The sequence below is a fragment of the Ananas comosus genome, linkage group 19 (assembly GCF_001540865.1).
Source record: "Ananas comosus cultivar F153 linkage group 19, ASM154086v1, whole genome shotgun sequence".
In the NCBI taxonomy this organism is placed as follows: Eukaryota; Viridiplantae; Streptophyta; class Magnoliopsida; order Poales; family Bromeliaceae; genus Ananas; species Ananas comosus.
Genome location: NC_033639.1, coordinates 2695859 through 2751335, shown reverse-complemented (window position 1 = coordinate 2751335; position 55477 = coordinate 2695859). Strand labels below are relative to the sequence as shown.

Here is a 55477-nt window from a genome sequence, read left to right as displayed (position 1 = left end):
CATGCTCTCTACTATATAGAGGTCCCAAAATTTACTACACATAACCTATGCATGTTAAGCATTCTAAAATTCATAATAAATACATTTAACATGAAAATGCAAGAATTCCAACTTTACGAAACATTTAACACCAAATATGAGCATTTCTCATATTGTATGCTAGGCCAAACCCACCGAACCGTCGCGTGCTCCTTCGATTCGTCGAACGGAGTTGTCCACGAGCCTCAAGATACCCTAAAAGAGATCAGCGAAGAGATACGAGAGTATTACGACCAACCATAAGATCGAACATCAATCTAGAAGCAAAAAGGGCCAAAATTCGCCTCAAGAGAAGAAATCTCTTCTAAAGCTCCAAAAGAGAGCTAGAACCCTTCCAAACCAAGCCTAAGGAAGGTTCTAAACCAATCAATCTAGCCCCAAAAGCGCTAGGTTCAAAATGCCCAAAATCAACCCTAAATCTCATTTCTAGGGCTCCATCTACCAAAAATCCTCAAATTAAGGTCTAGAGGAAGGGAATGAGCAACAAACCTTCTTAGAAGCTCCAATCCAAGCTCCAAGGGTGAAGATCTCCCTCTTTGCAAGCTCCAAGTCCAAGCCTTCAAGCACCAAGGAGGATGAGAAGGTGAGGGAGATGCCCCAAGTCCACTAGTAGCTCCAAGCTTCTTCTCCTTCCTTCCTTCTTCTCCTTCTTCTTCTTCTTCTTCTCTATCAAAGGTATGGAGAGAGTTGGGAGAAGAGAAATGAGAAGTAGAGAGGGTGGAGGGGTCATATAGACCCTCTATTGTAACAAAATCCAGCTAGGCCCTCCAAAAATCCAATATTGCATCAGCCCGGTCTGGACAGTTTTCGCCCAGAGGGACCGGTCTCTCCCCAGCAGGGACCGGTCTCTCGCTGCGAACCCGAAAAACCAACGTTCGGGAACCGGTCTCTCCCTGCGCGGGACCGGTCTCTCACTGCGAAGATGCGTTCGGGAACCGGTCTCGCCTGCCAGGGACCGGTTGCCTCAGGCTGCCTCAACACTGCTCACTGAGGGGACTGGTCTCTCCTTCCAGGGACCGGTCCCCGAGAGTGAAAACTCTCAGGACTTGTCCAGAATTTCAGTTTTCGAACTTTTCGGGTCGGGGAACATTTTACAACCGTCCACCAAGTGTGGAAAAGCTCGAAATACATCCAAACACTCGAACCTCACAATTTGCAAAGGTCCAGTGTGTTACAATAACAAACTTTTATTAAGTTGTAATAAATTGTAATATTTGGGATTGTATTTGGAAGTTAATGTAAAAGTAAAATTATGATGTAAAAGGTATCTAACTGAATGGTGTAATAACTTAGCAGTTTATGTTTTTGATGCTTCCTTATGCAATCTTTGAATGAATACTGTTCCTGTTTGGAACCACTCGTATTATATTGATTGTGACGCCTTGGACGTACTGGGGCTACTCTGTCCGCGTGCAGGGAAAACCCCGGTCCGTTCGGCGGTCTGTCGACGGCGCCGCGACCCGGTCCAAATTGGCGGTTGGTCGCGGGGCGCGACACATTATTAGGGCACCAAATTATGGCTTTTATCCTAGGTTGGTTTAAAGGTAAATTGACTTTGTAGAAACCAAATTGGGGGTATTTTCGACGCGTTGGGAGACTCGGTTCGAAGATCCGACGAGTCTACGCAAAGTTATGGGGAAAAAGCTTAATTTGGCTTCGTTTTGCCGCAAGTGAGAGAATAGGCAGCTAAAAATCAAGAGATTTGAACCGTAACACCCTAGCAACCATATGAGGTGAGTGGTGCTTTCTGAAATCGATGAATTTCCTTTAATGTCTAAAATGTCATTTTTGAGCATATGTGACTATAGCTTTTTCATGCATTGTAGGGTGATTGAGAATTGTTATTGCATGTTGTGAGTACAAATGCATATGAGATGATTGTAAACTAATGAGAACTTATAAAACCCTATGTTTGCATGAAAGATGACAAGAACCTAAAAAAGGGCAAAGAACCTAGACGAGGTAAAGAACAAAATGACATTATGACATATGAATTGTTTGGCATTAGTGAATGCATTGAATGCTAGAGATAAACTCTTAGAGATGAACTCCTAGAGAGTGGCATTAAAGAGTCATGAATGCTAGTGTTAAAAGAGTGGCATTAATAAGTATTGAATGCTAGAAAGAATACTTAGTGTGTATGGCACAATGAAAGTTAAAGAATGCAAGTAAATGACATAATTGACATTATGACATATCAACCTTATGGTTAAGGGTCATATGAGCATTGCATCTTTATAGTTAAGGATTGGATTGGAACTTGGAACTTGGAATCCTTATAGTTAAGGATTGATCATACTCACCTATAAGTCTTTGCTCGGAGGGCGGTAGCTCCCCCTCGAGCGATGAGCTCTGGAGTTGTCATCACTGGGTTGGTGCTTTCCCGAGAAGACGGTCCCGTCGGGTCGTAGTAGTCTCCCCGACTATTGGGATTATAAGTTAGTAAGTTGCTTTAGGTGAAACCTACGGGTTAGCCAAGTGGATTGGAAATTGAAAAGTGGATCTTGCATTCATCATGAGCATTTTATTTGAGCATATCATTGATTATTTTGTTTAGACATATTAGCTACATTTGTATAGTTCGGTTGCTATCTACCTGTTATTCTTCTATTATGCCTGATTTAGACCTAGTGGGAAAGTCGGCGAGGTCGGCGGCCGAACCCACTGGGAACTTTGTTGTAGTTCTCACCCCACTATTTCCACAAAGTCGGGACCGAGTGAGCTCGCCGACGATCGCGGTAAAGGTATCGCGCCATAGATAGGGACCACCCGAGATAGTTTCATATTTTGTTTAGTTGTATACCCCTTATATCATCCTCAAGCTAGTTGCTTAGGAGATAAGGAGAGTGATGTTTTCACACAAGCACTAGTCGGGCCTGGCGGGCATTGGTGCGCGCGGTCTAAGCTACGCGGTTCGCTTCACCTTCTTTTTTCTTTTCCCTTCTTTGTGGGCGGATTTCATTTTTAAACTTAATCATTACCTTACCTTGGCCCTTTGGGATACACGTATCTTACCTTTTCTTAGTAAGGTCCCGTATCTTGCACCAATAAGGTCCAACGTGGAGGGGCAATGTCACGCCCCGAGCTCCGCCTATTTGGTCGGATTCGGTCACGTCAACAGACGCCGAACAAACAGCACCTCCCCTATCCGCCCAAGGCTCCATCAATACATGTATAACAATAGCAATTCAAATATAAGAATGCAAGTATACATGGCTTGCGCAAGGGCAAGCAACAACAACCACAAGTGAAAGCAATCTAACTATTACATTCATACATTGTAACTTGATTACTTTCAATCAAATACAAAGCTTGTACATTTACTTTACATTCATTCATCCAATTTACATAACCATCTCTCAAATGATTTTTATTACATTTCATATACATTTTTCATTCATCAACATAATAGATGAAATACATAGGTTGTCTCTATACACAATGGTCGTACGCTACCTAGAGCACGATAACCATGCCACGAGCCATGATTGCCCCGCTCGCGCTAGTACCTGCATGGTTAGTGGGATGAGAACTGCAACAAAGTTTTCAGTGGGTTCGGCCGTCGACCTTGCCGATTTGCCCACTAGGTCTATTTAGGCATACGTATTTCAAGAAAAGAAAGATAGCAAACCAACTAATGCTACTACTAATACAATGCTTGCAAGAAAGCTGATCAATAGATAGATAATCATAAGTATGATAAATATGCATGCATGCTTTTCCACATTCACTTTGGCTTTTACCCAATTAATCCGGTTAACTCTTGTTAATCCCAAAACTCACAGCCCAAAATCCCTCTCAATCTGGGGACTCGAACCGCACGAGAGACCGTCTTCGGGGACCGCTCTCCCCGTGGTGTCAATTCCGGAATGCACCGCTTGAGGGTGAGCTACCTCCCTCAAGCCAAGACTCAATGTGAGTATGATCCAATTCCCAATTTGGGAATGTATAGCCACACTTGTTACTTTACCACAAGCCACGATGCCACAATGCAATAACAGGTTTCTACCTTGTCATATATACAACTCTCTAGGCCACACTTGCCATAATGCCACAATTGGTTTAATCTTGCTTAGCAATTCATCTCTCGATGCCAATCTCGTCGCTAATGTCAATGTCACATTTGTTTACTATTATCATAGTCCATATCTCACATTCACACAAGTATAGGGTTCCAACATAGATGTCTCATATGGTTCCATACCAATCACTATATTCATCTACCTTAGAAGCATACAATTGAATCTCAACCAACATCCATATGTTAACTACCCTATCATGCATGAATGACACTATTCATGTATGCTCAATAAAAAGGCAACATAGACATAGAAGGAAATTCAGAGATTCCGGATAGCACCCCCCGCCTTGTAGGAATGCCAAAAGGCTACCGGTCAATTTTCGTGATTTTTGGGCGCCTATTCTCTCGCCTGCGGCATAACGAAGCCAAATTAGGTTTTTTTCTTAATACCTTTACGTAGACTTGTCGCATCGGCAAACCGAGTTCACCAACGAGTTAGAAATACCCCCAATTTGGTTTCTACAAGATCAATTTACCTTTAAATCAACCTAGGGCAAAAGCCTCAATTTTGATTCCCTAACAATGTCATCTAGCCATATGCCTTTGTTTGATCTTAGAGCTAAACAAAAACAAGCTTAGAACCATCTAAGAATCCCTTTAAAATCATTTCTAGGTCATTCAAACCATTCCTAGGGCATACAAACCGAACCCTAGAAATCCACCATGAGAGCACATGAAGAAACATGGAATTCATAAAACTTCATGGCCTCTACTAGGTTTCTAATCATGTAAGAGGATCAAAACCACAAGACTTAGGGTATAAAACCAAGCCCTAATCTCAATCTTACAAGAAACCTTACCTTAGCCCACTAGCTCTCCAAACTCCATCTTGTAGGAGAGCCCTAGATCCTTCCAAGCTCCAAAATCTCCTTCAAATCCTCAAGTTCTCCTCCAAATCCACCTCTAACCCACCTTGGGAGAGAGCTTCTAGAGAGAGAGAGGTAGAGAATTGAGAGAGGAGATGTGTTCTCTGCTGGGAGCAAGAGAAAGAGAGGTTGAGGTATTTTATAGGTTGCTACATTTGCAAATAAACCCTCCAATTCATATTATTTGCAGCAGACCAACCTGCTGTTTCGCAGCACTGCGTACCGATACGCGGTATGCTGTCACCGGTTTAACGATTACGCAGCAGCCAAACCCGAGAGTTGCCCCCTCGAGTAGCTGACCTGGTACCGGTACGCATCAGGGGTGTCACCAGTTTAACAGCCTTAAACTCTCAAACCCGAGAGCAGCTGTTCTCAGGTGCCCGCCTGGTACCGATACCACTCCAATAAATTACCGGTTAACAATGCTCCAGACTTCAATTTTGCATTGTTTCGGCTCCAAATCGCGCCGAGCAATGCTAAAACCTTTCTAACTCGCTTGGAACTCAACTTTAACCCTTCCAACATTGTTGGAATATTAAATGGATTTTGTCCAATTACTTCTCTCGCACACTTTGGTCAATTTGACTAAAGTTCGATATAGTCCACCGAAGTTTCAGTATATTACAGGCAATCTTGCTTTTAGGATAATGTATAGCACGCATCGACTCACAGAGCTCCTCTGATCTTTCCTTCATTAGAATATTTTGTTACTAGTTCTTATATGTGTTTCAAAATACTTGTATGAACTTTGCGTTTTAAAATATTTTTAAGGGGATATAATTTTTACTAAAAATTAGAGAGATTTTTCAACAATAAATTCTTAAGGGCAATGGTATATTTGAAAGAATTTTTTATAACCAACAAAAGGTATTTTTGTCTATAAGAAATAAATTAGATATTTTAAAAATTTTGAGGAAATATTAAATACTATCCCAATTAAGCTGTGTTTGGTTTTAACTATATCTTTTTTCTGTCATCATCAAGGGCTCGTCAGCAGTTTGCGTCTTTCATTTTGCCATTGCTTAAAACAGATCTAAAATTTGAGATAATTGATAAATTTAATTACAAAAGTTCACTAAAATAGACTTTCTACTTTTCTAATACTTTTCTAATACTATCAAAATTAACGAATAGTTTGTTGAATCATTTTATTCAATTTATGTGATTCTAAAGCGTTAACTGTAACTAGTTGCATCTGCAAACTTATTTTTACAAGATATTACGACTGAATTTAATAAGTATATATATTGTGAATTTTTTTTTTTATCTTATTTGGGAAAATGACAGAGTGTAGGATGAAATTAATTACCGTAACTTGTGATGCGGGAGATATATAATTGAGATAGCAGCTAAAATATAGAGCGAGCCTTTTAAAATTTAGCCCTTTCTTTTTATTAAATTCTACAAGATACTTATTCAGACAATCAGAAAATACAAAAAATAAAATAAAATAAAATTATATTATCGTAAAAGTTAGATAACACTCGCACAATGCCATTTCGATTTTGGAACGTACATTAAATTAAATCATAATAATAACAAGCAACCCACCACCATGTTGTCCACCCGATCAGATCAATGCTGTCATTAATTAGTGGAGGCTTATTATATTTCTTGCTAGGAGTATATTCTTTAGAGTAGAGTTAGTGCGGCATCACTTTCCTCGCATCCTCCAATTCCAACAAAATGCGATTCTTCATCATCATCATCATCATCATCGCCTACCACCATCATCAAGATAAGGACCGTCCTGGCCCTGGCCCTCGCCCTATACCATCCTCAAAGATCGATGTTTCCCATCCGATACACACAAGATTTTGTGCTACGTACGTGTGATCTTATTATTGAGCATTTACTGAGAACGTGATCGATCGAGGAAGGATCCAGACGAGGGAGAGAGTTTGCATGTGACGTCCCACTAGTTCCTTGTATAAATTGAGTACAAAAATAATTGTTTAAGCATTTATATATGGTCTCCACTTCATATTAACTTTTAAGATGTTTTGTTTTGAATCAAACACCAATTGTGTACTTTCGCATCGAAATTAGATGGAAAACCGCGTCCAAGCTGAAAATGATGATAAAAGTGATGTGATGAAAAAGGATGATGCCATCCCAACCAACCCTACTCATTTTACATTACAGCTTTTGTGGATACAAGAAATCTTAAGAAAAGAATGAAGCATCGAATTCACCTTCGCATATAAAGTGATCTCACGAGTATCCTCGCGCTCAAGCTTCTGCCATGCACCGTCCACAACTGAAAACTTTGTTGATCAAAGAAGGGCTCCGATCTGGCCAGAACGAGAGGTCAAGGACCCAAAAGTGAAAACTGAAAACTGTGAGGGCAAAATTAAGAGCTTACTCAACAGATAGTGCACTTTACCAGCAATATATATATATACTTACCGGCGTTCATACGACATCTTATAAAAAGAAAGAAATTTACAATGACCAGTCCCCTGAAGCAGGTGTATACAAAATACTGCAAATTGTTTGCTAGTTTCTACCTTTAAATTCCCAAAAAAAAAAAAAAAAAAAAAAAAAAACACCCCCTTAATTATAAACTGCGCCCAAAATCAGCTTTTGCTGCATCCAAACTGTTCTGCCACATGAAGGCATATTTTACAAGATTACAAGCAAAGATGCAAACCAGAAATTTCTCGATTCGATGAAGTCCTCCTACACAAGTTGTTAAAAAAATTATTAGATCAGAGCGGAAATAGAAATTGAGCTGGGCCCAAACACCAAGCTAAATAAAAGCAGTAAAAACAGACTAGTATTCCAATATTCCAGACCCAATTTGAGAAGAGTGAACAACAAAACGTTTCTAGGATTCAAAAGCATGAAGAAGTCCTCAATTTCACTTAAAAGGTAAAGAGCTTTTCTCTCAGTGAGTAAATTTGCGATTAATGTGTAAATAAATGAAGAATTCTCTCCATTTCTGTGTTTTCTAAATGACGAATGGTATTTTTTAATAGAATGCAGAAAACACGTTATCTATGCGTACCGTAAATTCATAACTTTTGAAATCCATGTTTCCTGAATGGATAATAGATCAATCGAGTTACGAAACTTGTAATACGTTTCCTACCACTCTATATGATCTCACATGTAATTTTCAAGCATAAACTCGCAGTCAACTTTTAAGTTTCCATTTTCTTCAATGTATTAAATATTATTTTTTGTTTTTTGTTATCTGTATTCGTGTCTGTACTTTCAAATATGTTTAGAATCATTCCTGTATTATAGATATTAACTACTTCAGATAACAACTTAAACACCCAAATATCAAGAAGAAATTGAGATTTATAATCTTCAATAATCACATGTGCTATTAATGAAAAAGCAAGAAATGTAGTATTAATTTAGTTGGGAACGATAATTAAATGAGAAGTTTTTGTTATACTAGCAATGTACCTGTGCTTTGCCACAAGTACAATAGGTATGTTCTTAATTATATTTGTAAAATACAGTATATATTACTATTAAACATATGTATTTCACACATATTTATATCAACATCTGATTCCAAAATATATAAAAATTTTCTAAAGCAAAATAGTGAAGTTCATAATATGCTTATTTTTTAGGCCTATTTGTCAAAGAGATACATATCCTTTTTTTTGTGTTTTTTTTTACTTCTCATTATTCTAACTCCTTTAAGGTTAAGCAACGTCAAGAATTAAAAATATTATGATAAAATAAAAAGTAGTTACCATTTTATGTTGCTTTCCTAGAATTTAGAAACATATATATTTAATCTTGTAAACAAAAATTCTACTTAAACAACAAAATTAAGTACCAAATAATCCTCAAAAGTATAAAAACATTGGAGAAATTAAAGATAATTCTTATAAAAGTAGGACTTACAATAGATAATTGACAGAAAGTGGGGGAGTACTCTAATTGGCTTAATAATTGGTAGGCAATGAAAAAAAAAATAACTCAAATGAAAACAATTAAAATTTGATGAGATATTAATCAAATTAACCTAATTGAGGGGTCTATTTCAAAATGCCCTATACCAGACTAATTGACAGCCCCATGTGTGTGTGTGTGTGTGTGTGTGTGTGTATCGTACACACCAGTAAATTTGTACAATGAAGATATCAAAACTAACATTTAATTAATTCAATTTATTTCATATTATTTTAAATGTCTATACATTAACATTTATAAATTTCAGACATATCCATTAAAATAAAATTACATTTTTCTTATTGGATCCATGTTGCACTGGGTGGACCAATGGAATGGACACATGTCCGCAAAAAATGGCTCCTCTTTATTGGGAATTATTGCCTGAGCCTGGTGTATGCATACATTTCATACACACTAGTAAATTTATACGATAGAGATGTTAAAATAAAATTTAATTACTTAAATTTATTTTATAGTATCTTAAATGTCTATTAAAAATTATAAAATTTAGATGTATCTATGAAAATAAAAAATATATATATATATTGGATCTATAGTGCACTGGGAGCACCAAATATACTGGCGAGACACGTGTCAAAAAAAGGAAAGTGCTCCACACCCTTTAGTATATAGTAAAGTAAAATAGATGCAAACCATGATAAAGGAATAAGTAAGAAACCTTGCCTAAGCATATATCACTTCTCCATCTGCAGTTTCAGTAGAGCTTTCTCCTCTAATGCTAGTTTCTTTTGTAGGCCCCTCACATGAACATGAAACTGCTTATGAAGATCATGCACTCGTTTGGCCTGCTCGTATTTTTCAGTTCCAATGTGCACCAATCTTTATTTCACTTGAGCTCTCTTTGGTTTCAATAAATTGTTGCAGCTGGTATGAATAGCAAATCAAAATCAGATCTAATTATGTAACTCAAAATGAAATTATTGTACATATTTTTGCCAAACTAGAAGTACCTTCCACAGTATTTTCTTTTTGCGCATACTAAATGAATTGTTTCAATATATGTAAAAGGGTAACAATGCAGGAAACCAGTACAAATATTGCAATTCTTGCATTTCTCCCACTACATTTTGGAACTTGTATTGTACCCCATCAGCCTACGAGCAAAGACCAGTGAAGGAGACAACAAGATAACTATTGCAGTTTAAGAGTTGGGAATTGGGGTTTGGCCATCACATAGCAGTAGCGACGGATGGTAGTAGACATGTCAAAAGATGTGAATTGATTGACCAACCCCGAAAGTAACATGATCAGGATATGAAGACTTTTTCGAATAATGAGGTTTGAAGTTTAAGCAAAGCTTTTTGTCTGCATTAACACCCGGATCTGTGTTTGTCGTGTAATTCAAACAAACCAGCTCATTATGCCAGGTATTCCCAATTCTAGAGAAATTAAATATCATTAATTTGAAATTTCAGATTTAAATAGTTAATTGGAAGATATATCAAGCATCTCTAATATTATTATAAAATTCTGATTTGAAATGAAAAATCTTGAATTCAAATTCTGATTATTCTTAATTCTAATGAAAACTATGTTAAAAACCATGTTAAGCAGGGACATTCCCTGGTTCAAAATTCAAAACTGGTTCCAAGTCTTCTCTGGTCCAGACACAAAAATTACTAATTCTAGCTTTCTTTTTTTACCTTTTTTTTGCCTCTGCCTAAAAACATAAACTTCCAGTATGAAAAGGGACCTCATTATCGCTAGTCCATGAGTTCTCAATCAGAAGACATAAGTGATTTATGTTGTGGAACTTCTAGTGATTGCATGTTTGAACTCTTGGGGTGTTAGGGAACACAGCAAAAACCATTAACAGATAAGACTCAAGCGGCGCTACCAGATGCATCTTGAACATTTGTTTCAAATTAGAAGATTAATACCATTTTAGAGGAGGACGTTGTCTAACCTCTAGACACTTGCGTCAATAATTAATTGGCCAATAACTGTGTTTCCCCATGTCATTGTTACACGCAATAAGGATAAGGTTAACTTTGAGATCAAGTACTCGAGATTTTTTTAGCCATGAATACCAAATCATTGAATTTAATGAACCCAATTACCTTAGGAATCAGACTAGAAATTTACAACTAACTGGTCATCTATTTGATCAAAATCATTCAAAATACCATGAACCTTAATGACTTCAAAAGACTACTAAAGCACCTGTTAGTTAAGGGCCTTTTGAGCATTTAAGAACACAAATTTGCAGTGTTTACTTGTGTTAACAAACGAATTGCCATTTTGAACTTAACATCTCCTTATTTTACGTGATCTTGGTAATTGAGTCCGGGGAATTCTTCTTAAAATTGATTTTATGCATAACATGAGTGATCCTCCGCACAACAAGGTTAATCATCTGGTCCTAAAGGTATAAAATAGAAATCTGGTCCTAAAGGTATAAAATAGAAATATCAATTAACAATACAAGCTAACAGAAATATTTGTAACGAGAATGAATAGTATTTTGTAATGGAACACTATCTCTCAATAATATGCAACTTGTGCAGAGAAAAAACAAAGACTAGTAGGAAGTTCTATAATTGACAGCGTACTGACCTCATATCTTGGCATTATCCCCTCAATTTCTCCACACCATTTTTTCCTCGTCACCCATGGTCTGCAGAGAAACATTAAGACATAATAAAGGCCATTGCTGCATACATCATCAGATATCACTTCCCCCTTTTGGAAAGCAAATCATGAAGAGATGATAATACATGGAAACAGAGAAAACAAGGCAAGGTTTTGATTTTACTCGCAATTTGCCGAGACATGGGCCACCACTTCAGCATCAGACCCTTCATCCTGTTATCTCTCCATCCCATCTCATACTTTCATTCCACTACCCTCCTAACTAACTTCAAACAAAAAGCTAAAGAAAATTAATGTTTTTAATCAAGAGAAGGCTGCTTACTCACAGGGTGGTCAAGTTTGAAGAAAGAGATGGGATGGCGATCCGGGTGAAATAGTGGCCCAGCTCCAACCATAATTTCACAAAACCGAACCAGCTTAAGGAAAAAGGATAAAAGAAAAAATCGCAAACGTGGTCATCCAAACAAATTCCCAACGTTATGTAGTCTAATGCATGACAGAAAGGAATTAGTCTGCAAGCAATAAGCCAATAACACACTACAGACTACAGTGAGTACAACAAATCAAACAAACTATATGGCATTATGTTAAGTTTGGTGATAGGGAAAAAGACAACCGAAGCAAGTGACAGAATCAGCACAACCGAAGCAAGTGATAGGGAATTAGTCTCACACAACCACACCGCACAGGCGCACACCCCCGCAGGCCGCAGGCCGCAGGCGGCAGTGCACTACTGCACTCTTCGCCATTCACACACCCTCGGCAGCGCGTTCTCCGCCGTTCGCAAACCCCCGGCAGCGAACTTCAGCAGCGGCGCTTTCAACAGGTTCATTCTTCCATTGATCTTCATCTTTTTTTTTTCTTTTTCTTATGGTTTTTTTGAGGGGAATGGGAGGGATTTTCTCTCTTGAGATTCTAATTAGAATCTGATATGATTCTCTTTTACAGAGATTTAGGTAGATCGTGCCGGATCAGTGCGAAATCCACCGTCGCGCATCTTCCTCCCCTTCGTGTATGTTTATTTATAGATAGTTTTTTTTTCGTTTTCTTCTTATGTTCTTTAGGTTTACTATTTTCAACTTTTCTAATTTGAATATTGATATCCTTTTCTATTTTAAATGTTGTATTTATCATTCTACATTCTTTTTGAAGTTGAAGATAGCTTACAACAAGTTGGAATTTGATCTTGAGGACGTATTAAGTTGAACAACAGAGATAACTTGAAGAAAGGCAAGCAGGATCAGTAAGTTCACAAAATCACAATTGCCATTTCTTGAATTAATCATTTTTTTTCATATTATTGTTTTTCGGTATGTGCTTATTTATCTCTTTCTATATATATTTTTTTAGTTATGTCTTCTCCAACTTTGCCGCATCCCAATTCATCTCAACAATCAGCATCTTTTATTGGCACTAATGAACCATGTGATACTCAAGAGAAGGATGAAACTGCTGATAATCATGATATGGATGAGATTGAAAATGAACTAGAAGGAAAGAAAATTCGTAAAAAAGTTTCAAAGGTTTGGGAATGTTTTGAAGAAGTAGAAGTTCTTGAGAATAAAGTCTTAGTGAAAAAACTCAAATGCAAATTTTGTACAAGTATTCCAAATCAAAGACGGGCACCACCTAACAGCTAAAAAGGCATATGAATGAATGTTTTTACTTGAAAATTCAGCCTAAAGATCAAGGTTTAAACAATTTTCCACCAAGTGAAGCTCTAGATAATGAGGTAGAATTTTCTCCTGTCTACATTGGCCCATCTTATGACACTTTTAAAATTCGAGAAATAATGGCTAAGATGATTATAGTTCATGAATATCCATTTACGATGGTTGAGCACACATGGTTCAATATATTGTGCAAGGCATTGAATCCTAATTTTCAAAAGGTGAGTAGAAACACTATTAAGAATGAATACTTAGAAACCTACGAAACTGAAAAGGAGAAATTGCAAAAAGCACTAAAGAATGTTGATAAAATATCACTTACAAGTGATTGTTGGACGTCCAAGCAAACAATTGGGTATATGACTTTGACAGCTCACTATATAGATTCAGAGTGGCAATTGCAAAAGCGTGTCATTACTTTCATTGAGCTAAAGCCACCACACACCGGTTTGGTTATTTCCGATGCTATTTCTGATTGCTTGTTAGATTGGGGGATTCAAGATAAAGTGTCTACAATCACCTTACATAATGCTTCAAGTAATGACGTAGCAGCTAGAAGTTTAATATTGAACTTCGAAAGGAGAAACAGGCTTTCACTTCAAGGGTATGTTCTTTCATATTAGATGTTGTGCACATGTTTTGAACTTGATGGTTCAAGATGGTCTTAAAAAGATTGCTAAAATAATTAACGACATAAGGGAGTCCGTAAAATACTTCAAGAAGTCTCCTGATCGACTTCAAAATTTTGGTGAGATTGCTAAGCAATTGGGTCTCTCTACAGAAAGAGAGTTATCAAGTAATGTTACTACTAGATGGAACTCAACATATAAAATGCTTGATGCTGCTTTTCATTATAAATTGGTTTTTGGTGAATATGCAAATAGAGATCCATGTTATAGATGGTGCCCCACTAACGATCAATGGGAAAGATATGAAAAGATAAGAAAATTTTAAAATCATTCTATGATGTAAGCAATATTTATTCTGCAACAGATTATCCAACATCTAACAAGTTCCTTCATGAAACTTATAGAGTTAAGAAAGTGCTAGCTGAACAAGCTACATCAGATGATTATTTTACGAGAAACATGGCATGAGTAATGGCAGAAAAATTTGATAAATATTGAGGTTCTTGCAACTTGTTAATGGCCATTGCATCAATTTTAGATCCAAGATACAAGATGTTGTTGGTTAAATTCTGCTTTCCTAAAATATATCCAAGTCATGAGGTTGAAAGAAATATAATGATAGTTCAAAAGGCTTTATCCGATCTCTTTGATAGCTATGCTTCAGAACACTTTTCTTCCATCTCTGAAATAAATGTGAGCGGTAAAGGAACCCATTCAGCTACAACGTCAAGTGCGGACATTAATCCAAGTTCATCTAAAAGACAAAAAGCAAGCGATGATGACAATTTTGATGATTTTACAAGAAGCAGTTCATTTGTCCAACCTGAGAAATTAGATTCAGAAACATATTTAGAAGAAGGGTTTGCTCCCGTTGATCGTGATGACCCAAGTGAATTTGATGTGTTGGATTGGTGGAAAATGAATAATATCAAATTTCGTATTTTGTCCAAGTTAGCTCGTGATGTTCTTAGTATACCAATTACCACCGTCGCTTCAAAATCAGCTTTTAGTGTCGGGGGAAGGGTTTTAGATGATTACCGGAGCTCTTTGGCACCAAAAACAGTAGATGCCCTAGTATGTGCTGAAAATTGGATAAGAGCTTCACAAAAGTCTACAAAATCTAAATCTGTAAGTATGCTATAATTTTTAATTATTAGTTTTTTACCATTTCTTTTTTATTATATACTTAATTTATGATTTAAATTTAATTTGTCAGCAAGAGATTACTGAGTTGGAAGATCTACATATTAGTATTTGTGAAAACAACACACTATCATCATTTCAGGTAATTATTTGTATGTTTATGCTATTGAGCTCTAAGGTAGCGTTTGGTTCAGGAACAAAAGGGGGAATAAGCCCTTGTTCCCCCTTTTGTTCCCAAATGCAGCATTTGATACCGAGAACAGTAGTTCTCGGGTTTCTAGAATAAGCCGATATAAGGCTGGAACTACTGTTCCACCTTTTTCCTGAAACAAGCTTGTTCTCAGGTAAGAATAAGGTTAATTAAATTGTAAAAATAATTTTAATTATGGTATTAAATAATTAATTAATTTAATTAATATACTTACATCATTATTTATTTCTTAAATAATAAAATAATTTATTAATTTATTATTTAATTAAATTATTATTATTTATAATTATTAATAATTACTTAATTTATTTATTTATTAATTTATAATTAATTAATTATTAATTAATTTATTAATTTATAATTAACTAATTTATCATTAATTTATTCTTAATTAATTAATTTATTCTTAATTGATAATTGGTATAGGTGTCACAGGATCGTAAAATTAGGTTGACACCTGGTAAAGTCAAGATTTCTTGACGAAGCCCTCAATTTTGTGGCCATGGCTCTATCGTAAATTCTTCTCGCTCAAAACCATCGGCTTAGTCCTACTATTGAAGGTTTCAGCAACGTGGGAGTTCATCTCAGAAGGCCCGCATTAACACCAAATAGAGCTACGACAACAAGCTAATACACAAAAAAGAGAAAACGGAGGACAAGGGAAATGCGGGACTATCTCACTCAAAATTACTCACACAAAACAACAATACCTATTCATCCTACTGAGCCAAATTCCATATACCAACTAAGATGCGAACACTAGCCCAGATTGCAAACATAATTCCAAATGATACGAGCTCCTAAAATGAGGAAAATAAAGTATAAAATAAAATATCCTCATTTTCTAAGCAATATTTTCTGGACTATGAGACACCAAACCAGGAAGAACTTAATATCAAACAAAAACTCATAGTAAAGGTCATTTCTTACCTTCCTTTCGTGGAAACTATCATATGAGCTGGGTTGAATAAAAAGTCAAATAACTTTTCAGCAAGTTCTTTAGCCCTGACGAAGATAGATCCTTTACAAGATGAGTATGATAAGAGACCAGGGTAGAGGATGACTTGTGAAGGTACGTGTACTTCTTTGCTGATAAATTCCCTCACTATAGATGGTGATAAATCATTTTCCAGATTTTCTATCCAGAAGGAAAAGTAACTCTCCTTGGGAGCTTTCTGACTTGCCAATCGAACTCTGAAATCATCATTATGTTCGAATACTTGTCTACTGAAAACTTGCCCTGCTCTCAAAGTAACAGAAAGAAGATAAGGAAATGTAATAAGAAGAATGATAATTAATGGCTGTGTTTTAAACAAACAAAAAGAGCTACCTGTAGAGTTATTCCCTAATACAATAGTCCTTTTAGATAGCCTAACATCCTGCAAATAGGCATGCAAGATGCAACAAAATGAGCTGGACATTGAAAAATTCCTGAACAATAGAATATAGGATCTACCTCTCTATAGTAGGATTATTGAAATCAGATAAAAGTAGAATGGCATATTTGCCTTTGAATTGATAAAGAAAATGACCAATGATGGGAACGTCGCATGATAGATATCGAACAAAAAATGTACACCCTTACCTCATAGTTATGTAACGAATCAAGAGGAGTCTTCAAAGTACAACCGTTCACCGACCCTGGTATCTCATCAGGAAATCTAGAGAACGAAGAATCCTGCTTCTCTGTAATGGATTCTATGTCCTGCCTTGGTGTACTAGGAAGATGACCGTCCATTTGATCCACTATATTGCTTCCGACCTCAACCGACTTTCTCACCTTCTCCAGAAATTCATCCAAAACTGGGTCTTGTCCAATTAATGGTGGTACAAGGCATATATTTCCAATGTGAAGAGTTGTTTTCTCACCGGAAAGAGGACCATGTAACCATTTGACTGCAAATTTGCAAGTGCACACATCTTCTCCTCTATCAAATTTATGTGTCGAAAAGAAAACCTGCATTTTAGCTCAACATATGTCAAACAATAAAATCCATAACAACCGAAAATTATGTGTTTAGCTACTTTATTCTGATATGTAGACAGTATACAAAAATTCAAAATAGAAGTACAATACAAGTGTCAGATAAAAGCTTTATTAAGTGGTTTAAGAACAGAGTAAGCACTAATCTTGATTTTATTATTTGTATAATTTGCATTCCTTGTAAATTCATGCTGAACTATCTATATTTTAACATTTAACTTGTAGGTTACCCAAAGACACAAGCAGGACAAAAGTTTGGTTATGGAAGACTTGCTTTCCTTGTCTCGTAGACCTACGAAATATGTGACTTGCTATAGTGGTTATATAGTAAATGGCTATAGGTTCCATACAGAAGAGCATGACAAAGGTTTAAGAACACAAAACTGTGGAGTAGTCGTAGTTGGGGACACCGATGGTGAAACTAAAAAGATAGATTACTATGGGATCTTAGCAGAGATTCTTGAATTACAATATCTTGGTGGTCATCGAGTGGTCTTATTTAGAGGTAATTGGTTGGACGTATTTGACAAAGGAAAAGGAGTTAAAACAGACGAATATGGGTTCATCAACGTTAATTGCCAACGTTTGCTTAAAACAAATGAACCATTTGTATCGGCCAGTCAAGTATCACAAGTATTTTATGTTACCAATCATATTAATAAAGGTTGGCATATTGTGCAAAAGACTCAACCTCGTGATACGTACATGATACCATTGCAGCTAAATAATGATCTTGAGGAAGTGGAAGCTAGGGATGAAGCCTACCAACAAAGAGAATCTTTCAACCCTATAACTAATGCATGCACGACACTGAGCATGGATAGCGAGATTAGTTGGAACAGGAATGATGTGGATCCAAGGATGGTTGATATATTTTCTATACAAAAAAAGAGAAAACGATAATCCTAATTTATCAAGTTTGTGCATTTCTTGCTATTGTTTTTTATTACCTAGCTTACTATATGGTAGTATATTTATTTTCATAAAACATAATATGTTAAATGTATTTTTCATGCAGTAATATTGTAGGAGAAAGATGCAATCATCGAAGTTACAAAAAGGAAACATGGTCACTTCCAGATATGAACAGCAACTCTTCATAGCACCAGGTGCACTGGGGAAGGGCCGTGGAAAAAGATTACGACCTTCTCTTAGATCATCATCACGAGATGCTTTAATTGGTGCTATCAACAATAGTACATCGCCGAATGATACTCCAACAGAACCACCAAATGATGCCTCTTTGCCGCATGAATTCGAGTCTATAGAAGATATCCAAAGTGCCGAAGAAACTACAAAGTGTGGTAAAATTTCTCATTTGGACATATTTATCTTATTTCATATTTTTGTATCTATAAAACTTTCATACAATTGTGTATTTAAGCACTTTTTATATGGTTTTTGTGTGATATTTTTAGATCCGGCAACTTCTGAAAAGAAAAGGAAAGTGCAAGGTAGAAACAAGTGCAAGAAAGTTGCAAAATTAAAAAATGGTCAAAAGTTGGAGATAAAATTCTACAACAACTGTCCCATTGGAAAAAATCACAAGGTTTTTTCAAGAAACTTGGGTAAAATTGTGCGCGATCGCAATATTTGTCCACTTCGAGTTCATTCATGGAAGGAAATTGAGGAAGACAATAAAAACCACATGTGGGCAGCGGTGACAGTTATACTTTATAGTATGAATTTAAATTTGAATTGATTGTACAAGTTTACTTGTGCTATCAGTTGCAGTTGACGCATAGTTCATTTCTATCTTCCTTTGCAGTAGCGGTAATTTATACAATTATAACAGTTGTTTTCGATTCAATTATCATTGCTACTGCACTAGTTTGACTGTTGACTATAGTTGGTCGTTGCTTTATTATCTCACTTTACAGTAATAGCCCCTTTGGTGATTATCGGTAGTTGTTATTCATTGTTATCATACCCGATTTACTTGTTACTACTGTTGTTTATCCCTTCCATTTGCTAGTGTGTACAGCTTGCCTTCGTCGGCTTGCAGTACCCACTGGAAGAGAGAGACTTGTTTACATGTTCTCACCCCCCACCATTTTTTTCAGATTGCTTGGGCAGTGAGGGTCGAGACAGTGCGTGAGGACATAAATAGTGAGCTTATGATATAGGTCCCGACGTACGGTATCATCTTTGGATTCTTCTCATGTTTTGTACATATCGTGCGATAGATATTGTTAACAGTCCAAATTCTACCCTTTTACACAGGATAGTAGATAGACAGTCGTGATTCAGTTGTTGTTTATCTATGTGAGAATTTGGGTACTCATGATATTTTGGATAATTATAGATTTTGGAAAGTTGATGTTTCGGTTACTTGTGGTTTTGAAGTTGGACTTCGAATGATGGATTTCTATCCCCCGTGGTAGCGTGTTTACTTTAAAATAAAAGTTTCCATGTGGAAAATGGTTTTCAAAGTGGTTTTTCGGCCTTTCGTGGATTTTCGAAAAGCTAGAGTTTCAAAGTGAAGCCTTCGTGTGGGAGGCGCTTTCAACTAGTAAGAATGAATGTGAAACTTGAAAAATGATAATCTTTGTGACTCGTGCATGTACAGTGGAGACTCTATTCATGTGATTAAGGGATCCTCTGTCCATGTGGCGGCTCTGTGTACATCGCGGGGTGTTCTTAAAAGTGTTTTAAAAGAGGAAAAAAATTACTCATTTTTTTGCTGGTTTTTCTTAAAAGGGGCTCTCAAAAGAACCCCGGGACGTGACACCTGTTCTCGACCTGGAGCTGGAAAGACGCTTCCTATAGCTGAACGGTAAGATCCATGATCCAGTTTCCTCATTGTCCCTCCCTCATCATGAGGAATCCAATGATGTTAACGAGGCTAGAGAATATAACTGCAAGAAGACAAACCTCAAGGTAGAATCCTTAGCTTCGTGTTGTCCCCTCGAAAGCAACCTTCCCCCTTCGGCCATCGAGTATAGCAGACCCCCCTACCCCTTCTCTCTCCAAGGAGAGGTGCCACAAGGAAGCCCCTTCTGCTCAATGAAGAAAGGAGGTTCCGACAGCGACGGAGATTCTTCCAAAGCAGAAGTGCCTGAAATCCCCTCTTGCTCTCTCGCCCATTAGCATTCTTGCTTCCGAGGGTAGGTGCTTCAGGTGTCTTGCAAGGGATCACCAGGTTCGTGCCTGTAGAGATCCGCTTCCATGCTCCTTATGCTTCAGATCCGGGCATTTAGCTCATAACTACCGCGGGCCGTAGAACTCGATTTTTACCGACGATGCAAAGGGCCATAAAGGACCCCGCCACGCCACGCCCTGTCGGATCGTTGGCGCTAACCATTAATCCCAAAAGCTCGAGCTGTTAGAAATACCCAACCAATTCACTTAAAGCGTACAGAAACAGCGCCCACGGGTCTCGATTGTGACTCGGCCTACCTGGCCTCACGCCACTTCGAACATGACTCGGCCCAACCCAGCCTCACGTCATTTCGAACATGACTCGGCCCACATGGCCTCCCGCCACAGGGCAGAATGCTGGCCCATTTAAGCCAACAATCCCCCCTCCAGCACCTGCACACATTTGCAGCATGCAGGAATCGAACCCGTGACCTCTGGCTCTGATACCACTTGTCGGATCGTTGGCGCTAACCATTAATCCCAAAAGCTCGAGCTGTTAGAAATACGCAACCAATTCACTTAAAGCGTACAGAAACAGCGCCCACGGGTCTCGATTGTGACTCGGCCCACCTGGCCTCACGCCACTTCGAACATGACTCGGCCCAACCCAGCCTCACGCCATTTCGAACATGACTCGGCCCACATGGCCTCCCGCCACAGGGCAGGATGCTGGCCCATTTAAGCCAACACGCCCCGCCCCGCTCCACTCCCCACGATGAAGGTCTTTGTCCTCTACTCGGAAGGCTTCCACACTCGACAACAACAATGTCGGAATGTCGTGCTCTCCAATGTCATCGGGCAAGCCAACCTAGGTCATTTCCCTCAGGAAATGATTGCAAATGATTTCGCCAACTGCTTCGGCGGTTCTCCAACGACTTTCATGTAGCCGGCTACCGTGAAAGGGACTATGTTACTTTTCTAACTCGGTGGGTGCACTCGGATGACCTTGTTAGCAAGGAGGTAGTTGCTTTACCGCTTTGCCAAGTTCAATGTTATGCGTGGAATCCCTACAAAGATGCTACCAGCTCTCTGATTACGTTTAAAGCGTGGATTAAGTTGGTTACCTTGCCATTCGAATGTTGCAGAGTTTAGGGTTACCTCTATCATGAACGAATTTGGGCCCTACCTATGGGCAGTCGAAAACAATGTTAACATGCATCGCCTCATAGGCTTTAGATGCCAGATTACAGTCGATAATCTCATCAACATTTTGAAAACCTCTCAATCACAACGGGGGATCTTATTCTCCCCGTCATTTTTCAACTGAAGATGACAGCTCGCTTTGGTGGGGATGACCGTTGCATCCCTTTTGCAGGTGGAGACCCGAACGAAGAAAGGGAATCAACAGATCCACTCGAGCATCAAATGGCAAGGAGGGTCAGTAACCTTGGAGGGGATGTGGGTGACCGTGAATCCAGAGATGGCGATGCCTCAGGGCAAGGGGATACTTGGAATTCATCGGAGATTACAGATAGAAGGTGTTTAATCCTACCTGAGAAACAGGTGAGCCAACAACCATCCTTAAGCTCTAGCGAAGGTCTAGTCCTGCAAACAACCCATGAGAAGTTGGAGCCTCCTTATCATCCACTGATTACTGCACGATCTCCTTGACGCCTGGGCACTAGAGTAACCAAATCCCAAGATAAGACTACCCGACAAATCTATATACAAGATAACGAGCCGAACCGAGCGACGTTGGCCGCGGGAGTCCGATTGCAAGTGTCTACAAGCAATCGGAAGCGTGTGAGGTGGGTTGTGCTTCACCGAAGTGATTAGGTCACTTTCATGCCAAAGAGTAAAGTATGGTATTATTATTGATGCATGTATATAATGGTAGATTGTATGTGGTAAATATGAATGTATAAATCATGTGTTACTAGATGGAATTACCTATCATTGGGTGATGATGACATAGGCATGTGAAAACATATAGGATATATATGTATGCCTAGGTATGAACATTGAAAATAGGTCGATGAACTCTAGGAAAATTAGAGAACTCGACAAGTAGAAAATCAATGGACTAGATGTCATAGAAACTATGAATCCTAGGTGTGGACAACTAGGATTGTAAAGAATATAATTGTCATAGTGTCATTGAACATAGGTTGAAAAATATAGTGATAGAATGACCACTTGGATTGGAATGTCATTGAACCTAGAGTCGAGTGAACCTAGATGGAAAAAAGATAGGACCTAGTGTTGTTGGACCTAGGTATGAAAACATAGTGGTAGGATGACTATTTAGACATGAGAACATAAATCTAGAGAGGTTGACAATTTAGGGTAAATGATGAACCCTTGAGACTTGGAATGCAAAAGGATGTGCACATCTAGTGAGTTTGATATGTGAGCTATCGTTCGGCGTGTGCGACGATTTCGCCGCAGAAGGCTGGATACCTGAGGCGTGTGCGACGATTTCGCCGCCCAGTAACTTGAGCCATTGTTCGGCGTATGCGACGATTTCACCGCAGAAGGCTGGATACCCGAGGCGTGTGCGACGATTTTGCCACCTAGTGACTTGAGCCATTGTTCAGCGTGTGCGTTTAGTCAGGTAAAGGACTATGCCGCACGTTAACTTGAGCCATTGTTCGACGTGTGTGACGATTGGCTAAGTCAAGTAAGGCGGTAAGCTATGGATAATTGACTCAAAACTGAGTCAAGTGGTATAGCTTAGCTGAGGCAAAAGAACCTTAGGAGCAGATTGGATTATGCAATGGATAGTGAAATAGAAGGTAGAAGAGGAATACCTACTTGCATGAACTTCATTATTGCATTTTGTTGAGACATAAGCATGATGTTAATTTAATTGCATAAAGATGAATTATATGTTGTATGTTGGACAAACCTGCTTATGTTGCCTCCTTTGGACCTGGTGGGTCGAGCTCTTCCCTTGGGTGGCCGTACCCGCTGGAACTATATTTATAGTTCTCACCCCTATGTTTTTCAGGTTCTCACGTGAGCGGCACGACGGTACGAGGAAAGGGTGTAGCTCGGTAAATAGTGCCCTACCACTTGTGACCAAAGATAGATATACCCTTGATCAGCGTAGCGTAGGGTATGGAAAGAAAAGAAAGAAACAAAATTATAATAAAGTTGATTGTATTTGGATGAAAAAGAATGTAAATGTGAATGTAAAGTGAACGCTTGTAATAGCGTAGTTGTTTATGTTTCTGATGCCTCCTCATGCAATCTATGTATGCATTTTGATCCTGGTCGGAACATTGTAAATTGTACTGATTTTGACGCCTTGGACATATAGGAAAAACTTTGTTCGTTCGGCAGCCTGTGTGCGTGCCCGAACCGACCAAAGTGGCGGTCTCGGGGCCAAGGATTTAAGTGTCGTGGCACCGGAGGGTGCCGGAAACTTGCTGGCACGGTACGGCACGATGTGTGCCGAGCCGTGCCGATGCGTGCCGGTTACAAAAAATATGTGTGACGACACATAATGGCATGAAATATTTATTTTCTTTAGCAACAAATTATGCCAATTATTTATTATTGTATTTTTATCAAATTTTTTGAACTTTGTTGAGAAAATTACTTGCTAATTTCAAAAATAGAGGGTTCTGAGTTGTGTCATCGGCACGGGGGCTGTATCGTGCCGATATCTTGCTGGCACGATATGGCACAGTGGATACGGCCCGTGCCGATGGGCACTTTTCCTTGCTTGGGGCGTGACAGTAATAGTATCAACCAATACACATGAAATTTTGCATCCACCAATACACGCACGTGCGTGCAAATATGTATAGAAGTTCCAAGCCCTTGATACTTCCATGTCATTAGGGATGTCAACGGGTCAGATTCAGAGTGGATTTTCAAAAACCCGAACCCGACTACCAAACTCGAAGTCTAAATCCGAACCCAAATCCAAATACGACGGATTTTAAAAATCCATATCCAAATCTGAACCAGACCAAAAATCTGAAACCCAACCCCAACCCCAAACCCAAAATAGTTATCCTTTACCATATCTCAAAACATAGTACATTAAATCTAAATTTTTAAAATACAAATTCAAAATAAAATCAAACATTTATACAAATATTATATAATGTAAAATCAATTCGGGTTCCGATTGGGGTAGGGTTCGGGTTTGGGTTCGAGTTCGGGTTCGGGTTCGGGTTCGGGTGGAGTATAGACAAAATCCATATCCGAAACTATATCCATTTAGAATCAGTTTACTCCGCTCTGTTCGGGTTCGGATTTAGGTTCAATTTCGAATAAAATTTCCGGTATTCATACCCATTGACGTCCCTACATGTCATTTCCAATGATAGGCATCTGAATCAATGATCGATGCAGGTAGAAATGATCTGCAGTATTTGAACTTTCAAGGAAATAAAGTTTATGATGATTCAACATTGTTTATCTAGTGATCTAGTGGTCTCAAATACACCTTATGTTTGTCATTGAGAATTGTTGATTTTAGAGACCACTTGAAAGTAGGTAAAATAATGTTCGAAAAATCATAATTTTGGTTTCTAGGAAGTTTACGAGCCGTAATCACATTTAACAGCATTGTCGATTTGAATGGCCCATAATCAGAATAGATGTGGAAGTACCAAGCCAAATAGGAAACAATGTTCTAAATTATCATTCTTTATTTTAAGAGCAAAACTTTACAAGTTACATTTTCAATTAAAGAACTAGTAAAAGTCTAGTAGAAACCAAGTATTAAACAGATGACTTAAATTTAACTCTACACTAAAGTTTATCATGAACAATTTTCTCCTCTTCCCTGTAATTATAAGTGATAATTAAGAGAATAAAATATATTTCTTTTTCCCCACCAAGTTTGTCATTATTTCAAATGAAGGTCATAGATAATTGGATAGTCTTAAAAATAATAATATAGTTATTTCTAAAATTAGTTTTGTCAAGAAAAAGATAAATCTTTAACTCGAAAAAAAAAAATGTTGAAATCCTTTACATTGCAAGGGTCAATTCTCAGTGATAATATATATATATATATATATTTGTAAGACACTACCATGTAAATAAAGTAACATTAACTTACTCCCAATATCACCAGCTGTACCTAGCACAATTGGCTAAGGGCTTCATGGTTGGTACCTGAAGTCCCAAATTTGAAGTCTAGTTGTTTCACATTTCTAGTTGAGTTCATTTCCAAAAAATGGAAGCAGCAGGTAGCAAGCTACCTTTTTCTCAAAAAATTTTGAAAAAAAAAATATTTCCAACATCGAAAGACTTGAAGAACTAATATGTGAATGATCCCTATAATTTTTATCAAAAAGAAAAAAAAAAACTTCAAACCACCGCATGCTTTACTAGTGAAATTGTGTATAACACTTATTCACAAACAATTAAAATTTAGCATAAAGACTTTATTTCGGGTAAAGTTTAGCATATAAGATTTCAACCACAACAAGACACTTTTCAACTAAAAACATAACCTAGGAAATGAAGGAAAAACAAAAATCCAAACTAATAGTATGACAATAATTTAGTTAAATTTCTAAAAGAAGAACCCAAAATTTATTACTACCATGTCAGATTAAAGACAAAAACAAACAGCAAAATTAGCAAATGACAAAGTAAACCTCCAAATCATGCAAAAAATCAAAATATAAATAGAAAACTGTAAGGAAAATTGCATATGTCTTGCAAAGTGTGGAATTGTGTATTTGTCTCTCAAAGTTTTTAATCATCAAATATATCACCCTGAATTTTAGTAGTTTGCAAACTCCTCCATCTCCATTGGTTGGCCATTTAAACCTGACATTTCCTTTCACCGATTACAATCCTAACCTTAAAAAGAAACTTATTAATACTACTGCCATCATTTTTCATCACTAACTTTTCTATTCTATCGTTCGCATCATTCTATTTGAACCAATAATGGTCCGTGTGGCAATTATCTTCAGACATGTTAAGATTTGGTTAGGATATCCAACAATAATAGAGTCAGGTATCACGCATGATCAGTTAGGGTCATTTTGACAAAAACAAAAAAAGGGATCCAGTTGAAGATAGTTTTTTTTAAAAAAAAAAAGAGGTTTAGTTGTACTGTTTTGCTCAGATTAAGAATGAAGTTACAGCCTTATTGGTGTACAAATAGGGATTAGCAGGGGCAGAGTTGTGTGCAGACTGAGGGTCACCATGGACACCCACCCCCCCACCCCAAAAAAAAAACAAAAACTGACTGTTCAAAAACTTACACTATAGGGCCTGACATATCAAAAATTTAGAGGACGAACTTTTAACTAATCTCAAAAGTATATCGACCTACCTATCTTCTAAAAAGGTCCTTGGAGCCAACATAGAGCGCTCTCAACTCTCGAAGTGCTTTTTTTTAGTACCTCCCTAACTTCTAATTATTTCAGATAAAATATTTTATTTAATTAAATAAAAGATTACGTTAAATTTAATAGCTCGGTCAACTAATAGTCATTAATTGTCCTAATTGTATTTACTAAAAACTAACAAATTAGATCATTAACTGAATTACTATTAGATTTAGTAAGATTTCAAAGTTATTTGAATAAAATAATACAAATAAAATAATTAGAAGTCAAGTGAGTACAAAATCAAAAAAAATACGGGTAATATTTTTTTTTGTTTACACTAGTTATATAATCAACAAATTTTCTCATCAAAAATTTGATTACATAAATCTTGTTTATTTGCTAAAGTTTCCATCTGTATGCATTTTTGAGCCCCTCGTAATCAAGTCGTAGCTTCGTCCCTGGGTATTAGTCCCATCTGATCCAGATTCTTCATATAGCCCAGCAGCCCTAGCCTCAAATTCATCTTCTACATACCTCATTTCATAGACTCACAGACTCATCACTGTTGTTACAGCAAGTTTTCCATCCTGATAGTCCTCCCCCTTCTGCACTAATTAGGAGCTACCAAAATTGATAGTCTATCAAACAACTAATTCACCTTTTGTGATTATACTCTATTAAGCATTACTTTTCTTGCATGCAATCACATCGGTATTCAACAATCAATCCTCATCTCTTTTCTTTTTTTTCTTTTTTTTTTTTTACTATAGGGACGACACTTTACAGGACAGTGCAAATTGACGCAATTTTTTCCCCTGAGGGCATCTGTGAGACACTGGCTAAAGAGCAACAAAGGTTCTTATAATCTAGCCCAGTTTTTTTTTTTTTTTTAAAAAAAAAAAATTGAAAAAGTAAAGTTGAGGGGTGCATTTTATAAATGGCCTGTTGTCCATATATATTTTTATCTTACAGAAATTTTTTAAAAAAAAATAAATAAAAAGAAAGAAAGCCTAATTATGTTACTCACGGAGTCGATGGTGGCGTCGTAGAAGCGGACGTCGCAGTCGCCGAAAGCGTGGGCAGCGCAGACCGTCGTGCCGACCTGCAGCTTCCAGCACTGGGAGTCCTGGAGCTGGACCGACGGCGGGCGGAACCGCGCCCGGAACTCCTCTGCCTCCTTCAGGCTGCTCAAGTTCTTGCTCTTGTTCTCGGGCCCGGAGGCGGAGGCGGCGGCGGCGGGGGAGGAGGAAGAGGAGGAGCGGCGGTGGTAGTAGTAGTAGCGCTCGTCGTAGGCCTCCGGGAACTCGCGGTACATCACCCGAAGCGCGCCGCCCACGTCCCCGTCCCCGTCCCCGTCCTTCTCCAGGAGAAGCCGCACGCTGTACCACGCGTCGTCGCCCGGAGCGCGGAAATCCAGCTCCCGCGCCGGAAGTCGCGCGGACCCCGTCCCCGCACCGCAGCGTTTCCGCTTCGGAGCCATCAAATCGCCACTTTCCGATTCTCCCTCGCACACGCCCGCGCTGGTCTGCCGAGTGACGACTGGTATTCGGAAATGGAGCGAGTTTTGTGGAGCCCGCTGTCCCTGGGAGTGAAAAAAATAAAAAAAATAAAGTACTACTGGCCATTCGGACGTTTCGCGTTGCTAAATATGCAATAATAAGAAATTTTGAAACAGAATTTGACACTTCGGATTTTTCTCTTGGGGTAACAAAAAATTGAATGTGCCAGGCGCGTTTGGTTCAAAATCGGAATCGAAATCAAAATGACTCATTATTTTATTATGTTTGATTCGTTACTTGAATCAGAATCGGAATAAATCATTTCTATTATCAGTGTTTGGTTCAGATAGATACAAAAAAAGCAATCAAATTAATATACTAACTTTATCTTTATAATATATTAATTTAAATTCAAATTGAAAATTAAATATTAAAAATTTACAACAAAATTTTGAAATAATGTCAAAATTTTAAATCCATTTTTTTAAAAAAATTAAACTGTAAAGTTGAGTGGATAATTCAAAACATAAAACTAAATTTCGATTTATTCAAATTCAAACTTAAAATTACAATTTTAATTTTAATTTTAATTTTAATCCATAAATTTAATTTAAGTTTTAAATAAAATTTGAATAAAACTTTATATAAATTAAAATTTAATTTAAATTCAAATTCATAAGTTAGATTCGAAATACTTTATTAAATTTTGATTTTTAATTCAAATTCAAATTCAAATTTAAAATTATAAATTTAATTTCTAAATTTAAACTCATATTTTAATTTAAAAAATTTAAAAAATAAATTTAATCCGAATAAATATTCATTCCGTCTGGATTCAACTTTCAATCCAGCCTTCTAGGCCGGATTGGAAAAAGAGATGATTGAGAGATTTCCATTCCACTCGGGAATTGGAAAAGGCCGGATTGGAAAAAGAGGTGATTGGGGGATTTTCATTCCACTCGGGAATTGGAATTGGAATGGTACTCACGCGTAACCCACAAACGGATTCGCCCATTCTGATTCCGATTTCAGAGTGAAAAAGAAGCGAACCAAACACGCCCAATCTTGTGTAATATCCTAAAGTTTGATAGGATTAAAAAAAAACAAAAAAACAAAAAAACAAAAGAATGAAGAGAAACAAATTAAAGTATCAGATTCTAGAATCTGAGCGTTGAATTTCAAAATTTGGTTTGATTTCTGCAAAACATTAATTAAAAGAAATTTTGAAAACTGGTCGGATTCCGAAACCCAAATATAAATTCAAAAAATTGTGCCAGCTATGTTGAGACGAATTCGAAATTGTAATTGTAAATCCTCAATATATAATCCCAAAGAGCTAGCATTTATTCGTTTTCTCCCTTCGTCTTTTCCATCTAGATATCTAGTCCTCCTACCTCACCCCCTCACTTCCTCTCACTCTTGCTTACTTCCTTCATCTTCCCCAAGGTTACTCTTTTGGAGATTGAACTATTTGGAACCTGGACAAAGTGGTCTTGGCCTTTGGAGCATCATTATTGGAAACAGAACTTTAAGTTTAGGAAGTGGTTGCATTTTATTGGGCTTCAATGGAAGATCTGTATAGTTGCTAGGGTTTTTCATGATTGGAAGCTTTTGGGAAGCTCAAAAGGGCTTTACGATGAGATTTACAAAGTGCTTTGCTATCATAAAGGGCTAGTCTGACACTTTGAAACGTCGAAAACATGAATTTTATGAGCTCTTTTGCTCGGGGTCATGTACATGTATCCTACCGTACGTAGTGTATGAATTGTTTACGTCCCTTTAGATCCAAGTGGGATCCGAGGAGCTGAGGATGCGTCGTGTTCATCGGGAAGCTAGTACCCTAAGATGCATGGGTACTTCAACCCGAAGTAGGTTTAGTGAAACCTCGGTGAATGGTTCCATATATGCTTATCTATGAGATTGTATGATAGATTGACAATGGTAACTATTGAGCAAACGCATGTTCTTGCCTGTACTTCCATCAATTATATCTTCATGATAGACAAGAAAATAGTGTGCTTAGTGATCCATGTTATATAACTGTTATTACCATTCCAATATCGGCATGCAGTAAGCAAGCTAGCTAAAGTTGGACATAGGCATGTTGACATATGAATTAGTAGTAGTATTCACGGTTGTGTGGCTAGAGCGGCCATCATAGCTAGTATTAATGTGGACATGTTACTTGGTTCTTGCTACTACTGTTGTTGACCATGGTGCATGATGACTTGCCACTAGATGCTCACTTCCATATCACTGCCATGGTAATCTGATCAATCTCCTGGTAAGGTGAGCTCTGTCGAAAAAGTAGTCGCGATTTGACCCGTTAAACCGCGATTCAGTCGTTATGCCGCAATTCAACATTGAGCGGCAACATCCATGATTTGGCTTTGGCATTGATCCACAAGATTAAAAAGCAGTGGTTTTATTTTCGAAAAAAGACCGACCTCTATTGAAGGCAATCTTCCTTTATTTATAGAACTTCTTTTATCTTTGGTTAGTTTACAGTTGCTAAATGGTTGCTGCCGAATGGGACGCGCCCTGGCCATTTTCTCTTTGATAGCACAATCGCCTCCCACGTCCCTTCAATTCACAAGCAGTCCCGCCAAAACCTATTTGGTTTAGGCTTTTGTTTCTCTCGTCTCTTGGAGTATCATGTATCATTTTCTCATTTGACCATATAAGATGAGTTTGATTATCACTTGGCGCAGCACTTCCCTTTAATTCTATAAGTTTTAAGTTTACTATCTAATTTTAGAGTATTGATAAAATTTTTGGCATAATATTCATTCTAGTGCCAAAATATATAGTCCATGAGGTTACAGAATATATTATCAAAATATTACAATCACTTCTAATATTAGATGGCAAATTAAAAATTTTTATATGTCATATACTTATTTCGAAATCATTGTAAAGTTACGTAGTAAAATAAAACTTCTTACAATTTAAATCCCTGCGAAAAATATGCTATTGTTCAGTTTTTGTGACACTTTAATAATCCCGTGTACACCGGATGTAAAAGAAGTTGTGAATGAGAATTATAAGAATCAAGGGCTTCAGTAATAATAATTAAATGTAAGCATTTTGGGTTGGTAGTTTGAACCCAATAAGCTATTAGTGCTTACGTTTGTTATTAGAGTCAGGTTTGCTAATCGGAAGTGTGAGATGAGTCTCATATCACCGAATGATTTTGGGTCAGGGAGTGACTAGGGCATCAGAACAGACAAAGACGACATGCATGGACGGTATTAGTTTGTGACGCCCCAATAGTCTTACATCAAACCGGAATACAAGGACCAATCTAATAATTATTACTGGACTAGATCATTTTGGCACGAGGGTTTGGGCCGATGAGTTATTAGTGTTAATAGGTGTGTCCTTACGGTGTTGATTTGTATATTTACCTCTTCCCCTGCCTTGCGTCCATCGTAAAAAAGGAAAAGTCTTTGCCTTGTCTGGAGTCCATCATGACATAAAAGAAAAAAAAAAATTATTTAATAGTTTTGCATTGAATGAGAATATAACAACAAGAGGCTCCAGTAATCTATAGATCTATTGAATGGAGAGTCCCTCCAAAGCCTCACCGCGCCTCACCGCGTTTCACGGGGCTTTGGTGGGACCCTACGCAACCCCCCTTTCTCTCTCATCCTCTCCCCCTCTCTCTCTCTCTCTCTCTCTCTGTGCTCGCGCGCGCGGGGGCCCGCACATGTATCTATTGAATCGAGAGTCCCTCCAAAGCCTCCCCGCGTTCCACGGGGCTTCGGTGGGACCCTACGCAACCCCCCCTTTCTCTCTCCTCCTCTCCCCCCCTATCTCTCTCTCTCTCTTTCTCTCTCTATGCCCGCGCGCGGGGGCCTGCACATGGCACAGGCCCCCCTCTCTCTCTCCCTCTCTCTCCCTCTCTCTCCCCCTTCCCACCTTCAGGGCCCCCCTCCCCCCTCCGGCTCCCCACCTCTCTCCTCTCCCTCTCTCTCTTGCTCTCTCTCCCTCTTTCTCTCTCTTGCTCTCTCTCCCTCTTTCTCTCTCTTTCTCTCTCTCCGAGCGCCTCTCTTCCTCTCTCTCTTCCAGCACCTCTCTCCCCGCGCCCTGCATGCGACCCGCGTTTTGCGGGGGCCTCGCGCGCGAGAGANGGGGGGGGAGGAAAGAGGTCAGAGGGAGAGGAAATGGAGAAAGAAGAATGGAGTGGGAGGAGGTGGTGGGTGTTTTGTTTTCCCATTTTTTCGCTTTTTTTTTTGTCAATTTTTCATTAATGCGAAAGAGAGAGAGGAAAAAAAAATAGTGTCAAAAAAAAAAAAGATCATAGGAACAGAGCTGGCTTTAGTTTTTTTTTTTTTCCTTCTCTCTCTCTGCCCAACTTTGTCTCTCTCTTTTCTTTTTTTTACCAGCGAGGACAGCAAGGAAAGGGGAGGGAGGATTTGGAGATTATTTTTTTTTATTATTTTACTCTTTTATTATTTTTATTTTTATTTTTATTTGTTTCGTTTTTTTTGGGTTGTCTCTGTCTAAATAAGTGTGCAGATTTTTATTGGGCTCCGATTTTTACTCCTAGATTGCCTAACAGCCAATTAATTATACAATTTACTATTTATTTTTTGTAATTGTTTATTTATTATATATAGTATTTTTATTTTTACTTTTTTTTTTCTAATCTTTGTTCTTTGTTATCGCATCAAAAAAATAAAAAATTAGATTTAAAATTTAAAATTTGAACTTAAATTAAAATCTAAATTTTAAATCGAATATTTTTTTATATTGCCGACTTTTCAGTTTATGTGCTATTTACTATATAATTTAAAATATTATATAATTATTAGATAATATAGATATAATAATTATTTATAATTAGATATATTATTTATTTAACATAATGACACGTAGTGCACGCTCACCTAGTAAGTTTCTTGAGATAAGAAAAGAGAAAACTAAATTGTATTTTTTGGATTTTGAACAATTAACTGTAGTGCTGGCAAATGAGCAAGCCCGCTTGTGTTCGACTCGCGTTCGACTCGATATTTGGCTCGCTCGAGCTCGACTCGAAATTAAATGAGCCGAGCTTGAACAAAAAAAAAAAGCTCGAAATTTATTTCAAGCCGAGCTTGAGTATTACTGGGCTCGTTCGAATTAGACTTGAAAAGCTCGAAAAGCTCGAAAATATNATAGTATTTTATTAATATAGATATATTATTATATAATAATTTATTACATAATTTAGTATTTACTGTTTTTAATTATTTATTTATTATATATAGTATTTTTGTTTTTTAGTTTTTTCCCCCCTATGGGACCCACTCCTCTCTCTCTTTTTACCCCTTCTTTTCCTTCTATTCTAGCCCTATTTGTTTTGTTTTGTATAATTTTGAATTACCTACAAAAAATAAAAAATTAAATTTAAATTTTAAATTTTGATTTTAAATTAAAATTTAAAATTTAAATCGAATATCTTCTGATATTGCTGTCTTTGTAGTTTATGTGCTATTTACTATATAATTTAAAATATTTCAGAATTTACATAAATTTTCCGTAGACGGGCTGCACGAGGGCGGAGGCAGGGCGGCGGGGGGCGCGGGTGCGTCGCGGCGCTGGGCGCAGGCGGACGCCGGCGTGGGCTGAGCCGTGGCGAGCGAGCTGCGCGAGGGCGGAGGCGGGGAGGGGGGCGCGGGCGCGGCGCTGGGCAAGGACGAAGCTATGTGGAGGCCCAAGGTGGCCATGGCCCCCCTCAACTTTTCAATATTTGCTTAATGGTCCTTCAAAGTTTTTTTTTTTTTGTGGACCATGGATAGCTTTGGCCCCCCTACTTTTTCAATATTTACTTAATAGTATGGTGTCAACATATATTACTCACTTTTTCTTTCTCCTAATCATATACTCTTTTTATGGGTGAAAATATATTAAAAGCTTCTTGCTTATAGAGTCTTTTGTAATATATTTCTCTACTCTAAAAATTTTATTTAATAATTTTTAAAATTTTTATTTATCTTAGATGAGCTCTTTTATTTGACTAAATCAAAAATTGTACTAAATTTAATAGCTATGTTAATTTTATTTACTAAAAAACTAAAAAAATAGTGTTAGATTTAGTAAAATTTCTAAGTTATTTTAATGGAATAATATAAATAAAATAATTAGAAGTTAAACATCTAAATATAAAAAAAATAAAGTTCATACTTTTACATTATTTATTTAATTAAAAAATTTTTTATAAAAAATTTTTAATTAGGAAAAATTTTGTTTATTATTTATTACTAAAGTTTCTATTTAAATATATTTTGGCCCCCCTATATATTGAATCCTAGCTTCGTCCCTGGCGCTGGGTGCTCCGCATGAAAGTTCTCTCTCTCTCTCCCCCCCCTCTCTCTCTCTCTCTCTCTATATATATATACATATATATAGTATTTTCTTTATAAATATATTTATAAATAATAAATTATTATATATATTTATAAATATACTTATATGTATATATATATATATATATATATAGTATTCTATATATAGTATTTTATTTATAAATATATATTTATTTATTATATAATCGGATCCAAGGAATTCGAAGTGATTTGAAACCCTCTTTTTTTGTGTGTGTGTTTTGTGGGCTTAACAACCAATTATACAAGAAGTATTTATTTATTTATTTATAAATATATATTGATTCATTATATATTATTTTATTTTTATAATATAAATATATTATTATATAATAATTTATTATATAACTTACTATTTATTTTTATAATTATTTATTTATAATCTATAGTATTTTATTTATATTATATATAATTTTATTTCTAAATATATATTTAGTTAATATATATAATATTATATTTTTATAATATGGATATATTATTATATAATAATTTATTATATAATATACTACTTTATAGAGGATTTTAAATTTCTGAATAATATTGTAAAATGTGCACTCCTAATAGAGTGTGCAATAGTATTATTCAAAATTATAATAGTGGAAACTGAAAAAATTTATGTTAGAAACGAAAGGTGCAGCTTTATTCAAAATAAAATGATTTTTCTTAAAATATGCTATATCAGTTTGTGCGCAGTGTTAAATCCTACTTCCAAACCAAATCAGAACCAAATAAATAAATTGGTTCAATCTATATGATACCTACGAAATCGAATTTATTGTCGTTTGGTCCTCAGTTTGCATCCAAACTCGGACGCACCAACTTTTTTCCCCTTTTTTCTCTCTTTTTAATTTTTTTTTGTTTTGTCAGAATAATCTTAGCTCACATTCAAAAATAAAAAATTTAATTTGAAATTTAAAATTTAATTTTAAATTAAAAATTTAATTTTAAAGCGAATATTCTTTGATATTACTTGACTTTACAGTTTATGCTATTTACTATATAATTTAAAATTTTAAAAATTTACATAGATTTCCCGCTGCGTAGCGCGCCTCCCCGCATTTTGCGTGGCTCACGCCGAGAGAGAGAGAGATGGAGAGAGAGGAGAGAGCAGACAGAGAGAGGGGAGAGAGAGAGAGAGTAGAAATGAGAGAGAAGAGAGAGAGAGCAGACAAAGAGAGCTCCTCTCGGCGCACGCGGGGGGTGCAGGCCTCCCGCACATGCCCCCCCCCCCCCCCCCTCGGTTCTCTCTCACTCTTTCTTCCCCTCCCCCCCCCCACGTGCATGTGAACCGCGCCCAACGGGTGCGGGTTGCCGTGGGGATTCCTGGCGCGCGCCCCCCCGCGGCGCTCTTCCCCTCATCCTCCTCTTTACCTCCCTCCCTCCACGGCTCTCTCCCACTCTCCCCTCCTCCCCCCCCCCCCTCCCTCCCTCCCCCCTTCCTTTCCTACCTTTTCCTTCCCCGGCTCTCTCTTTCTCTCTCTCTCTCTCTCTCTCTCTCTCTCTTCTCCCCCTAGCGGGAGCAGCAGGAGCGCGGGCGGGCGGCAGCGGGCGAGCGCGCGCGCGGGCGCGGTGCGACCAGTGGGCGAGCGCCGGGCGAGCACCAGAGGGGAGAGAGAGAAAGAAAGAGAGGGATGGAGAGAGAAGAGAGAGAGAAGGACGTCAGGGGAGAAAGAGAAAGGAAGAGAGGAGAGAGAGAGAATTTTACAATTTTTAAATTTTAAATTTTATGTAAAAATTTTAATTTTAAATTTTAAATTTAATTTTAACATATATATATATATATATCTAATTTTATTTATAAATATATATTTATTTATTATATATAATTTTATATTTAATTTTTTATGTTTAAAATTTTAAATTAGATTTAAAAATTAAAAAAAAAAATTTATTCAAAATATTTTAAAAATTACGCAAATTTTCTGCCGCGAAGCGCAGGCCTTCACTAGTAGTAAATGAATTTGAGGACTTTGAGCCAAAGATTTGGGTCCAATGAGTTATAAGTTCTAGCGACCGGGTTGTTATAGTTTTGGTCTGTGCATTTGCTTCTTTCCGCTGCCACGAGTCCATCATGAACAAAAAAAAAAAAAAAAAAAAAAAAAAAAAGTCTTTCCACCTCGAGTCCATCATGGGGAGAAAAGAAAAAAAAACTTATTCAAATTTATTACAATATTTCCAAAAAAAGGAGAGTACAATAACACGCCATGCACTACACTAAACATAATCAAAGAAATGAAGGAAACAACAATATAATTATACTCAATTTTTGCATTGGTATAGTGTAAAATTATTATTATTATTATTATTATTATTATTATTATTGTAAAAATGTTTTGAGACCTCCTCAACTATATATAGGCTATTCTGAAATTGCTCCCTCAACAATTCTCTTTTCTGAGTTGATGTTCTCTCTGTTTCTATTTTTTTTATTTAATTTATTTTTACTGATTGAGTCGAAAAGTTTATTCAATTTAATGGCTGATCTCTTAGTTATTAGCTGTTAATTTTTCTAATTTTATTTTTTTAAAATTAATTAAAACGTTTAATATTGACGGAATTACTAATAAATTTGGTAAAATTTTTAATTTTTTTCACCAAAAGCACACAATAAAAAGTTAAAAATGCATGTATACTGGCTTAACTATAGGCCGGTGAGGGGGGCTCTTTCATAATTGCCTATAATTGAGGGGAAGGGATGTACTTACATTTTACTTAGTTTTGACTATTGACCTCTTTACTTTTGTATTATTGCATATATTGTCTGAAGAAGAGTGAGAATAAAGAGTACGAAGGCAGCGACGAGCGAAAGACCAACCCACGTGTTTGGGCAGTACTGCAACTTGAAGCCCCCATAAGCTCTGCTGACACGACTGTTATGATGTATCATCACGCGACCATAAAGATGAAATAGAGTACCGGGCATCACTTGTTCCTGCAGTTCCCGGTTCAAGTCCTTGAAGAATTGGACCACGTCGGCGTTGTTATAGCTGGTGCTCGCTATTGTCCCGCTCTCCCGAAGTAGCTTCACATCCTTCTTACGCTGCAGAAGGCAGGACATGCATGCCGAGTAGGCCATGAAGCAGCGCACGTCGTTCATGGGATTCTTCTCGAACGCGATGAGGTTGCGGAAGATTTCTTCGCTGTAGTCGTAAAGGTGCAAAGTGGGGATATTGATCACTGCAGATATCTTCGTCAATCCGCGTGTGAATGTAATGTCCAAGTTGCTGCCTGAGTGTTTCTTCTCAAACTTTATAGCAGATTTTCGGAGCTCTGTAGCGCTAGGGATATATTGTTCTGAAGCGTCATTGCTACCTAGCTCTTCACTGTATATTTCGTATCCTTCGACCGGTACTCGAGACCAGTGGAAAAGATGGAGCAGATGATCAAAGTCCGCCTCGTCATCCATCTTCTGCTCTTCATTCCTCATGGGCCAGAGATCGCCGAAGAAACACAAAGCTAAGTGTTCGATCGGATCTTCCTTAAAGATGATCTCGTCTTCGGGGAAGCATTCCAACAGTTTCTTGATAGCGAAGAAGGGGATTTGGTTGTCGGGCATCAGCAAGTCGAGTTTGATCTGCTTCATGTATTTGGTAACATCTGAAGACAAAGTCATATACTCCCAGATCGCGCCTTGGGACTTCGGCCACCACCTTTTGTAGAATGGATTTATCACGAATAGTATGAAAGAGCTGTCGAACAGCAGCATCATATGGAGATCTTTGCTGCTCCATTCCAATAAACCTTCGCTGTAGTTGCTGCGAGCATCCTCTTCCTCCTCCTCCATCTTTGCGAGGTACTTCTTCACGTCAACCCCCAGTTCATTGACCATTAACCTAGTAATCTTCCACTTGTAATCATCGTTGAACGTCAGCGAATTCTCGCGGGGGTGGTACGGCCCGATCGCCACCGCTCTCGGCTTAGGGAGTTCTCGGAGGCCATTTGCTTTTCTCTCGCGCTTGAAGATGGTAGGGCCGTAGGCAACTCCAAACGGCTGTGCCGATAAACCCTCCCTTTCCCTGCCACGAGTGTCATCTACCTCTGATATCTTCTCGATCCATTCTCGCACCACTGTGCTCCTTCCTTCCTCTGCAACTTCTAATGGGGTCGTCAGGCGACTGTCACTCATACTGCTACTACATGAATCGGTTCACTACATCAAAGCAATATATTCTCGGGTGTCAATTTAGGCCATGTTTAGAATTACTACCTAGTTTTCTCAAAATGCTGCTGTAAAATTAAGTGCAGTCGCTTTAACAAATATGGACATACAAAAAGAAGTCTTGAAAAGCATAGAATTGTTATTGCGCGACCATGTGCATTGAGTTTGATGAGTATTGTTCTTTAATAACAACGTTCAAGCGCTCTTTCCCTATGTTTAGCAACTACTGTTTTTATAGAGGGATAATTGTCTACTTGCCTTTCAAATATCTCATTTACCCTTAACTTAAGGATAAATAAGAAATATTAGTAATGGTAAAAGAATATATTTAAAAAGATCAAAAAGCAAAATACTTTTTGTGCTCCTAACTTAAGGGCAAATAAAAAAAGTCGGTAATGATATAAGGGTATATTTGAAGGGGCAAAATAGTAATTTTATAAAGATAATAGAGTTCATTAACAGATTTTAACTAGGAGTATATTTGAAATAGGTTGGAACGTAAAGAGGATATTTTCAATATTAACATTCTAAGAGGGGTAAATCAGAAAGTCGGAAATTTTTTAGGAATATATAAGCAATTGCCCCTTTTATATATGGAGACTACAAACAATTTCGATTCTTTTGATTTAATTAAATTCAGTCAATTAAAATTAAAAATTTTGAAAGATTTAAGAATTTTGCAAAATATTTGTTAACAATTCGATGGATTAACAAAATTTAAATACATCGAACTAAAAATATATAAAGTGCAAAATTCATATGCATCAAGTTCACATAAACAAACAGTAAGAAACATCACAGATAATTTACTTGGAATTTGGTAATGTGAAAATTGCTTGGTGTAGTTAATTAATTCGTAGATTATCCAGCATTTTTATTTTTTTTTATCAATATCTAAATATTAATGAATAATTCGGGAAATTATTCAGGCAATCAAATATTCGTAAACTATTCATTAATTCTTAAAACAATGGGACAATTTTTACAGTGGTAATTAGCAGTTCGTTGTTTATGGAACATTTATTTTCTTTTGCTAATTAATTTAGAGATATAGTCGTTGAATGTAACATAGCTAGCAGTAGATTTTTCAAATTAATTCAATTTTCCAATTCCGTTCACCGAAATCATCTAAATTAAATAAAAAAAAAACAAAAATTCAGCAGGTGGTAATAAATAAATAAATAAATAAATAAGTAAAGTTGAGGGACGTATTTTAAAACGGCCGACAGTCAAGGGGGGTATTCATACATTTTTACCAACTTTTTGCTTTTAAAGCCATATATGGATCTAGTTCTTTGTTCGATTTGAAATCTCTCAAATTATTATTTTTTTTTTTAGATCTCCAAATCTCCTTAAAACCAATTAATTTCTCACCTCAATCTTAAAACATGGTTTGAATTTTAGGAGAACAACGCAAAAATAGACAGATGTACATGTTAGATGCTAAGTTACCTGCTAATGGGTCTGTTTGGCGCTTTTTCTTGCTTGTGCTTTTAAGCAGCAGCCGCGTTTAACTAGTAGATTGTTTAGCAAGAAAAAGCAATATATTTTAAGATTTTTTTGAAGATTTTTTACAGATTAAATAAATAATAAATTTTCAATCAAACGAAATATAGGACAAAAATTAGGGTTAATTACACCGGCAGTCTCCAACCTTCGCACCAATTTTCACTTGAGTCTCCAATCTATGTTTTTTACAATTGAGTCCCTAATCTCTTAATTTTATTACAATTAGGCCCCAATCGTTAAAAAAACTGTTAAAATTAACGGAATTGCCACATCAGCGTCTACGTGGCAACCTTTTGCGTTTTAATTTAGGTCCATAAACTTTGCACATTTTCCATTTTAGTCCTTAAAAAAATTCAAAATTTTAAATTTAAATTCAAAAATAATATTAAAATTAAAATTTTAAACTAATTAGAAATAAGAATTTTGAATTTGAATTTAAAGCTGAATTAAAATTTTGAATTGAAATTCAAATTTTAAATTTAAATTTTCAATTGAATCTAAATTTTGAATTCAAACTTAAAATTTTGATTTTGATTTTGATATTTTAATTTACATTTAAAATGAAAGTTTTGAAACCGAAATTTAAATTTAAAATCTGAATTTAAATTTAAAATCATATTCAAAATTTTGATTTTAAATTTTAAATTTGAATTCAAAATTTAAATTTGAATTTAAGATTTGATTTCAATTCTAAATTTGAATTTAAACTTCGAATTCAAATTCACATTTTGAATTTAAAATTTCAAATCGAAGTTTGAAATTAAATTAAAATTTAGAATTCCAAATGTGAATTTGAATTAAAAATTAAAAATTAAAAATTAAATACAAAATCAAAATTTGAATTCCAATTAAAATTTGAATTGAAAATCAAAATTTAAATTTAAAATTTAAATCTTAAATCAATTTTTTTTTTGAATTTATAAATTTAATGGTTAATTATACCGTTGGTCCTTAACCTTTGCACCGTTTTTCAATTCTGTCCAACCTTTTTTTTTTTTGCAATTCACTGACACAGTGCCATCGTGGCGCTGACATGACGCCTCCGTGGCGCTGACGTGGCATTTTTCGTCAATTTTAATAGCTATCTAACGGCTGGGACTTAATTGAAATGAAATCAAAAGATTAGGAACTTGATTGCAAAAAAAAAAAATTGAAGATCAAATTGAAAAATAGTATAAAGATTAGGGACCATTGGTGTAATTAACCCACAAAAATTATACAGCGCCGTCCCCAAACTAGATATATGGTTTGGAATCCGTGCGGCCGTGGCCGCGGCCACCATCCAATCCCGAAGCAAAAGGTAAAAAATGCATGGCGACCGCCCAAACTATTGATTGTTTTGAAGTCAGTCCTTTAATATTTTAGATTATTTAATTCTTGATTTTTATTTGAAATCTATATTTAGTTAAAATTTTATGAAACTTAATAATTAAATTAGTTTTATCAAATGTAATAATCAAACTAATTAAATTTAGGATCATATTTAATGTAAAAAATTCAAGGCCAATTTGCATAAAAAAATCATTGGTTTTGAATTTTTGCAAAAATAGCCCTTTTTTTGGATTTTGCAGATTCGGACCAGATTTTTAAAAAACTCATTAAAATATCATTATTCTCTTTTCTCTCTTCTCTTTTTTTTTTTTTTTTTTTTTTTTTTTTCTCTCGTTCTTTTTTCACTTTCTCACCGAAGAGGGCGGTGGAAGTGGAGGCGGAGGCAGAGGCGGAGGCGGAGGCGGAGGCAAAGGCGGAGACGGCCTGCCTCGCCTCTGTCCTGCGCGCCTTTGCCTTCGCCCTCGCTCGCACACCCTCCCTCCGTCTTCCTCACCTTCGACCCGCCGAGGCCGCGTCTCGACTCCTTATTTTTTTCCCTCTGACCCTCCTCCACCGATCAAGGTCAAGTATTCTGTAAACTTGTTCGCATGTGCAGTAGTACTTCAGGAGCTTTTGTGATTTTGATGGAAAAGACAGAGAATTCAAGCCAAAGTGAAGATTGTTAAATATGTCTCGAATTCTAGTACCGTAAGATTTTCTAACCCTATTCTGTTTTGATTATCCCATTAAGTTAAGTTTAGATTATGCCTAATTTTATTGAGATATTCCTAATCTTAGTGGGTTTGTATTCCTAGTTGTATTAGGATTTAGCCACTATTATAAATATACCCTTTATTCCATTGATTTAGTGCAGAAGATGAGAGAGAGAATATGGGTGTATTTTTGGGATTAGGGTTTTGTGACAGAGGCATATTTTGTATACCACTTTAATTATAATGAAGATTTCGGCTCCGTCTTCGCCCGTGGATGTAGGCCGATGGCCGAATGTAACACCCTGAACTTTAGCAAATTGTAAGGTTCTAGGGTTCGAATAGTGTCTAGTACTATTCTTGCTATGTTTGAGGGTCGTTGACTGTGTTCCGACCTATTTACTCGCGTCGTGAGGAGCGAGGGTGAGTACTTAGCACCAAAACCTCCAAACTGCAGGATTTGGGGTGCTGAGTACCGGTACAAGAGAGAGGGTACCGAAACCCCGTCACGTAACCGAGAGGGCTGCTCTCGGGTTTGGGCTCTGCGAGGCAAGATACCGGTATCGCATCGCCCGAGTACCGGTACTGGAGCCTGGTACCGATACTGCATCGCGCGGGTACCGGTACACTACAGTCTGTCTGCTTGACAGAGGCTGGGGTTTGCGCGTTCGGCTGCGGGGTACCGGTACTCCAGCCCACGTACCGGTACGCAGTACAGATGCAGTTTGCATGTTTTTTAGGGTTCTTTTTGGAATTGTAGCAATACCTTATATAACCCCACACCCTTTGGAGGGGCTCTCTTGTGCTGCAACCTGAGGAGAATGGAGGTGAGTTCTCCTCTATCTCTTTCTAGATTTCTCTCATTTTTCTTGTGAGATTTCAAGGATTGATCTCTCTTTTCCTTTCCTCTTTGCTTGGTGATGGTTTTCCCACCTTGGAGAAGCTTTGGAGCAAGGCTTGGAGCTTGTTTGAGGAAAGAACTTCAACTCTAGCACTTTTCTAACTAGGATTGGAGTTTTAAGAGAGGTTAGTAGCTTTGATCTTCCGTTTGGATCATGTTTTGTTGGACTTTTAGATATGAAACCTAGATCTGTGAAATCTAGGGTTTTATTTGAGGGTTTTTGATTTGCAGCCTTTGGGGTTAAATTGATGGTTGTAGAACTCTCTTCTAGGTTGGATTAGAAGTATCTTAGCCACCATTTTGGATTTTGAAGAGTTTTCAACTGTTTAAGGTAATTTTCTACCTATTTATGGGTTGGGTTAAGATGATCTTGTGGAGTGTTCGTTCGAAACCCCTAACCCTCTTAGAATCTTTGTTAGGGAGCTAGGAGACTTGTGGGCATCCTCGTTCGTGCAAACGAAGGGGAATCGAGGAGTATCCGGTGGGTTTGACCTCACCGAAATGGGTGAACTCCCCCTATGTCGTTGCTTTTATTATAGAATGAAAAATCATGCATAATCATGCTAGATAGAGCATAAATGAATTTATGAATGCTTAAAATGCATATGTCATATATTATGGTTTGACAACTTCTATGTAGTAGAGAGACAAGTATATAGTGAACATGCAAGTGAATGGCACTCTTTACCTATAGTTGGAATCATGTTTCATTTAGTGAAAATGACAAGTAGAACATGCTCTTGGACATAGAACTCATGCTTGACATAGTGAACAATAATGTCATAAAGTGGCACTTGACTTAGTAAATAAATAAACTTTTACTTGATGACATAGTGATAGACCGTTGGATCATTAGCATTATACCATGTTTTAGACATGATGACTGTGGACTTGGGACGGATGATTATTGCTTGCTTGCCATTGTGCTCATTCGCACATGTTTGTGAGGGTCGCTCCCCACAAGCCGGTACTCCGGAGATAGCTAACGCAACACAAGCTCGTCCATGCGGGATTGGGCGCCGAAATAGGATGCCGTGGGGGAGGCTCATTCGTACAGTGGGAATGTTGACTACCACGGGGCTATTAGGCACGGCGCAAGTCGGACTACACATGTGTAGATCCTAGTTGATTGGAACATTGACAAATTAAGTTATAATGTGGATATCATCACTAGTTAGTGCATACTAGTTGTACATACTCATTCATGTTAGAATAGCACTTATACATGTGAAACTTCATGCTAAAAGTAGAGGCAAAGTTGTTAGTAGATTCTATTACATGTTAATTATCCATGTTGTTCATTTCATTTATACATATACTACTTTTGCCTCCATGACCTAGTGGTGTATTTCGCTGATGTCGGCAACTTACCCACTGGGAAGTATTGACTAATAGTTCTCATTCCCATTGTGTTGCTGTTTTTGTTTAAAGAGTCATTCACGTCGGGAGAGGGTAGGGATCACGGCAAGGGTGTCGCCTCTAGCTAGATAGCGAGGTGTTTTATTTTAGGTGGTTTATCTCTCATTTTGTTTTAGTTGGAGAAAGAGAGTTTTTGTACCCTATGTGTAGAGACCACCACTTTTGTATCTAGTATTATGTTATGAATCTCAGTTGTATGTTTCACTTTATGTATTATGATCGTTGTTCAGCTTTTTTATATTTCCACTTGTCATAAGAAATTAGTTGTAATTATGCTCTGATATCATGATAGATGCTTTTATTCTTTTGTCGTATCTATCATATTGTTATAAACGCCTTATATGTTGCAGGCATATGGCGGGTCTGGACATGCACCAGGCAGGCTTTCGCTAGTCCCGGGGCGTGACAGATTATATTAGTATCAGAGCCTAGGGTTGAGTCTTAGTGGACCTAGCAAACCTTAGGCCGGTTAGACTATAGGAAATAGGCTCGTGAGAAACGGGATCTATTTGACTTGTAAGCGAAGGTATTATGATTGGGTTGTGAATTAACTCTAAAATATTGGAGTTTAATCGAAGTGTGTAACTTCTAACTTTGCGGAGGGTTACGTTTGCGGCCGACAACGTAACATCGGAAGTTAGTAGTAAGGCATACTTCATTACTTTCGCATGATTTGGGATATTATTTTCTTTGAGTGGGGTTCCGATAGCCTTGATTTACTAACTTGCACTTTTATGTTGTTGTAGCTTGCTATGCAGACTACTGGCTCTAAATCTGTTGGAGCGGATAATGCGACGAACTTCGAGGAGGTGGAAACCTCCGCTACCTCCGGATCTAGTGAGGTTCGCGAGTTGAGGACCCAGCTTTCGGTCCCCACTGACTTGGTGGCACAGCAGGCGGCGGCGGCTCAGCAGCAGGCCGATGCAGTGCGCCGACAGGAGGCGCGGATGAAGCAATTGGAGGACTTACTGCTTCAGCAGTCAGCAGCGAGGGAGGCTCAGGATCTCGCACCACCTGTGCCGGCCGAGGATGTAGCAGTGAGGGCGTCGTCCCCCTCGCCTGGAACTTCACGGGTTGCACCCGTTGTTGTGCCTTAGGAGGAGGTTGTAGCGGCACCCTCGGATCTTTGATGGAGAGAAAGTCGACCACTGGATCGTGGAGAAGTGATTGATTGTAACGACCCAGCCCACTAGCAATAATAACTCGTTGGGCCCAATCAACAGCCCAAAATGCTTAAGCCCAGTTATTATTACTAGTGTCTAAATCTCTTATAAACCCAATGACAACCCCATTCTCATCCGATGTGGGACTATTGGGGTGTCACAGATTCCCCCCGTTAAGGTCCTGACGTCCTCGTCAGTCCAATCACACACAGCCCAAGATCACTAGGCTATGTGAGACTCGTCTCGCTAGCCCGTCATCCAGACCCTGGCTCAGCCGAGACTCGCCACACATGTCCAGCTGGTGAACCGGCTCTGATACCAAATGAAACGACCCAGCCCACTAGCAATAATAACTCGTTGGGCCCAATCAACAGCCCAAAATGCTTAAGCCCAGTTATTATTACTAGTGTCTAAGTCTCTTATAAACCCAATGACAACCCCATTCTCATCCGATGTGGGACTATTGGGGTGTCACATTGATGCATATGGAGAAACTGTTCTATGATACTTTTGTGGAGGAGAGGGATAGAGTTTGGCTCGCTACTGACCACCTAGATGGCGAGGCCTATCGTTGGTAGACGGATATCCGAGATAACCCCAACACCGACTTATCAGCAATTACTTGGAGGCGGTTCAAGGAAATGTTGTTGGCAGTTAACTTCCCGGAGAGTGTCAAGAGACAGATGGAGCGGGATTTGCGCAATTTGCACCAAGGAGACCGGACAGTGGCAGAGTATGAGCGAGAGTTCTCCTGACTTTTGCACTGTACCTTTTGTTGTGAGGGATGATGAAGACAAGGCCCGTATCTTCGAGATGGGTCTTTGGCCTTCGATCTTCCGCTTCGTGCAATCGTCGAACCTATAGACATATCGAGATATGGTGAACTGCGCGCTGATAGTGGAGAGAGGCACGGCGGATGTGCAGGAGCGCCGGGAAAATTTCGACAAAGGGAAGGAAAAGAGACCTGCGGCTGAGGGTGTGAGTCAGACGCACTCTAGGAGGCCGCCGAGACACCCGAGGAGTCAGTCTCGGGGGCGCGGCTCGTCGGCACAGCGAGGAGGTCCTGGTCGTCGCCAGACTTCGCGTTCTGTGATCTGCGGTGGTCCTCATTCTCCACCGCAGTGCCTACATCGTGGAGGCCGGTGTTTTCTCTATGGCTAGGAGGGCCATTTTCGGACTGAGTGCCCGAGGGATTTGTCACCGGCACCGTCATCTGTGTCGGCATCGGCTTTGCCAGTTTCTAGCCAGAGGATGCCATCGACGCACTACCAGCCTGGGCGGCCACCCGTCCAGCGTCAGACTGAGGGGTCACGACACACCCCGAGCGGGCGCATGTATGCGGCCCACACAGAGGAGGCGGCAGCAGCCGAGGATGTGGTGGTAGGTATCATTTTATTAAATAGCATTCAAGTTCGAGCTTTATTTGATACCGGTGCATCGCATTCATTCATAAATCGACTGTTTGCCGAGTTGCATGGCATACCTTTAGTATCTTTGTTGCATCCGGAGCGTGTTGTTGTACCCGACCATACCTTGGACATTCGGGAGTTTTGCCCCAGTTGCCCTGTTCGGGTAGGAGATTGGTTTATGCCCGTAGATTTGCTAGCCTTGCACAAGCTTGGGGAGTTTGATGTGATTTTGGATATGAATTGGCTGACCAAGTACTACGCCACTATCGATAGCAAGAATCGAACGGTGACTATTAGAGAACCGGGTCAGGAGGAAGTTGTGTTTAGGGGATGTCAGAGCTCGCTATTTGCGATGACGATTAGCTCTTCGCGAGCTAGGCAGCTGATCAGCAGAGGCTGTGTAGCCTATTTGGCTAGTGTTGTGTTGAGGGGTGATGGCACCCCTAGGTTGACGATATTCCAGTGCTACGGGAGTTTGTGATGTGTTTCCTGCAGAGTTATCTGGTATGCCATCTGATAAGGAGAATGAGTTTGTGGTAGATCTCGTCCCTGAGACTACCCCAATCTCAAAGGCACCCTATAGGATGGCACCCGCTGAGTTGAAAGAGTTGAGGGCACAGCTGCAGGATTTGTTGGATAAAGGTTTTATTCGACCAAGTGTCTCGCCTTGGGGAGCACCGGTTTTGTTCGTGAAAAAGAAGGACGGATCACTTCGCTTATGCGTGGATTATCGTGAGCTTAATAAAGTCACGATCAAGAACAAGTATCCGTTGCCGAGAATTGATGACTTGTTTGATCAGCTTCAAAGATCTAGAGTGTATTCCAAAATCAACTTACAGTCGGGATACCACCAGTTAAAGATCAAGCCTGAGGATGTGTTGAAGACGGCTTTTAGAATACGGTATGGACATAATGAGTTCACTGTTATGCTGTTTGGGCTTACTAATGCTCCGGCAGCTTTTATGGATCTAATGAACCGTGTTTTCAAGCCTTATCTAGACAGATTCATCGTGGTGTTTATCGACGACATTTTGGTTTATTCCTGGAGTGACAAAGATCACGAAGAGCATTTATGACTTGTACTTCAAATGCTTCGGGAAAAGAAGCACTTTACCAAGTTGAGGAAACGTGAATTTTGTCTTCGAGAAGTGGCATTTTTGGGACATTTGATTTCGGGATCGGGTATAGCGGTGGATCCTAGAAAGATTGAAGCTATCAAGGATTGGCCTAGACCAACGAGTGTCATCGAGATTCGGAGCTTCCTTGGACTAGCCGGTTGCTACCGGAAGTTCGTCGAGGGGTTTGCTAAGTTATCTACTCCTCTTACGCGGCTCACGTAGAAGGGTACTAAGTTCTTATGGAATGATGCGTGAGAAAGGAGCTTTCAAGAGTTGGATGAACGATTGATGATCGCCCCGATCTTGACCTTACCGGTTGCTGGAGCAGGGTATGTGATTTTTAGCGATGCATCTTTTAATGGATTGGGATGTGTCTTAATGCAGGATGAAAAGGTGATCGCGTATGTATCTCGCCAGTTGAAGGATTATGAAAGGAATTATCCTACCCACGACTTGGAATTGGCGGCCGTAGTCTTTGCATTAAAGCTATGGCGTCATTATTTTTATGGCGAGCAGTGTGAAGTGTATACGGATCACAAGAGTTTAAAGTATCTTTTCACTCAGAAGGAGTTGAACTTGAGACAGCGCAGATGGTTGAAGCTGCTCAAAGATTATGATCTGATAATTCTCTACCACCCGGGCAAGGCTAACGTAGTGGCAGATGCTCTAAGCCGAAAGTCGACGAAAAACTTGGCGATGCTTGTACCCACACAACCATCGTTAATTGAACAGATGAAACGGTTGGAGTTGGAGGTAGTGGCTCCTGATACGCCCTTGAGGTTGATGGCTTTAGTGGTGCAACCTACCTTATTGGAAAGGATAAAGGAAAAGCAAGTTCACGATGTAGAATTGCAAAAGATTCGAGCTAAGATGGTTGATGGTTACACCGGTGAATTTCATATGGATGATCGAGGGTTACTACGTTTCCGCGAGCAGATTTGTGTACCGGCGGAATCAGGAATTAAAGAGGATATTCTTCTTGAAGCTCACCGTGCACCATATGCTATACATCTGGGAGGTACAAAGATGTACAAAGATTTGAAGCTACTATATTTGTGGCCCGAAATGAAAAAGGACGTTGGCGAGGTTGTAGCTCGATGTCTAACTTGTTAACGAGTGAAAATTGAGCACCGATTACCCGCGAGAACACTTCGGAGTTTACCTATTTTCGTTTGGAAGTTGGAGAAGATCACCATGGACTTTGTTATGGGGTTGCCTTGCTCACAGGCCGGACATGATGCTATTTGGGTGATCGTGGATAGGTTGATGAAATCAGCTCATTTTATTCCTATTCACACGACTTGGACAGGTGAGAGACTCGCACAAGTGTATCTTGATGAGATCGTGCGACTTCATGGAGTGCCTACTTCGATAGTATCTGACCGAAATCCCAGATTTGTGTCTCACTTTTAGAGAAATCTGTAGGATGATTTGGGCACTCGATTGGATTTCAGCACTGTTTTCCACCCTCAGAGTGATGGGCAATCTGAGCGCACTATTCAGACTCTGGAGGATATGCTTCGAGCGTGTGTGATAGACTTCCGGGGAGGATGGTCACAGCACTTACCTATGGCGGAGTTTGCTTATAACAATAGTTAATAAGAAAGCATCAAAATGGCACATTTCGAGGAACTTTATGGACGGAAATGTAGATCACCTCTTCATTGGAGTGAAGTTGGCGAAAGATTGGCTTTAGGCCCTGATGTGCTACAAGAAGCATAAGATAAAGTTCGCCTCACTCGAGAACGTTTGTTGACGGCTCAAAGTAGGCAAAACAGTTATGCTGATAAACGTCGACGAGATTTGGAATTCCAAGTTGGAGACCATATGTTCTTAAAAGTCTCGCCGACAAAGGGAATTAGAAGGTTTGGCATTCGGGGTAAGTTGAGCCCCCGGTTTATTGGACCTTATGAGATCTTGGAACGTGTAGGCCTAGTAGCGTATCGACTTGCATTACCACCGAACCTATCGGGGGTGCACGATGTCTTTCATGTTTCGGTCCTCCGGAAGTACATCTTCGATCCGGCTCATATTTTGGAGTTATGCCATTGGAGCTGAGGGATGACTTGAGCTTTGAAGAGCAACTTGTGAGGATTTTGGCTTGTTAGATGAAGGGGCTTCGAAATCATGATATCCCTTATGTGAAGGTTCTTTGGAGCAACTATGATAAACGCGAGGCCACGTGGGAGTTGGAGAGCGCACTGCAGGAGCGCTATCCCCATCTTTTTCAGATGGAGTTTTGAGGTAATTTGTTTTCTAGTTTCGCGGACGAAACTCCTTTTTAGGAGGGGAGAATGTAACACCCTAAAATTTAGCAAATTGCAAGGTTCTAGGGTTCGAATAGTGTCTAGTACTATTTCCTGCTGTGTTTAAGAGTCGTTGACTGTGTTCCGACCTATTTACTCATGTCGTGAGGAGCGAGGGTGAGTACTTAGCACCAAAACCTCCAAACTGCAGGATTTGGGGTGCTGAGTACCGGTACAAGAGAGAGGGTACCGAAACCCCGTCACGTAACCGAGAGGGCTGCTCTCGGGTTTGGGCTCTGCGAGGCAAGATACCGGTATCGCATCGCCCGAGTACCGGTACTGGAGCCTGGTACCGATACTGCATCGCGCGGGTACCGGTACACTACAGTCTGTCTGCTTGACAGAGGCTGGGGTTTGCGCGTTCGGCTGCGGGGTACCGGTACTCCAGCCCACGTACCGGTACGCAGTACAGATGCAGTTTGCATGTTTTTTAGGGTTCTTTTTGGAATTGTAGCAATACCTTATATAACCCCACACCCTTTGGAGGGGCTCTCTTGTGCTGCAACCTGAGGAGAATGGAGGTGAGTTCTCCTCTATCTCTTTCTAGATTTCTCTCATTTTTCTTGTGAGATTTCAAGGATTGATCTCTCTTTTCCTTTCCTCTTTGCTTGGTGATGGTTTTCCCACCTTGGAGAAGCTTTGGAGCAAGGCTTGGAGCTTGTTTGAGGAAAGAACTTCAACTCTAGCACTTTTCTAACTAGGATTGGAGTTTTAAGAGAGGTTAGTAGCTTTGATCTTCCGTTTGGATCATGTTTTGTTGGACTTTTAGATATGAAACCTAGATCTGTGAAATCTAGGGTTTTATTTGAGGGTTTTTGATTTGCAGCCTTTGGGGTTAAATTGATGGTTGTAGAACTCTCTTCTAGGTTGGATTAGAAGTATCTTAGCCACCATTTTGGATTTTGAAGAGTTTTCAACTGTTTAAGGTAATTTTCTACCTATTTATGGGTTGGGTTAAGATGATCTTGTGGAGTGTTCGTTCGAAACCCCTAACCTTCTTAGAATCTTTGTTAGGAAGCTAGGAGATTTGTGGGCATCCTCGTTCGCGCAAACGGAGGGGAATCGAGGGGTATCCGGTGGGTTTGACCTCACCGAAATGGGTGAACTCCCTCTATGTCGTTGCTTTTATTATAGAATGAAAAATTATGCATAATCATGCTAGATCGAGTATAAATGAATTTATGAATACTTAAAATGCATATGTCATATATTATGTTTTGACAACTTCTATGTAGTAGAGAGACAAGTATATTGTGAACATGCAAGTGAATGGCACTCTTTACCTATAGTTGGAATCATGTTTTATTTAGTGAAAATGGCAAGTAGAACATGCTCTTGGACATAGAACTCATGCTTGATATAGTGAACAATAATGTCATAAAGTGGCACTTGACTTAGTAAATGAATAAACTTTTATTTGATGACATAGTGATAGACCGTTGGGTCATTAGCATTATATCATGTTTTTGACATGATGACTGTGGATTTGGGACGGATGATTATTGCTTGCTTGCCATTGTGCTCATTCGCACATGCTTGTGAGGGTCGCTCCCCACATGCCGGCCCTCCGGAGATAGCCAACGCGACACAAGCTCGCCCGTGCGAGATTGTGCGCCGAAATGAGATGCCATGGAGGAGGTTCATTCCTAAAGTAGGAATGTTGACTACCACGGGGCCATTAGGCATGGCGCAAGCCGGACTACACTTGTGTAGGTCCTAGTTAATTGGAACAATGACAACTTTAATTATAATGTGGACATCATCACTAGTTAGTGCATACTAGTTGTACATGCTCATTCATGTTAGAATAGCACTTATACATGTGAAACTTCATGCTAAACGTAGAGGCAAAGTAGTTAGTAGATTCTATTACATGTTAATTATTCATGTTGTTCATTTCAGTTATACATATACTACTTATGCCCCCATGACCTAGTGTTATATTTCGCTCATGTCAGCGGCTTACCCACGGTAAACTATTGACTAATAGTTCTCATTCTCATTGTATTGTTGTTTTTGTTTATAGAGCCATCCACGCCGGGAGAGGCTAGGGATCACGGCAAGGGTGTCGCCTCTAGCTAGATAGCGAGGTGTTTTATTTTAGGTAGTTTATCTCTCTTTTTGTTTTAGTTAAAGAGAGAGAGTTTTTGTACCCTATGTGTAGAGACCACCACTTTTGTATTTATTATTATGTATGGATCTCAGTTGTATGTTTCACTTTATGGATTATGATCGTTGTTTAGCTCTTTTATATTTTCACTTGTCATTAGAAATTAGTTGTAATTATGCTCTGATATCATAATAGATGCTTTTATTCTCTTGTCGTATTTATCATATTGTTGTAGATGCCTTATATATTGTAGGCATATGGTGGGTTTGCACACGTACCGGGCGGGCTTCCGCTTGTCCCGGGGCGTGACACCAAACCACGTAAATATTGTGTGTTTTATTTTTCTTCTCTCTTTCTCGGATCTCTGTTGGTATTTTTCCACCTGACGAACTAGATCTTCTCATTTTTAGTTCTAACATTTAATATAAGCAATCTAAACCATATAAAAAGATATGCATAAAAATTGCTTACTAAAAATTTATAATAGGAGAGAGGAGAATTGGTTTGTATTAAAAAAGAAGAAGAAGAAGAAGAAAAGCCCAACCCCACCAAACTTAACAGAAATTGCCATGTTGATTATTAACTAAGGTTTCATAAATATACTAGCTAGTGAAGGCATCTGCATGTTGCGACAGGTAAAATAAATAAATAAAAGAGACTAAAGAAAGAAGAAACAATAAAAACATAAGAAAAATAAAAGAAAATGTTAAAAAATAAAAAAGAATAAAAATAGAAAAAAGTAAAAAAAGTAACAGTTGCAATAAAAGCATGAGAATGATAAAAAAAAAAAAAATAAAACCATAAAAATAATAAAATATACTTATAGCAAGAATAAAAGCTGAGAATTAAAATGTCACATGTCTTATAGTTCAAGCAAAAAGTTATAATTAATTAAAGTTTGAGAACTAAAGTGTCACATGCCTCATAATTTGAGCCAGAAATTACAACGCACTAAAGTTCGAAGACTAAAGGTAGCATGCCTCATAGACTAAGGACCAAAAGGGTAATTTATCCTTTTCAATATTTTATTCTTATTTCAACCAAAGATAGTATTTGAATATTGATCAGTTTTGTTCAATTAATAATTTTATTCAAGGAAATAATCTGTTAACTATCTAATATATAAAGTTTAGAATGCATAGTTATTAAAATTAAATGTTAACCGATCATATTTGGAATATCTTCTATTCCAGAAGAATTTGAACGCGATCAACTATCAATCATATTTTGAATATCTCAAAAGATTCTGAATGTAAAGTTGATCATTCATGAGACTATAAATATAGCATGAAGTTTAATATTAAAATCAAAGTAAAAACTTAAAAAACTTTTATGAAGTATGAACCATTTTAAATCGGCCATCCCACATTTCAAAATCTTATTTTTACTATCTAATCTTTCAATTTGTTTGATTTAAGGCAGTCAACGGTACTTTGATTTTAAAATTTAAATGTAATTAGGGAAGAGGAGATTGGATTGGGAGAAAAAAAAAAGTTTGGTCCCACCCAACACTCGAATCACCTTGGAGAGATAGAGTTAGAGAGAGAATAATTGGATATAAACAAAGAAAAAAAAAAAAAAAAAAAAAAAAAAAAAAAAAAAAAAAAAAAAAAACCACCGAAGCCACCCTCTGCCCAAAGCAATCTGGGACTGCCACATAGGATGTATAGAAAGAGAGGATTTATATAGATTTATATAGATATAGATATTTATTGAGTGCTGTGGAAGTGGAATTATTGTTCACTTATTTGATTTTTCTATAAGATTTTTAAAAAACTTGTTAGCCGAATATAATGGCCACTCCACCAGAACTAGTAATTTATTGAGCCCTAATCAATGACGTAAAATGATCATTATACTTATTGTATTAATGGGTTGATTCATTAATATAAGAGCCAAATTACTAGTCGGATGTGCGAGTAGGTCTAACATCGTTTGGAGATTTTGGATTGTATTTATTTTTGGTCCTGACAAGAATATCAAAGCTTAAAAGGCTAGAGCTTGGCACATTCCAAATAGTCTCAAGTTGGATAATACGGAATAACGTTAGCCTCTTATATGTCACTAGCAAATGAGTACTACTAATTAATGATCAACTTTAACATTTTGAGCCAGACTAACCGTCCCTAGAGCAAGTAACAAAGGACTTGGTGGTTGGTACTCGAGACCCACGTTCGAATCCTAGTTGATTCACGTTTACAGCTAAGTTTATTTCTGAATGAAATAAACGAAGCGGGTAGTGTACTACATATCTCTCAAAAAATAAAAAAAAATATTTTGAGTCAGTGATTTAGATCCAAGAAATTATTGTATTAGTAGCAGCTAACTATGCCTCCCTTATGGTTCCAGCCTATGTACCACTCATCACAAGTTGTTGCCTTTCAAAAGTTTTAACTGAAACAATTTCAAAATTTTTTGAATTCTTAATTATAAGTCGTTATAACACCGGACAGGACTTAAAAGTGATTAGATTACCGCACTCTTTGAAATACTAGAGCAATTAAAGACTATATTTCCTAACGGACTAGAGGAAAACTGAAAAAAAGATAATAATTAAGGGTCCTTTTGCGCATACCTTGGAAAGAAACTAATTAATAATCTCGTTGAAATCTTATTACTCCGCTCCTCCTTGGGAACAGTTTCCTCTCCTCTCTCTGCATATAATAATTAATTAATGCATCGTCCCTTTATACGTGCTGAAATGGAAAAGGGACGATGCAGCTAGGGCTGGCAAACGAGCGAGCCAGCTCATATATATATATATATATATATATATATATATATATAAGCTCGAAAAGCTCGGATTAAGCTTGCTCGGCTCATTATGAGTTCGAGCCGAACTTTACTTAAAGCTCGGAAAATAAAACAAGTTCGAGCCGAGTAAGTTAAAGCTCAGCTCGAGCTCGCTCGGCTTATAGTTCGGCTTGTGCTCAGCTTGCG

General features: G+C 38.1%; 2 protein-coding genes and 2 long non-coding RNA genes across 7 annotated transcripts; 2 read left to right on the top strand and 2 right to left on the bottom strand.

Moving 5' to 3' along the window:
• Positions 7360–28229, bottom strand: LOC109724548. Of its 3 annotated transcripts, none has more exons than XM_020253396.1 (7): positions 27583–28209; positions 16762–17133; positions 16507–16555; positions 16107–16416; positions 11488–11548; positions 9590–9795; positions 7360–7668 (listed from the first exon to the last, which is right to left on the bottom strand). In XM_020253396.1, exons 1-6 carry the CDS (start codon positions 28033–28035, stop codon positions 9730–9732), a joined length of 1311 nt encoding a protein of 436 aa, XP_020108985.1. In that variant the 5' UTR covers positions 28036–28209; the 3' UTR covers positions 7360–7668; positions 9590–9729. The 3 variants fall into 3 exon arrangements, with proteins under 3 accessions (XP_020108985.1, XP_020108986.1, XP_020108987.1); XM_020253397.1 differs by lacking the exon at positions 7360–7668 and adding an exon at positions 11687–11789 and having other exon boundaries at positions 9728–9795; positions 27583–28229; XM_020253398.1 differs by lacking the exon at positions 7360–7668 and adding an exon at positions 11687–11785 and having other exon boundaries at positions 9728–9795; positions 27583–28229.
• On the top strand, positions 11840–27730 carry LOC109724549. Of its 2 annotated transcripts, XR_002219958.1 has the most exons (6): positions 11840–12349; positions 12472–12535; positions 12676–12766; positions 18179–18464; positions 27326–27410; positions 27605–27730. It is a non-coding gene; the product is annotated as an uncharacterized LOC109724549 (long non-coding RNA). The 2 variants fall into 2 exon arrangements; XR_002219957.1 differs by lacking the exons at positions 27326–27410; positions 27605–27730 and adding an exon at positions 18579–19140.
• LOC109725070 lies at positions 32185–33943 on the top strand. The gene is made up of 2 exons (XR_002220181.1): positions 32185–32252; positions 33560–33943. It is a non-coding gene; the product is annotated as an uncharacterized LOC109725070 (long non-coding RNA).
• On the bottom strand, positions 37157–38548 carry LOC109725243. The gene has a single exon (XM_020254352.1). The coding sequence runs from the start codon at positions 38546–38548 to the stop codon at positions 37157–37159; it is 1392 nt and encodes a 463-aa protein (XP_020109941.1).

Coding starts and splice junctions, on each gene's coding strand:
- LOC109725243 (XM_020254352.1), bottom strand. CDS start 38,548: ATGAGTGACAGTCGCCTGACGACCCCATTAGAAGTTGCAGAGGAAGGA.
- LOC109724548 (XM_020253396.1), bottom strand. CDS start 28,035: ATGGCTCCGAAGCGGAAACGCTGCGGTGCGGGGACGGGGTCCGCGCGA. Junction 16,556..16,761: donor ATTCGTTACATAACTATGAG/GTAAGGGTGTAC, acceptor GCCTATTTGCAG/GATGTTAGGCTATCTAAAAG. Junction 11,549..16,106: donor ATAGTTTCCACGAAAGGAAG/GTAAGAAATGAC, acceptor GTTTCTCTGCAG/ACCATGGGTGACGAGGAAAA.